We start from the raw sequence: 67,905 nt of genomic DNA, 5'->3' as shown, positions 1-67,905 counted from the left end.
GAGTTGAAGGAGGGGTGAACGACACAAAGATATGGCATCTGGAGACAAAACATATCTATCTGATCACAGGACATGTAAGTAATTCAACAATTATTGTCATTCCATGAGGCAGCCAGGACAGGGAAATCTCCATCTTTGATTAAGAGAGTTTGGTATCCTCGTTCCTCTCAGTTTTCGACTGAGGCGTCCAGGTATATATATAAGTTCACGAAGCAAGACAAAATAATGCCTTTTTCTCACTGCTGCGTCATGAATAAATACAATTGAGAACTGGATTGAGAAACTATTCAGAGGGTAAAACAAGATGTTAACATTCTAATTACAGTATGTTAGGGATGATGTAAAGACAGGCTTATATCTATTAAATAATAAAACACATGGCTTAATGATGAAAATTAACATTTCACCACAGTCAGATGTTCTCAGGTTAGAACCTCACCATTTTATTAACGTCCTAGTCTGAAATTGTTCTCCAAAATATTGAAAAAAACATGGCTCACTTGGTCACTTTTCTGTTGTTTTCCTCAGATGGGGTCTAGATAACGAAGACACTGCCAGAGAGTGGTACCTGATGGCAATGCAAGATCTCTATGCAGACCACAACGCTGCAGCATCAGGGCTTATCATCAACCCAGAGCTGCCATAGATCGGTGCATCATCAGATGGTGTGGTGACCTGTGCTTGCCATGAGCCTGGCATGCTAGAGATTAAGTATCCTTTCAGTGCAAAAGACCGCACTCTATGTGAATGTGTCAATGACTTACGGTTCTGCCTGACTGTCACTGAGGAAGGTGTGATGAGCCTAAAGCTAGATCACAGTTACATGTATCAAGTGCAGGCCCAAATGCGTGTAGCAGAGGTAACGTACTGTGATTTTGTGGTGTTGCCACCTCAAGAACTTTTTATCCATAAATGTATCCTGTTTGATGACACATTTTTTCATGCTGTGTATTTGAAAGTGGTTGACTTCATTCGAACAGGGATACTACCAGAGCTGTTGAGTAAATGGTTTACTGTGCCATACCTCTCAGCCACTGCAACCTCCAAGAAGACACCTGAGGGATGTTACTGTGGTAAGCCCACTGATAATGCAGACAACGTCCTCTCTGGCACATCTGAGCAATGTAAGTGAAAGCACTTCCACAAGTCTTGTCTAAAGTTGAGCAGGGTACCAAAGAGTTGGAAATGTCTAGAGCGCAAGAAGAAAACAAACAAGAAATAAGCTGGTGAGCTGGAAGAAGCTCTGCTAGACAGCCATGACTGACTGAAGATCACTGGTGAATACAAATATACTGCATTGTTACTGCCTCCATCTCCATAGCTTTTTAACCTCTGTTTGTACCAGAGATGAAAATGGTTGGTATCACCCACTCAACCTTCTGCTGGCTCTGGCTCCTGCACCTTTTTAAGTTGGACGCTGTAATTGGAATAAATGTTATGAGGCCCCTGATCTACTGTTGCTGTTTTTTCTTTTGTCTTTATGGTCTGTACGCATTCATCTGACATCACTGAACACATGCAAATACCGTAGATTGTGCAGAAAGTAATTATATATATATATAAAACATAGCATGTATGCTAGATGGCAGACAACTTATGATTTCTAACCCCTACATAGTTACTCTTTTAAGTGGTAGGAGACATTATGAAATGAATGATGTACTACTGGAGACGTTAAGGTTGCTTTTGTATTAAAGCCAAATACAATAAGGCCACAGGTTCCAGTAAAGGTCACGTTTATTACCTGGATGTATCAGTTTTACATTTTACATGCAACTACTGCCTGTCTATTCTGTGAGGACCACAGATGGGCAAATATTCCAAAGAGCACAGCAAACTGTTACCATCTTGTCAAGGGAGGTAGGTTGTCCTTGAGTGGCTGCTTGGCAGAGAGACAGTGGGATGGTGGTCTGAAGGATGGTGTACTTGTTCTTGACCAGGCCGATGACTCCTTCCACATGGATCCTGATGGCAGCCAGTCCCCTTGTTGCTTCCAGTTCCAGTGGATGCAGTTGCTGCTTGCCTTTGGTGAATGCTTGTATTTTCCACTGTACACAATACAGGCCAACCGTATCTTTGACATTGAAGCCTCTACCTGCAAGAATTACATCTCCTGGTGAGAATTTCTCAAGATATCCACAGTTTTCTGTGATGTGCTTGTCGCTTGTAAGTCCACCCCAGCCATTTCACACAAAGGATATAACACCCTGTGGTGTTATTGATATCAGGTATTTTACAGCGTTGTGATGCTTGTACTGAGAGTATGTCTGTGCATGAGCTCTCAAGTTCTTTGGCTTCTCTATAAATATTTAAAAACAGTCAACGATAGAAGTGCAGTTGCTATAGTTATCCCTGAAACAAATAGGCAGACTGACCTGAATTTGTTCTTTTGATGGCCAAAATATGAGTGGTGACAGTCTAACATACATGACATCTAATGTACTATTAAATATTCTGGCAACACTTGTCTTAGACATACGAAATAAATAGACCAAAAAAAAATACAGAGGTAAATTGAGCCTCATTCTCATCAGTGTTAACAGAAAGCTCTGAAAGGGAGTCAGTCTTGGACTAGCTTTCAGAAAACCTGACAGAAAGGTTATGATGAGCTAAAAGGTATAAATAATAATTAGCTAAGTTAAAGGCAAATGTAACTTACTGGTGGCAAAGTGTTGACTGAACAATCTGGAGTTAGAAGTTGGCTGCCAATGGTCCCTTCTGATTGAAGCCAGCCATTTACTCCACCAATCTAGCTCCTTTGGGATTGAATAAAATTGTAGTCCAGGGTTTCTCTGATGACTGTTGTTACAGCCAACAGCACAACATATTGTATGAACTTTTTTTCTTAACCCAGCCACTGAGGATGCACAAGCCAGTGCATTCTTAGTGCCGGTCCCAAGCCCGGACAAATGGGGAGGGTTGCGTCAGGAAGGGCATCCGGCGTAAAATCTTTGCCAAATCAAATATGCGGATCATAAATAAGATTTACATACCGGATTGGTTGAGGCCCGGGTTACCAACGACCGCCACCGGTACTGTTAACCAGCAGGGTGCAGGTGGAGACTATGCTACTGTTGGGCGAAGGAGAAGGAGAGGGGGAAGGCATTTCCAGAGGCAGGTAGAGAAGGGGGAACGGTAGGCGTGTGGAGGTGAGAGTCAGAACTTTGAATGTTGGCACTATGACTAGTAAAGGGAGAGAGCTGGCTGACATGATGGAATGAAGATAGGTAGGCATACTGTGTGTGCAAGAGACCAGGTGGGAGGGGAGTAAGGCCAGGAGTATCGGAGGTGGGTTCAAACTCTTCTACCATGGTGCGAATGGCAGGAGAAATGGGGTAGGGGTAATTCTGAAGGCAGAGTATGTCAAGAGCGTGCTGGAGGTGAAGAGAGTGTCAGACAGAGTGATGAGTATGAAGCTGGAAATCAAAGGTGTATTGCTGAATGTTATCAGCACATATGCCCCACAAGTTGGGTGTGAGATGGACGAGAAAGAAGAATTCTGGAGTGAGTTGGACGACATGGTGGAGAGAGTACCCAAGGAGGAGAGAGTGGTGATTGGAGCGGACTTCAATGGACATGTTGGTGAAGGGAACAGAGGTGATGAGGAGGTATGGAGTCAAGGAGAGAAATGTGGAAGGACAGATGGTGGTCGATTTTGCGAAAAGAATGGAAATGACTGTGGTGAATAACACAGGGTGATGTACAAGAGCAGAGGAAAGTGCACACAGGTGGACTATATCTTATGTAGAAGGCGCAATCTAAAAGGGATTGGAGGCTGCAAGGTAGTGACAGGGGAGAACGTAGCTAGGCAGCATCGGATGGTGGTCTGTAGGATGACTTTGGAGACCAAGATGAGGAAGCGAGTGAAGACACAGCCGAAGATCAAATGGTGGAAGTTGAAGAAGGAAGACTGTTGTGTGGAGTTCAGGCAGGAGTTAAGACAGGCACTGGGTGGTAGTGAAGAGTTGCCAGATGGCTGGGCAACCACTGCAGAAATAGTGAGGGAGACAGCTAGGAAGGTACTTGGTGTGTCATCAGGACAGAGGAGGAAAGACAAGGAGACTTGGTGGTGGAATGAGCAAGTACAACAAAGTATACAGAGGAAAAGGTTGGCAAAGAAGAAGTGGGATAGTCAGAGAGATGAAGAAAGTAGACAGGAGTACAAGGAGATGCAGCGTAAAGCAAAGAGAGAGGTGGAAAAGGCAAAGGAAAAGGTGTGTGGTAAGTTGTATGACAGGTTAGACACTAAGGAAGGAGAAAAGGACTTGTACCAATTGGCTAGACAGAAGGACTGAGCTGCAAAGGATGTGCAGCAAGTTAGGGCAATCAAGGATAGAGATGGAAATGTGCTGACTAGCGAGGAGAGTGTGCTAAGAAGGTGGAAGGAGTACTTTGAGGGGCTGATGAATGAAGAAAATGAGAAAGAGAGAAGGTTGGATGATGTAGGGATAGTGAATCAGGAAGTTCAGTGGATTAACAAGGAGGAAGTGAGGGCAGCTATGAAGAGGATGAAGAGTGGAAAGGCAGTTGGTCCTGATGACATACCTGTGGAGGCATGGAGATGATTAGGAGAGATGGCAGTGGAGTTTTTAACTAGATTGTTTAACACAATCTTGGAAAGTGAGAGGATGCCTGAGGAGTGGAGAAGAAGCATACTGGTACCGATTTTCAAGAACAAGGGCGATGTGCAGAACTGTAGCAACTACAGAGGTATAAAGTTGATCAGCCACAGCATGAAGATTTGGGAAAGAGTAATAGAAGCTAGGTTAAGAGGAGAGGTGATGATCAGCAAGCAGCAGTATGGTTTCATGCCACGAACGAGCACCACAGATGCAATGTTTGCATTGAGAATGTTGATTGAGAAGTATAGAGAAGGCAAGAAAGAGTTGCATTTTGTCTTGGTAGATTTAGAGAAAGCATACGACAGGGTGCCGAGAGAGGAGGTGTGGTATTGTATGAGGAAGTGAGGAGTTGCAGAGAAGTATGTAGGATTGGTGCAGGATATGTATGAGGGAAGTGTGACAATGGTGAGGTGTGTGGTTGGAATGACAGATGGGTTCAAGGTGGAGGTGGGATTACATCAATGATCGGCTCTGAGCCCTTTCTTGTTCGCAATGGTGATGGACAGGTTGACGGACAAGATCAGGCAGGAGTCTCCATGGACGATGATGTTCGCGGATGACATTGTGATCTGTAGCGAGAGTAGGGTGCAGGTTGAGGAGAGCCAGGAGAGGTGGAGGTATGCAATGGAGAGAAGAGGAATGAAAGTCAGTAGGAGCAAGACGGAATGAATACCTATGCGTGAATGAGAGGGAGGACAGTGGAATGGTCGGGATGCAAGGAGTGGAGGTGACAAAGGCATTTGAGTTTAAAAACTTGGGGTGACTGTCCAAAGTAACAGGGAGTGCAGTAGAGAGGTGAAGAAGAGAGTGCAGGCAGGGTGGAGTGGGTGGAGAAGAGTGTCAGGAGTGATTTGCTACAGAAGGGTACCAGCAAGAGTTAAAGGGAAGGTTTACAAGACGGTTGTGAGACCAGCTATGTTATATGGTTTGGAGACATTTGGACATCAGTTTTCCATGGAGCGGGTCCTGGATGTAGTGCTGAGGAGTGTTTTTGCTGTTGCGCTCCTTACACTGTACAAGCTTGTCACAGTCCTTAGCGATGTGGGTAGATGATGCACAGCACTTGAAACAGATATTTTTGTCTTTCAGATACGCCTTTCTTTCATCCAATGTTTTGCCTCTGAAGCTGCAGCACTTTCTCAATGGATGAGACTTGTTATGTAGTAGGCACTGCTTATCAGGGTCACCATCCTTCCTTACTGCTATAACGCTGCCACTGTCTTCACCATTTGTTGAGATTTCTGTCTTTCTTACAGCTACGATGTTGTCACATGATGTCTGGATGAGACACTTCTTTCCATTCTGGCAGCAAAAAAGGTTCCCATTGTTATGCTGGCAAAGCTTGAGTCATTGTGTGCTTTTGCCTGTTCACAAACAAACTTCACAAAGGCTGAGAATGAAGGTTATGACACTTTGTGTTGTTCCTTATAGCATGATCCTACTGTGACCCATTTTTCTTGCAGGTTATACGGTAGTTTCTGGACTATTGGAGTGACCCCTTGAGAAGTATTGAGGTGGCAGCCTCCAGTTCCATAAGGATGTCTCCTCGTTCCCTTAGGTTGTACTGCTGTCACATTATATTCGAATATCGAATTTAATTTCGAATTTGCATAAAAACATGAGATTCGAACGTAAATGGGGAAATTCGAATTGAATAAATAAATAAATAATAAATTGATTGTACTTTAAAATTATTAATTAATCAATGTCAAAAATTCCAAAAGTATGCTACGGCAAGAATTCCAGCTCTAATTACCCATAAGTCCATTACCCATAAGTCCATGGAGCGGAAACGTAGGCCTAGGCTGCAGCCAGAAACGAGAAAATGGAGGAATTTGGTGCTGCCGACAACGAGCCCGATGAGCCGCATACCAGAAAGATCGTCACTCCAGAGAATCTTAGGAGTGCGATTGGGAAACACTTTGGTTTTTGGAATGTAAATGGAAAGACTGAAAACAAGGACAAGGTAATATGCAAACTATGTGAGCGTGAACTAGCATACCATAGTTCCACGACCAACCTACATGCAGTTCCATCATCCGGCCGAATACAAAGAACTGCAGGACCCTGCTGGTGCGTCTGCTGCTGCTAAACAACCCAGGCTGACAACGTTTTTCTCACCTTCGGCTGCTCTGTCCTCTACACGAAAAGAGGCGATCACTTCACAACTCACCAAATTCATATGTAAAGACATGCGGCCAATAAGCATCGTGGAAGGTGGAGGCTTTAAAGATTTTCTCCGTGAAATTGAGCCACGTTACGCTATCCCGAGCAGAACCACAATAACTAAAAACATTGTGAAACTCTACGATACTACTTGTGAAAATGTACGCCAGATACTAAGCGATAAGGAAATTGCACTCACTACAGATGGGTGGACGTCTATAGCCACAGACTCTTATGTTACAGTTACAGCACACGTAATGTCGGAGGCATGGGAACTGAACGATTTTGTCCTACAAACGAAAGACTTGAGAAGTAGCCACACTGCAGAAAACGTCGCGGAGTGCATTTCTGGCACACTGAGGGATTTTCACATTCCCCGTGAATCGGTGATCGCAGTCACAACAGACAATGCACATAACTATGTGCATGCAGCTGTGGAGAGGTACCTTGATACCGTTAACATACCTTGCATGGCACATACAATCAACCTAGCTGTACGTAAAGGGCTAGACGTCAGAGCCATAGACACGACAATTAGCAGGCTAAAGAAAGCAGCCGCACATTTCAGCAGGTCACCTACCGACAGCTACATATTGGAGGATAAACAGCGTTTGCTGGGCTTGAAAACTGATAGATTAATTAACGATTGCATCACGCGATGGAATAGTACATATGAAATTATCTGCAGGGCATCGGAACAACAGGCAGCTGTTGCAGCTAGCTGTAATATTTGAGAAAAAATGGTCAAATCTCGAACTAACCACAACTGAATGGTCCATGGTCGAACAGATGCGTCAGAGGTGGAAAAAGTACAAAAATATTGTACTCAAGTAAAAGTACCAATACTTTGATGAAATATTACTCAAGTAGAAGTAAAAGTACTCATCTGAAAATGTACTCAAGTAAAAGTAAAAAGTAGTTCATTTGAAATGTACTTTAAGTAAAAGTTACTTAGTTACTTTCTTTGTGTGGGGTGTGAGGGTAGTAAGAATAGGACAAGGGGTCAGAAATCCATAACTATTTTGTTTTTAATTAAAGAACAAGTGTAACAAATGTAAGCGCAATAACAACAACTTCAAAACAACTGAACTTCTTGTTCAGTTTAAGTAGCATCTTAAAGTTAGTTGAGCTCATCCATTTAGTGGTACAACATTAAACATGCTTACTCTCACGTTTTCTCTCTCTCACTCTCTCTCACACGCACACACTCTCCCTCTCTCTCCCTCTCACCCTCTCTCTCTCTCACACACACAGGTAAAAAGTACAAAGTAATGCCCACATGATGACGCTCATAAGTGTTGCTACAAAGTCAAACTGACATAAAGGAGCAGCAATATTCCAGAGGAGACATGCTTGTGTGTGTGTGTGTGTGTGTGTGTGTGTGTGTGTGTGTGTGTGTGTGTGTGTGTGTGTGTGTGTGTGTGTGTGTGTGTGTGTGTGTTTGTTAACCGTCAGAGAATGAGAATGTGTTAATGCCATCTCCACAGCTGCAAGAGCGCTATAGAGGGCATGTGTGTGTAAGTGCGATAACAACAAAGAATACCTACACAAATGTAAGTGTAATTACAACAACATACATGTCAACACCAACAGCAACAGCTGTTATACTGCAAATCAAGGCCGCTAGTTTTGTGACACCCTGAATCACCTGTAACCTAGTCTACAAACTTCTTGTTCAGTTTAAGCAGCTGCTGATTTTCAAAGTTAATTGAGCTCATCCATTTAGTGGTAAAAAACATTAAACAGGCTTGTGCACGCCTACTTTCTCTCTCTCAGAGAGGTACAAACTACAAAGTAATGTCCACATGATGATGCTCACAAGTGTTACAAAATTAAAGGAAATAACATAAAAGAGCAGCAATATTCCAGAGAGGAATATTGCAAATCAAGGCCACTAGTTTTGTGACACCCTAAATCACCTATAACCTAGTCTACAAACTTCTTGTTCAGTTTAAGCAGCAGCTGATTTTCAAAGTTAGTTGAGCTCATCCTTGCTCGCTTTGCAGTGAACAGTAATCCAGCACAACTGAAAAGCCGCTCGCAGGCAGCTGAAGCAGGCAGGCCAGTGTTGAGTTTCAGAGAGAGTTTTTTTAAATTTGGAAAGGAGTTTAGCAGATCCATATCGTTTGGGATACAGGCTAGGTACCCTTCCAACTCCCCTGTACCTTCTGACCTTCTGGACTTCATTGAGGAGAAGAAATCATCTTCATCTGAGGAATGTTGTCCAGCTTGCTCCACTTCCACCTCTGCCATCTGGTCAAGGTGTTGTCTGACATAAGCCAGACCTGTCGAGTAACAACAACACATTTCTGACAATTAAGACTTGATTAATTTACCAAGAGTGCACCATAATGCATAATGCCTTATAGCACTGACCACATTGTATTGAGTATAAAACAAAGTAGATCTCCAATAAACTGTTGAAAAGCAGTTTATTATAAGATGCAATCATACCTGTTTCTATGACATCAGGCCTCTCTGTCCAGGTGGTCTTGAACTTCGGTAGAAGTATTGCTGCCGCAATCAGTTCTGGGTCCATCATCATCTCACCAAAACGCTTTTGGACACCATCCTGAATGGCTTTGATGAGTGGTAGACACATCTTGGATGAGGTCTCCTGCCTTTTGAGTTTTGCTTGTAGCTGACATATCACTGAAAGAAGCCACCCTAAGTGTGTGTTGGTCTCTGACTGAAGTATGTTCAAGGCCTTTACCAGAGGTTTCATCACTGAGCAGTAATCAGTCAGGAAAGCAATTTCTGCTTGAGTCAGCCTGGCATAAATAGAATACAAACAACTGTTAGGAAATCAAGCAGGAAAAGTTGTTTCAAGTATGTAAACACACATTCACACTTTCATACTGTTGAAATGCAAATTAAAACTTACGTTTTCAATTTGAATTATTCACAAATATTCCTGATTGCGTCCTCCCCTTTCTCTTGTATGATCTGTATGATTCTCTCCACAGCCATGAATGTTGAATTCCACCGCATTTGATTTGGTTGGATGAGCTGGAGTCGGCAATGATCTTCCACAACTTCTGCTGCCATGTATGAACGACCCGTCTTGTTCCACATGGCTTGACATTTCCCAAAGCCTGCACGTGATAGTCTCTTGTATGTGTCCATCTTCTTTTCTGCTATCTCAGCATCTGTTGTGGTAACTAAGTTGAGAAGATGGCATGCACACCTTTGGTGTGTAGGAAGTTGGTACTCCAGGCCATTATCTTGCTCCAGGATGCTGAATGTGTCCAGGTAGTTGGCTGTGGGCTCATCATCAATTGAATCTCTGTCCGACTCAGCATCTGATTCTGCATCCTCAGACTGGCTCTGTTCTCCGAAGACACTAAAAGCTTTAACGAAGTTTGAGCCACTATCTGTTGTGGTTCTCACCACTTTGCCCCTAATTCTATACTGACAGTGTATGTCGTCAAGTGCTCCTGCAAGGACATCAAAGGTGTGGGACCCTCTTAACCTCTTACATGCAAGCGCAGCTGATCTCCTCTCAAAGGTTTCTTCATCCACCCAATGACCCGTCACCCCAATAAAACTTTGCTGGTGTGCAGTCCAACAATCTGTAGTGGTGGCAACGTAGCTCACTTTACTGAAATGGGACATGACATTCTTCTTCATCTGAATGGCAGATGCCTCTAATCTTGTCCAGACAGTGGGCCTGGAAATGACCTTGCATTGTGGATTTAGCGTTGTCAAAAGTTCTTTGAACGCAGGTTGTTCAACCAAACTAAATGTATGAAGGCCCTCACATATTAGCCTAATGATGATCTTGTCGATCTTGCCTTGTGGCACACGGCGGTTGCCTCCCACTCTCGTGGCATCTTTTATATTTGTTTGCTTGCTTGGACTTGGTGGATTTGCTTGGTGGGTTTGCTTCCCTGGCTTTGCTCGGCTAAAAGCCAACTGTTTCGATGGATGTTTCCTCTGTGAAAAAAAAGAAAAGGGTATTATCAGTAGAGGAATCAATGTGGTGCTTATTAAACACACTGAAATTAAAACTTTGATAAATAAAAGTTTTCTATTTCTTTAGTCATCACATTTTGTCTATTACATTGTATTAAGCACAATATGCCACAATCCAGAGGGCATTACAATGCTGCACCCTTCCCAACAAAATCAATGATTTGGATTTGAATGCTAAAATTGAGATTTCAAATCAACATCAAAAGCCAATGTGTTTCTATAGCCTACCAGTATTATGATACAGAGGAAGGAGACATATCAATGCATGTGTAATCATCATAGCTGCTTGCATGCACACAGAGCAACAATCACCTACTAGTGATCTAATCCCTTGTCGTCGATATGAAGGAGTCAAAACAATCTTTTCTGGGTCTGCCTAGTAGGCGGGGAGCTACGAGGCCTTACCGTGCAGTCGTGCACCCTCCTTACAATCGAACGAAACCAACTTTTTTTGAAAGGTCTGACCATGCTGAACATGTTAACAAATGTTAACATTGAAAATTTTGAGTTGCACGTCATGTTTCAGGTACTCAATGCATTTCAATGTATTTCCCTCCATTGGCTCTCCACGAGCAAGGGGAAGGTGTGACATCTGTCTCTGCATGTTTAATCACATCTAGAGGACACAAGCTTTTGGAAAATGTATGGTTTCAGTGGTATTATTGGCTTTCCATAATAGTAGAGGCCAAAATTTAAAGTCTTTCTATTTGATTTGCCTTGTAAATCGAGTAGAAAGACTTTACATTTTGGCCTTTATTATTTAGAGAAAGCCAATCATACCACTAAAACCATACATTTATCACTAGATGTGATTAAACTTGCAAAGACAGATGTCACACTTTCCCCTTGCTCATGGAGAGTCATGTTCCTGTAATTGTAATGCATTTCCAATGGAGGGAAATGCATTGAGTACCTGAAACATGAAATGCAACCCAAAATTTTCAATGTTAACATTTGTTAACATGTTCAGCATGGTCAGACGTTTTTAAAAAAAGTTGGTTTCGTTCGATTGTAAGGAGGGTGCACGGTAAGGCCCCTTAGCTCCCCGCCTATAGTGGAGGAGCGCTGAGTGCCCTGTAATGTTGGTTAGGCAAAGTGCCTCACACTACAACCCTCTCTGTTAACACAGTTGATACATTTGATTTGACTGTAAATTCAAAGACACAATCAAATTGAAACCCTTGGCAATTTCGACGGGGTAACACCGACTATTCATAGCAGCTAAATTTAACCAAGGCTAATTTCCCCGAGTCCACTCAAGACTACTAGCAACTAACAGCTAGCCTTTACACACTCAAGTACCAGGGGCTAGCTGTTATGCAAATTTAGCCAATGTCCTAAAGACTTAAACAGACTGTAAATATACATTACGCGTTTTGTATCTGTTTGAAGTACGATAAACATGCGGATTGTCGGCTGGAGTGAGTTCATTTGGTACTTAATGATGTGTCACGTTTGATTATGTTAGCATAGCAGCTAATTAGAATGTGCTGGCTAGCTCTTCTACTGTCAATGGTTGCAGGTGCTAGCATAAAAATGCCCACGAAATGGGGTGAGCCTGGGTTGGCTATATTAAATAAAACTACTAATGAGACAGCAGAAATACTTACCAAAACATGCTTCTGCAGATTTGAAGTGGAGTTGTTGAAAGCAGACAGGTACTTCACTGCTGGGAGGCACATCTTGCACTGCATGATGATGCTGTTGCCTTTCCTACGCTTGAACAAAAAGAAATCTTCCAAATGTGGCCAAGGATTTTTTTCTGCATCTAGTTCTACAGACTTCGATGTTTCAGCTTGAGCTTCATCTATCATTTCTAGGTCCGGGTCTTCTGGACCGCTGGCCGCTGGCCGTGCCTGCTTTGTCGACCTCCATTCTAGCACTAAAAACTTCGTGCCCACTAACCTAGCTTGTCCGCACGTGCCCTCTATGTTCACGCGCCAGTGCTAATCACATCATCATTTGTCACTGTTGGTTCTGGCCATTGGTTTACTGTCTATGGTGCTGGCGCGTATTTTCCCCCTGTAGGTTGAATTGTTATTTTTACTCAGTAACGGATAGGATTTATAAAGTAACTAAGTACAATACTTGAGTCAAAACGTACTCAAGTAAAATACAAAATACCGATTTTAAATTGTACTTAAAAAATACAAAATACACAAAAAAAGTATTCAATACAGTAACTTGAGTAAATGTATTTCGTTACTTTCCACCTCTGTGCGTGAAATACTTAGACCGTTCAAGATTGCGACTGAGCCTTTGTCAACTAACAAATATCCCACAGCTTCTGCTGTATTGCCTTTACAGCATGTACTACTACTGTGTCAACTTGGCTCACCCATTCCTAATGCAATGCCCAGCTTGAGGGAAATGACCGCAAAGATCGACACAGATTTGAGGAAGCGTTATGACAAAAATAACGAAGCAACATTCATGTTATTGAATAAAGCAGCATACCTGTATCCCCGCTTTCATAGTTTAATGCATTTATCAGAGGAACAGAAGGACCAAGTGCACGCAAACATTAAAGAAGAAATGGCCGTGAGATTTGAAAGTGGGACAGATGAGCATTCGTTAAGCTCAGACACTCACGCACGAAAAACGGCCCTGACGGCAATGGGCGATCTGTTTGGAGAAACATGCAAGGGAAGGGGTGAGACGAGAGACAACCAAGAAAATGTACTGCACCAAGAGATGTGGTCCTGCCGAAGAGAGACAACGATGCCAGCAGACAGCAATCCTCTTCTGTGGTGGAAGACGCTGGGTAGCGCAAAATATCCCCACCTGGCGCAGCTTGCAAGAAAGTAGCTGAGTGTTCCCGGGACATCAGTGCGTTCTGAGCGAGTCTTTTCCACAGCTGGGAATATTGTTAACAAGAAGCGCTCCGCTCTTGACACTGAACACGTTAACCAATTGATATTCCTGGCGAATAATTTGTAGCCTCCCAGTCCAGTTAGGCCTATGTGTAGGCTATGTATAATCGTATTTACAAAGGCCACATAACCCACTATTTTTTATTTTATTATTACTATTATTATTTATTTTAGTTATTTAGTTTGATGGGCTTGCCTAGGCTCCTTATAGACCACGTTCTGTCAGTAGCCTACGTTACATTGCCATGGCAGCGCTGAATGCAGCCCAATTGCCGTGAGGATTATTGACATTATTATTACTTTTTTGAGAAGCATACTCTGTGGTAATTGTTTTTGAAAATATGGCAACATTTGACTTCATAATTTGCATTAAACTTCACTAATTATTTCGACCGAAATATGTTGTCTGTCTGCTTGTCCCCTCTTGTGGATACAAATGGTAAAACGCATGATCAAAATAATAACTGGTCAATAAATTACGGGTTATTTTTAGTCTTGCCATTTTAAAGACCGTTTTTTACGTGGAAATTCGAATCCAAATTCGAATATGGGTACAATTCTGCCACGAATATCGAATATGTTTTTTTCTTAAAGTGACAGCCCTATTAGGTTGTGGTTATCCCTGGCTGTGATTTTGGGGTAGGCATCAACTTTTTTGAGGAGCGCGTTTTCAATCACTTCAGGCGAACCATAAATGTCTTCCAGTCTCTGCCACACCTTCTTGAGACCTGTACTCGCATTGTGAATGTTCACCATTCTGATTCTCTTAGCTTGCTCAGACGATGATGGTCCAAGCCATTTGTACAGCAAGTCAAGCTCTTCTCTTGCGGAGAGTTTCAAATCATCAGTGGAGCTGAGGAAGGACGTTTTCCATGTTCAGTAATTCTCAGGATGATCGTCAAACTTTAGTAGACCTGAACACACCATCTCCCGTCACATTAGGTACCTTGTCAGGTCCGTTGCAGTCAAGTGAAGTCAATTTTATTTGTATAGCCCAATATCACAAATTACGAATTTGCCTTAGTGGGCTTTACAGCAACACAACATCCTGTCCTTAGACCTTCTCACCGGATAAGGAACAACTCCTAAAAAAAACCCTTTAACAGGAAGAAAAATAGGAAGAAACCTCAGGGAGAGCAACAGAGGAGGGATCTCTCCCCCAAGATGGACAAGTACAATGGATGTTGTGTTTACACAATTTACAGAATACAACATTGAAAGAGGATAACAGAATTATAAAATTTATGAAGAATATGATGCGCAGGATGCCAAGCAGTGTCCAAATGCCATTAGAACAGCCCAGGAGCCAAGCCATGCGACCAGCATCACCATGTCAAAAAAAAACCAAAAGAAAAAAAACCAGGATAACAAAATCTGTATAGATTTATTAGATATATAAAAAGAAAATGTGATGAGGGGAATGCCAAGCAGCATCCAGGTGGCAACAACTGTCACCACGGAGACTGGGAGGAGGACCAACTGCACGTGCACACAAGGGAGACTCACATGACACCATTCACACACAGAAAAAGAGAAAGGAGAAGACATCATTCAGAGTGAGAGAAAAGACGTGAGACAAGAGAACAGTTTGCAATAATCAGTCATAATCAATTAAGTCATCAATTAGTCATAATCTATATGCTATAATCTCATCAACAGAACAGTGCTTGGTAAATTCATTGAGACAGAAACCAACCCACCATGCAGTACAGGTTGTGAAAGCACTCAACATAAAAGCAACCAATTGTAAGTTAAGGCAAAAAGATGAGTTTTGAGTTTGGATTTAGAGGACTTCACAGACTGATTGTCTGATGGCAGCAGGCAGGTTATTCCACAAGAACGGGGCCCGATAGGAAAAGGCCCTGCCACCAGCTGACTTCTTCTTAACTTTGGGTATGCACAGGAGCCCTGTATTTTGAGAGCAAAGAGCTTGAGATGGAATGTACAGTTTAAGGGGATCAGGCAGGTAAGATGGGGGATGGAAGATTTTATAAGTCAGCAGAAGCACCTTGTATTCTGATCTAACATGGATAGGAAGCCAATGAAGGGAAACTTTCCTCCAGTCTTGTACGTCACCCTGTGTTCCTCCCTCTTCTTTAAATATGTATTCACCACAGCCATTTCCATCCTTTTCGTAAAATCCACCACGATCTGTCCTTCCGCATTTCTCTCCTTGACTCCATACCTTCCAATCACCTCCTCATCACTTCTGTTCCCTGCACCAACATGTCCATTGAAATCCGCGCCAATCACCACTCTCTCCTCCTTGGGTACCCTCTCCACCATGTCATCCAACTTACTCCAGAATACTTCTTTCTCGTCCATCTCACACCCAACTTGCGGGGCATATGCGCTGATAAATTTCAGCAATACACCTTCGATTTCCAGCTTCATACTCATCACTCTGTCTGACACTCTCTTCACCTCCAGCACACTCTTGACATACTCTTCCTTCAGAATTACCCCTACCCCATTTCTCCTCCCATTCGCACCATGGTAGAAGAGTTTGAACTCACCTCCGATACTGCTGGCCTTACTCCCCTTCCACCTGGTCTCTTGCACACACGGTATGCCTACCTTTCTTCTTTCCATCATGTCAGCCAGCTCTCTCCCTTTACTAGTCATAGTGCCAACATTCAAAGTTCTGACTCTCACCTCCACACACCTTACCCTTCCTCCTCTCTAGCTGTCTCTGGAAATGCCTTCCCCCTCTCCTTCTCCTTCGCCCAACAGTAGCATCGTTTCCACCGGCACCCTGCTGGTTAACAGTACCGGTGGCGGTCGTTGGTAACCCGGGCCTCGACCGATCCGGTAAATCTTATTTATGATCCGCATATTTGATTTGGCAAAGATTTTACGCCGGATGCACTTCCTGACGCAACCCTCTCCATTTGTCCGGGCTTGGGACCGGCACTAAGAATGCACTGGCTTGTGCATCCTCAGTGGCTGAGTTACCAACCACACACAACGGTAGCAAATAAGCAGGTTACAGGCTCTAGAACAGGGATAGGCAACATGGTCCAGAAAAGTCCGGCGTGGGTGCAGGTCTTTGTTCCAACCAAGGAGTTACACACCTGAGTCTACAAATCAGGGTCCTTAGCAAAGACTATTGGTTGACTAAAAGAATCAGGCGTGTAACTGCTTGGTTGGAACAAAGACCTGCACCCACAGCGGACCTTTCTGGACCATGTTGCCTGTCCCTGCTCTAGAACGAACGAGGTACATGCGCTGTACGGCTCATAGGCGCGCGCTGCGCACTAGTTCAAAGTCAGAGGCAGGCGCTGTCATATAAGCTAACTATTAAAGGCAGATCAGCAGCCGACCCACCTGCTCTTCTTTCTGTCTCACTCTCACTCTCTTCACCAAGTTCGCCCGCAGCAACATTTGCTACCTGTACTGCTGCCTCTTCCGCTGCAAGCTGTGCCTCACTCTCAGCCACGGCACTCTCTTCGCCCGCTGCTGCAGGCGGTGCCTGCTCCATTTTGCCATCCCCGGTAACGTTAGCTGAGGACTCGCGCCGGCGCCACCAGTAAAAAACGCTGTTACTTTTGGATACGCTTCCAGGGCTTTTGTCTTTTCGAGTGTACGGCGTCTATTTTGCGCCCCACTTAATTTCGACGACCGTTTCATTTTTTTTGTGGTTTTGTTTTCTGTGTTGGCTAGTGTAACGGGGGCAGTCCTATGCTGTTCTATGCTGGTCAGCCTGCTGCACGCCCATCACTCTCATCAGTAGCTCTGCGTTGTGTTCTATTTTGGGTGGGGCCCCAGGTGTTGTGGGGGGCCCTCAGTCTCTGATCATCATCATCATGATCAAAGAAGGAGGGGGGACACACAGGACTCTACTTGGCCCACCTTGCCATTTATTTTGGTTTCAAACCCTTCGACAAACGTCCAGTCCTCCAGCGGGAGCGGTGTTTCTTACGGACGTGGGGGTCGAAGCTCAACCATTGCCCGGACTTCACTCGTGTGTGTTAGAAGGAGAAACCGTCCACGGGACTCCGATGTAAGAAAGGATAAACAAGTATTTTATCCCACAGCTTGCAGTATCTTCTTACAGGGATACTCAAGGTTACGTTCTCCTCAACCAGCAAACCTGTGCTACGGTAAGAAACACGCGTGGCTCGGCTCGATCGCTGCTTGAGACTCCTCCCACCAAACAAAAATGGCCTCTCCCGCGTGCGATATTATGAACCCTACATCCAGCGCTTTACCTGTGCCCCCGTCCATAGGGTTAGTGGTTGTGTCAGGAAGGGCATCCGACGTAAAATTTTGCCAGATCATTATGTGGATTGACAAGACCGCCATCGGTGTTGTGCCCTCACAGGGTACCGATGGAAACTGTCGACTCTGCTGTGGCGACCCCTGGGAAACAGGGAACAAGCCGAAAGAAGAAGAAGACATAGGCCTCGCCAAAATCCCGTTTCTGGCTTTGTCACGTGTGCGCCACCGTAGCAACGCGAAAATATGTTGTTATGGGGTTAGCGCTCATCAAGGAAACGCTGTACACCCACAATTTAACCTGTCTAAGTTATCCACAATCAACATTAACGTTTTTAACTCAATCTTTGCTTGCTCCACGTTTGAGCATAGGATACTTCACCCCTTATCATGACTACAAACAAAACGAGCTCCTATATTGTAGTAATATGACTTTTACAAGTCTTACACATTAGCGCCACCTTCAGCTCTTGCACATTAGCGCCACCCTCAGGAAGATGACATATTTGACTCTGTCGTGATGTAATACTCAATGTAACCTTTTAGCTGGGGTTCATTCTGATTCTTTGTCTCATCAAGCCTCAAATGCATCACAATTATAATACCAATAACGTATCCAAGGAGCAGAGGCAGACCTTGTAACCTAAAATTGTTAGGTTAGTCAACTTAAGGCTATTCTTTCCCTCACAATCATAATTTCAACCCCATGGTTCACTTTTTAGACGATTCATAAGTTATGTAACTTAATATTTTGATTATTTTTAATCAAAACCAAAAATAATCTAGACTTCCTGCTTAATTTCGTTTTCAGGGCAAACACTTAAATCATAAGACAAACATCCTAGTCATGTCTTTCATTTCATTTACCAGAAAGTTTACATTTTCTACTATTAGCCTAGGCCTATAGTGTATAGTGCACAGTGTTGTATAAAGAAGGCCTGCTGAAAAGCTATAGGCTACTTGGGTAAAAGTAATGAAGTATCAGACATCGAAACTACTCAAGTTTCAATGAGCAATGAGGATCATGAACAGAGGAGAGCACATAAGACTGCCATTTTAATTATTATTTTGCCACTAGGGGGAGAAATTTACTAACTTTGGCGACCCCTCACTCTCGACAGGAGCGACTGCAATAATTGAAAATACCACCATTCATTTAGATAAAAGCAGATCTAAAAATAGGGTCCAGGGTCTTAAAAATTGAAATTCCCCTTTAAAGAAGACACGCCATGGATTTCATGAAATTTATTACAATTTTGACTGTATTATTACAATTCTAAAAGGAGAGAGAAAAAAATCATTAGGTTGCTACTGCATTTATAAAGGAGATTGGATGTACAGTATATCACACTATCATGTGCGACTAGTCTGCTGGGATCTCGCAACTTAACACTTTGTTCCCTGATGGAACAGGGAATCTGTCTGGCCAGACAGATAAGCCAGCCCCTTATGTCTTAACATGACTCCTTACGATGGGACTGGACCTCCGCCAATAGGGGCTCAGGGCCCAACAACCGTTTTTGTTCTCAAGCTCTTTTTCAAATAGATGAATTCAAATAACACCGTCACCAACCTAGATTGCCATTCTAATGGCAAGGAGTCCCTGGGGTTCCTCAAGAAACCATAGTTTTGAGCTATAGGACCTGCGCCCAAGCAATGGAGCCCATTTCCTTTTAGGGAGTAGAGGAGCTTCTGCACAAAGCTAAGAACAGGGCTGAGCTGAGCTGAGCCAATATGTGGAAAGCTATAGCTTTTTTTTAACCTTCAACACCCAGGTACCTGACACAAATCAGTTCATGGAGGTCCATTTGTACGTCATTGGTCACTGGAAAGTGCTATTGCTGAATCAATATAGTTACCATATTTTTCGGTGTATAAGTCGCACCTTTTTACATAGTTTGCCAGGCCCTGCGACTTATACACAGGTGCGACTTATATATGAAAATATTTTGGCCTTATACACCGGTGCGACTTATACACCTGAAAATACGGTAGTTATTACTATTATTCATATTAGAAACAAAAGCAAGCACTTTACCAAGTATCACTTGTCCTTTTTAACTGCTAAAAAAAATCTATTGACAACATGCTCGTGTTATGGGTGTGAGTCTGTCATAGGCTCTAACCTCTATGAGGCATCTACAGTAGTTGGGTATTCCTTATGGGAAATAGTACTAAAATAGTTGGATACTTCTAATGGGATATTAAGCTAAAACATGAACATAAGTGAACAATCTACCAGCAAATTGTGCTCAACTACAATATTTCTCTAAAAAGAGAGAAAAAAATCATTAGGTTGCTAGTGCATTTATAAAGGAGACTGGATGTACAGTATATCACTCTATCATGTGCATGCATATGGCCCTCAGTGTGTCTTCCCTAAGGCACTGTTTTCTTGGACACAGAAGGAAAGATTGTGAGGTGCGGGCTTTGCTCTTCCCTTCTTGTGGTAGCCGTGCTCCTTCTTAGAGCTTTTTGGGGGCCGGCCGGCTCCAAGGCTTCTCCTCCCACCCAAAGGGGTCTTTCTTCGTCTCACCGCTGTAGGTTGGACACCTATTGTGGTGGTTGTTTGGAGGAAACCCCTTGGTCTCTTCCGTCCCATCGGTTGGGCTTGTGGTGCTTTCCCTATGGAGAACAAAGCAGACTGGATGGCTGAGTCTGTGTGGAGCTTTGAGAAAGTGGACAGAAAAGCCTTAACAGGTGCGCTGTAGCTCTCATCCTCCTCCAACTTCCTTTTCAGGTCTCCAACAAAGTCATCCAGCTGCCTCTTCAGGTCCTCTGTGTCTGATGTGCCTAGATAGATTAAATGGTAATTAATTTGATGCTGAGTATCAGTCAAGGGTAGCGATAGGATCTGAGGATTAGTTGTGACCTTACTTGTTCCAGCTACTGAGCTGCTAGTAGCTTCATAGGTAGCATCAGATGCCTCATCTTGATGCCTCATCTTGATGTGAGGGTGGTTCGCCTGTCAGGAAGTGGCAAAATGTAGATATTATGTAAGGGATAATGCCCGGAGTGAATTGTCATCCAGCACAGTTAAGAATTGCGAATAATTTTACACTTTTTTGAATGGGACCAATCTCAAATATATGTCCCTAAAGTGTAAAAGACACGGTTACTGCCCTTTGATGCAAATGCAAACTTTTTCATCTGCAACATTCACTGGACAGCCTTTATTGAACCAGCCTGGAGACACACGTGTCTGTCTTTCATGTAGGTAGCTTGTCCTGAGTGACAGCCTTATGGCCTGTTTTTCTTTTAGCCCAGCTGCGCCTTTGTCTTGGCTGTAAGACACAAGCACCTCCCAATACGGTAACAACAGTGAATTATGACTGCCACAATATGGGGTAACATGGTGAGCAAAACAATCAAAACGAATATTTTCAAATGTTTTGTTGGTTCATCTTTAAATAAGTGTCAGCTTATTACACTACACTACTCTTAAAAAAATACATGCACCTAACCTCGAGCTCTTTTGCTTTCTCCTCTGCAATCTGAGTGGGCTTGCAAATCTGACAGCAAAGAATATCTGCCATTTCTGTAAAGCAAAAGGAAGTAGGGGATGAGCAGACAGAAAGTGTGTGTGTGTGTGTGTGTGTGTGTGTGTGTGCGTGCGTGCGTGCGCGCGCGCGCGCGCGTGCGGGTCGAGAGAGAGAGGGGGCGAGAGAGATAGGAAGGGACTTATGGGTGTGCAGCGAGGGGAAGTTCATCTGGAGTGCGCGTTTTGGCATGTTAAACCTCACTTTCCTTCACAAAGTCAACTCTACTTGTGCAGTAAGTTAGCTAGCTGGTAAATAGTGAGATTGCTTTTTATACACAGGTAACAACTTACTGATCAGCTTTCTTAAATGTGAGAAAGTCTTTTTATTAGATATATGTTCATTTTCAGACAACTAACGTTACTTACCTCCGTTCTGTTGTTGACAGCCAGCAGTCCAAAATTACAAAAGCAGCCAGCTGTCCAAAATTGCAGCGGAAATCCGGCGTCCGTTCGCGAGATTTGGGACAGGGTACGGGATTTTGGCGAGGGCTATGTAGGGTTCATAATATCGCCTCCCGCGATCCCTCTTCCGTGTACCCACAAGACCTCTCTCTTAAAGCGACAGTACAAGTATATGACGGTCGTTATAAAACATACATAAAAGTAAATAATGACATAAAATGAAATGTAGTAAACACAAATAACAGCACACAGACAGGATTTGGTGATATTTCATACTCAAACAAAATAAAATAAAAACATTAATTTTAACCTGGTTACATTCACCTCTCCTGAAATTCACCAACATCCTGACAGCAGGATAAAAAGAGAAAGAGGAAAGGAAAAGCCCATCACTGACTACTGGCACAAGTGAAAAGAAGGACCTAGTCCTCCAGTCAACTTAGGAGCTACCTCGGTTACGAGGTCCAGAAAATAATGAGGTTGATCAAGTCTCAGAATTCCCTTAGATCAATGTGACGCCTGATATGCCACACCATGCACTTGGCCCAAAACAACCCTGTCTGATAGACACCTAATAACTCACATTAAACTAGTTTGAATGACTCCAACCTCCATCAAAGTTCAAATCCTCACACTCCGTAGAAATGGCATCTGAGCCATAGATTCTATTAACCTGTTCACTGACCTCACCACCCTCCCTGTGCGTGTCCTAACCCGACCATCGCTCTCTACTTGTGTGCGTGAGACAGTGCGAGCTGCAACATCTGTATCGAGTGAGGGTGGTGCCCCTGTGTGCGAATCAGTGTGAGATATAACACCTACATCGAGTGAGTGTGATGCCTCTATGTGTGGTGCATGTGTGTTGTGTGGTGCGTGTATGTTGGGTGGAGACTGAGCAGTGGCCCCCACAGAACTGACTACCAGACTAGACGGAATGAACTCTTCCGCTTCTGCCCACTCAGATCTAGGTGAGTAACCAAGTGATGAGACTGTTAGCCCCACTGCATCCCCTGAGACCGTCAGGCCATCTGCACTGTCCTCCTCATCGGACTCTGCGCAGTCAAGCAACTGACTGGTTGTACTGGACTCCTCACCCTGATCTAACTCAGGAAGGGACAAGAAGTTGAACTCCAACAAACGGTTCCTGTGCACCACCCTGGTGTGCCCCTCTGCATCCTGAATCTTGTAGACGTGGATATTGGGGTTGACACCGACAACCGTGTACACTCCGTTCTCCCATTTGTCAGCCAACTTTGTCTTCCCTCGCTCACTCTGGTTCGCAACCAAAACACGATCCCCGACAGACAGGACAGTGCCCTTGGCGTGTCTGTTGTACTGTCGCGCCTGATGCTGCTGCTCAGCCGTGGAGTGCTTCTGAGCGATCTCCATTGCACTCCTTAGACAGGAAAGCAGAGACTGAGCATAAGAGTTATAGTCAACAACGTGAGGGTCATGCAAAACCTGCCTGAACATAACATCCACCGGCAGTCTTGGGACACGCCCATACATCAGGAAGAAAGGCGCGTAACCCGTGGTCTCGTGAACAGTGGCATTGTACGCGAGCGTGAGAGAATGGATCTGCTGAGGCCACTGTTGCTTCTGCTGAAGCAGAAGGGAATGGAGCATATTCCCCATCGTGCGATTAAACCGCTCTGTCCCACCATTACCCATAGGATGGTAGGCCGTCGTGTGGGACTTCGCTACACCCGCCAACCTGAGAAGCTCTGCAATCAGGTTGCTCTCAAAGTTTGTGCCCTGGTCAGAATGTATTCTCTCCGGAAACCCGTAAACACAGAATACATGATTCCAGAGTTTCTTGGCGACCTGCTTTGCTGTCTGATTGGCGCAGGGGAACGCGTGAGCAAGCTTAGTGAAGTGGTCAGTAACCACTAGGACATCGACCGACCGCTGCTTACTGTCCTCAGCGGACCAGAAATCCATACACACAAGCTGCATCGGTGCGGAGGTTTTAATGCTCTCCAGGGGCGCGCAAGCAGCTGGCTCTGGGGTCTTCCCAACCACACATCTCCGACAGCATCTGACATATGCTCTGATATCCCTCTCCATGTCAGGCCAATAAAAACGCTGCCTTGCAAGAGAGAGAGTACGGTCCTGGCCCTGATGACCAGCGTGATCGTGGATGCCAGACAGTGCCTTGTCTTTCAGACTCAGAGGTAAAACATACTGAGACCTCCTCTGCTTGGACACTGGGTCCTTTGTCACCCTGTACAAGACACCATCATTGACTTCCAACTTCTCCCACTGTTTCAACAGCCTGAGGACCTTCTGGTCAGCACCATGCCTCTCACGTCTCGATGGCCGCTTCCGAACAGCGACAAAGGGCAACACCTTGGAGATGCAGGGGTCCTGCTCCTGACTTAACCTGAGCTCCTCGGTGGATAACATTGGCAGTGTATCCTGACCACCCAACAGATGCTGAACGTGCTGGACCAAACTGAGTGCTGTGAATTCTGATGCATCAGGCCAGTCACATTTGGCTGGACAAAAAGCCTTGACCTCAGCTGCATCACAAGCAAACTCAGATCGCGCACTACTCACTGTTTGGGACTCGCAACTGAGTCTGAAAACATCCTGCACAGAGTCCCCCTCAACCCCGTCGGCTTCCTGAACAAGGGCCAGGTAGGGCTCCCTAAGTAGCCTCTGACTGACGGGCTTGGAAAAAGGGTCGCGACTCAACGCATCCGCCACCACGTTTTTCTTCCCTGGCAGGTGTTTGAGATCGAAGGTGTAAGACGCCAACTTAGACACCCAGCGGATCTCACACGCGTCAAGCTTCGGCTTCATTAGGAGATAAGTCAGCGGATTATTATCTGTCCAAACGGTGAAGCTTTGACCCTTCAGCCAGTGGCTGAACTTTTCACAAACACTCCACTTCAGTGCAATGAACTCCAGTCTACGAGCTGGATACTTCCGCTGTGAGGCACTGAGGGACTTGCTCGCAAAACCAACAGGTCTGGCCTTGGACTCTCCTCGGGGCACTTGAGACAGCACCGCGCTGAGTCCGCCCAAAGACGCATCGACCGACAAAATGAAAGGCACCTCAAAGTCTGGATGGGCAAGCACCACACACTCCAGTAACATTGTCTTCAACAGATCAAATGCTTCCCCACATTCCGCTGTCCAGTCTGCGGAGGTAAGCTTACGGAAGCTGCCATGGGGCTTCTTATCCTTAGCTGACCTCCCCCTCCTCTTTTGTCCAGCTGTAAGGGCGAACAGGGGCTTAGCCACGGAGGAGCAGTTCGGGAGGAAATGCTGGTAGTAAAATACCATACCAAGGAAAGATCTGATCCTACGAACAGAAGGCGTGCACCCATCACCTTCCATGAGATCCTGCACTGTCATGTTGGAGATTACCTCTACTTTGGAGGGATCGACAGACACACCTCCGCCATCAACCACGTGGCCCAAAAACCGCACCTGCTTCTGCAGCAGATGACACTTTTTTGGAGCCAGTTTCAAGTTGTTCTCCCTCAACCTCTGAAACACAGTGCGGAGCCTCGACAGAGCCTCAACCTCTGACGGCGCGAAGACAAGAAGATCATCAAGATAGCACAAAAGCTTCGTGAAGTTCAGATCCCCAAAGATCCCAGTCATCATTCTCATGAAGGCTGCAGGGCTATTACAAAGGCCCTGTGGCATGCGATTGTATTCATGCAGCCCAAGGGGAGTCGTGAAAGCAGTGTACTTCTTGTCATCTTCATGCATTGGGATGTTGAAGAAGCCAGAGGTGAGATCCATCGTACTAAAGAGGCAGTTACCACCCAGCGCGGCAAGACAGTCCGACTGGTGTGGCAAGGGATGAGCGTCTTTCAAGGTCCGAGCATTCAGCCATCTGAAATCAGTGCAGATCCGAAGCCCGCCATCCTTCTTCCACACCATAACCAGCGGTGAAGCGTATGCGCTCGAGGACTTCCGGATAATCCCTTTCTCCTCCATATCAGTGAGAACCTGTCTCAACTTCTGATAGTGGGCTGGGGGAACCCTCCTGTAGGGCAAGCGAAAGGGGCGCTCATCCACCAGATGGATGCGATGTGTGTATCCTGTGACCTCGTCACAGTCCAGAGAGTCCCTGGAGAAGATGTTATGGTACTCGGTGAGCAGCTGAGTGAGCTGGGACTTGCATGCCTCACTAACCTGACAGGAGCTGAGGTCAATGTCACTGAGTCCGAGCTCTGACAAACTCCTAGCCGGCTGGACAGGGGGACAGGCACTACCTGTGGCGTTGGACTCATGCCTCCCTGCAACTGATTGCAGTCCCTGGAAAACATTAAAGTCCTCAATCGCCAAGCATGGAAACACATCAGCCAACTTGCAGTTCCTTTTCAGCGTGATGGCTTTGTCAGATGGATTGACAACAGTCATGGGTACCCACCTATCACCCCAGAGCGGTGTGACAAGTCGACCTACGAGAACACCGCGTGGCATGGCCTTGGAGTCTGTCGGCTCCACAACAACAGTGCTTCCAGTTGACATAGGCACCTTAGCAGGAAGTCTGCCCCAGACTAAGTTCTCGTGCCTCGGTAAGAGTGTCACGGCCTGGGTGAGCTTAACAGTACCTATCTTCTCAGGAACTGCACCACCCCTCCAGCGCTCTACATTCGTGAACATGGACAAGAACTGAACCCATCTGTCATTCCAACCGCACACCTCACCATTGTCACACTTCCCCCATACGTATCCTGCACCACTCCTACATACTTCTCTGCAACTCCTGACTTCCTCATACAATACCACACCTCCTCTCTCGGCACTCTGTCATAAGCTTTCTCTAAATCTACAAAGACACAATGCAACTCTTTCTGGACTTCTCTATACTTCTCAATCAACATTCTCAAAGCAAACATCGCATCTGTGGTGCTCTTTCGTGGCATGAAACCATACTGCTGCTCGCTGATCGTCACCTCTCCTCTTAACCTAGCTTCTATTACTCTTTCCCAAATCTTCATGCTGTGGCTGATCAACTTTATACCTCTGTAGTTGTTACAGTTCTGCACATCGCCCTTGTTCTTGAAAATCGGTACCTGTATGCTTCTTCTCCACTCCTCAGGCATCCTCTCACTTTCCAGGATTGTGTTAAACAATCTAGTTAGAAACTCCACTGCCATCTCTCCTAAACATCTCCATGCCTCCACAGGTATGTCATCAGGACCAACTGCCTTTCCATTCTTCATCCTCTTCATAGCTGCCCTCACTTCTTCCTTGCTAATCCGCAGAACTTCCTGATTCACTATCCCTACATCATCCAACCTTCTCTCTCTCTCATTTTCTTCATTCATCAGCCCCTCAAAGTATTCCTTCCACCTTCTTAGCACACTCTCCTCGCTTGTCAGCACATTTCGATCTCTATCCTTGATCGCCCTAACTTGCTGCACATCCTTTGCAGCTTGGTCCCTCTGTCTAGCCAATCGATACAAGTCCTTTTCTCCTTCCTTAGTGTCTAATCTGTCATACAACTCACCATACGCCTTTTCCTTTGCCTTTGCCACCTCTCTCTTTGCTTTACGCTGCATCTCCTTGTACTCCTGTCTACTTTCTTCATCTCTCTGCCTATCCCACTTCTTCTTTGCCAACCTTTTCCTCTGTATAATTTGCTGTACTTCCTCATTCCACCACCAAGTCTCCTTGTCTTCCTTCCTCTGTCCTGATGACACACCAAGTACCTTCCTAGATGTCTCCCTCACTATTTCTGCAGTGGTTTTCCAGCCATCTGGCAACTCTTCACTACCACCCAGTGCCTGTCTTAACTCCTGCCTGAACTCCACACAACAGTCTTCCTTCTTCAACTTCCACCATTTGATCTTCGGCTGTGTCTTCACTCGCTTCCTCTTCTTGGTCTCCAAAGTCATCCTACAGACCACCATCCGATGCTGCCTGGCTACGCTCTCCCCTGTCACCACCTTGCAGTCTCCAATCCCTTTCAGATTGCGCCTTCTACATAAGATATAGTCCACCTGTGTGCACTTTCCTCCACTCTTGTACGTCACCCTGTGTTCCTCCCTCTTCTTGAAATATGTATTCACCACAGCCATTTCCATCCTTTTCACAAAATCGACCACCATCTGTCCTTCCACATTTCTCTTCTTGACTCCATACTTTCCCATCACCTCCTCATCACCTCTGTTCCCTTCACCAACATGTCCATTGAAGTCCGCTCCAATCACCACTCTCTCCTCCTTGGGTACCCTCTCCACCATGTCGTCCAACTCATTCCAGAATTCTTCTTTTTCATTCATCTCACACCCAACTTGCGGGGCATATGCGCTGATAACATTCAGCAATAAACCTTCAATTTCCAGCTTCATACTCATCACTCTGACTGACACTCTCTTCACCTCCAGCACGCTCTTGACATACTCTTCCTTCAGAATTACCCCTACCCCATTTCTCTTCCCATTCACACCATGGTAGAAGAGTTTGAACCCACCTCCGATACTCCTGGCCTTACTCCCCTTCCACCTGGTCTCTTGCACACACAGTATGCCTACCTTTCTTCATTCCATCATGTCAGCCAGCTCTCTCCCTTTACTAGTCATAGTGCCAACATTCAAAGTTCTGACTCTCACCTCCACATGCCTACCCTTCCTCCTCTTTAGCTGCCTCTGGACATGCTTTCCTCCTCTCCTTCTCCTTCGCCCAACAGTAGCATAGTTTCCACCGACACCCTGCTGGTTAACAGTACCGGTGGCGGTCGTTGGTAACCCGGGCCTCGACCGATCCGGTATGTAAGTCTTATTTATGATCCGCATATTTGATTTGGCAAAGATTTTACGCCGGATGCCCTTCCTGACGCAACCCTCCCCATTTGTCCGGGCTTGGGACCGGCACTAAGGATGCACTGGCTTGTGCATCCTCAGTGGCTGGGTTGGAGAGAGCGCAATATATACAATATATATTTTTTCAGGGTTGGCGTGGCTAGTGGGTTGGCGCCCTGGGCAATTGCCCAGTTTGCCCAGCGCATGCGCTGGCCCTGCATTGTTGTGCCTTTATGTAGACTCGACTACATTTTATAGAAAGAAAAAAATAACATTTCGGAAGTTTATCTTTATTATATTTCAGTATGCAAACAATGTGCTGTTTTGAAAAGCTGTGTCAATGAATATTAACCAGGTTTCACACAACTTTGTGCCTCTCCCTTTCGTTAGATTAGTCTATAGTAGTAGTAGGCATACAGCCAAGTACGGGGGAGTAAGTATAATAAAAGCTATTAAATACAGTTTAATACAATAATGTGCATTTAATGTCTTAAAATTTGGAGCTAATACTAATAGGGGACATAAAAGTGCCGCACATAAAAACGTTTGTTTTGGACGAGGTACGTCCGTGTTGGGTCTGGGTTATAGAATGGACAATGTCGTGAATGGGATCACTTTGGGTGGACACTGTGAGGTTATTTTTAAGTAGTTAGTACTGTTGAGAGCCCGATAAGCGGTTATAATGGATGGTTGGATGGTCCTGTGAAGCTCTTCTATTCCAGGCGGTGGCGGTAATGCACCATTTCGTTGTTTGCCAACCACCATAAAACAACAAGAAGAGGCGCGTATGGATGTCCCGGATATTGCTCTCGCCGGAAGAGAAGGGGCAAGTTTTCCAGCCATCTTGTGGCAGTGTTCTGCGACTTGTTCGCATCAAGCCTCGTAGAATCGGAGGTGAATCCCGCGGAAGGGGCGCCATCATGCCCGGACACCTGCAAGAAGGTTTCGGCTGTGTCGTAACCAACCGATTCGACCAGTTATTGGACGATGAATCCGATCCGTTTGAGATCCTGAAAGCCGCCGAAAACAAGAAGAAGGAGGCGGCCGCCGCTGGTTCCACCAAGACCGCCGCTCAAGCCGCCAAGCAGCCGAAGAAAGAGTCACAAAAGGACAGAAAGAACCCGCTTCTGGACAAGAAGGAAGAATCTCAGGCTCCAGTACCCCTGAAGAAAGAAGGTAGCCTGTTTTGCTCTCTCACGGTGTGCTTCGTGTTTATTTTCGCTCGGTAGCAGGTTCAACTGTCATGTGCAGCTCCATGCTAGCTGCTAGCCCGCTGATTGGTTTCTGCGAAGCACGGCATGAGGTCAACATGGACCCTGTCATGTTGTCATTTTAGAGGACAACCAAGTTATCCCCAGCAAATATACTGACACAACACGATGTCCCGTTTAACAGAGCTAATATTCCCCACTGCTTATCTAGCTACCCTGCCTATAAGCCCCTCCATAAGTGACCTGTCTCTGTAGCTCAAATACTTAGTTTTCATCAGCATCAGCAGCAATGGGGGGGCGGGGGGTACTGACTGGTGATGCTCCATGCACTTGCTACGCAGGTGAAACTGCATGGTGGAAGTTGGTAAACCAAAGCTGTAACCTCGGTTTTTTTGCTTTGGCGTTTTCTGGTTTTAAACAAAAAATGTTTTCATCCGCCGATCCCTAATCGCGCCACAAGCCGTGATCATAATCGCACACCCCATAACGGAGCTGTAACAACCTGATAATGGAGGTGCCCATTTTTAGCCATTAGTGACGTTATAACGCAAATCAGATTTTACACGTCTCATGTTGTTTTGCTCTTTTTCTAGCGTAGCGCCGGAGTCCGTAAAGAAGAATTAATATATAAGGAGATATTTGTCAATGTTGTTAGGTCAAATTAATTTCTTAATTTGACAGCGTATCTGCATGTGTATGAAGGACTCGTTAGTACACCAGGACTAACAAATTGAGTTGTATAGAACTGTATTTTGCATACTGTTAGATCCGGTTAGTCATCTTTTGTTTATGTAATATTTGAAAATACAAAGCAAGTTTTGTTCCAAAGTGATTTTAAAAGCAGGGGTTGAAAAGGAGTTTATACATTAAGCGGATGAATTCAAGCTATAGGATTCAAAAGCACAGTCTTAATTGTCTTTACGAGAAAAAACAAATTAAAGAATTCATTTCAGTAGGTCATGTGTGTCTGTCTGTATCTGACATCAGGTATCAGACGGGTGGGCCGACGGCCAGACCAGCAGGGCCAGTCTGGTCCCCAGCACCAAGGTGTACAGGGTGAGGGGCGACCCGGAGACAGGAGGCCGGACCGGAGACCCCCCCGCGAGCGGCGTTTTGACAAACCTGCCGAGGAGAAGCCTGAGGGTGGCGGAGAGTTCTCAGCAGAAAAGTCAGTAGCTGTGGTGGATGAATAGTTAATTCAAATATGCTGTCAAACTCGAGGTTATTTGGTGCGATTACAGGATAAATACCGGGAAATACACTTTGATTATGTAATGCTTTGGAGCTAATTATTTTCCTTATGTGATCTTTGTCCACGTGACTTACAGGGATCCTCCAACACTGTTTATACCATATATTTGTTTGGAAGCTGCCTACCTGACATTAAAATGTGACCACAACTGTCTTACCTAAAGTCAGTCCAGAGATATCCCTCTGAAACAGACTGGCATGCGACAATAGGTGGCAGGTGCACGTCCTCTAATTTGGAGCTAGGTGCTCAACCACAAAAACACTAATGAAAAAGGTACCGCAAAAAGTGGCAGACTGAAATAAAATAAAAGTTAAAAAAGACATCATATGTTCCTCACATTCACCAGTGGGGGACTGAACATGAGACGATGTCTTTTTTTTAAAAACAGTGTCTTTATTTACTTTTTCTTTTAGAACATGCACGTAGAAAAAACACACAAACAAACAAAAGAGAAGAGAAGGCCACTTAATCCAAGGTAAAGGAAACCAAACAACAACAAAAAAGAGAGGGGGGGTGGACACTTCCACCCCTACATATGATGATGTCTTTTTGAATTTTTATTTTATTTCAGTCTGCCACTTTTTTATTTCTACTTTATTTTATTTCAGTCTGGTGTGCCACCTCTGCCACTTTTTGTGGTACCTTTTTCACAGACTGGCATGCCTTAGCTTTCTAGTCTAACAAAAGACTCCAATTTGGCAGGGCTCAAGCAGACTGTCATTCATAGTGGAGTAGGGTAGGATGGTGCGTCAATGATAAGGGGGCAGATTCTTCTTATTCATTAGACAGGTCTCACAGGTCCATCGACATCTGATTTTGGGAATCAAAACAAAAATGTTAAATATCTCTATTTAAGTGGTCTTGAAAAACCAGGCTGTGTGGTTCCCTTTCAGTTGATTCACTCAGTACAACACATTGTATGGGATATAACGCCCTCTTGAATCTGGCTGAAGACACATCTGTTCATGCCTGAAAGTCAAATGATGCATAGTGACACGTGGTGGCCTGTCCCACCCCCTAGGGCCTAGGCTATATAGCAGCAGCAGCAGCATCCCTCAGTTGTCACTCTTTATCTTGGGAAGAACATCTTGAAATATAGCAAAAACTTTGATTTTGCTAATTGGGTTCCACCAGGTTAGTCTGACAACAGCCTATTGGTGAGTCAGTTTTCCATGGAGCGCTATTTTTTGAAAGTTTTTGCATGTTGATTTTGTTTGTTCATCTCAGTGGTCAGCTGTGCTAGTTTAGCTGCACTAGTTTAACTTTGCTAACGGCTGCAGCTAGCAAACATGAGTGAGCGAATTCAGACCAATTGACCCCTTTTCTGTTAGTAAACATAGTGATGTTTTTGTGGGCGGAGCTTAGCTGGAGGCAAATATCCATACCTAGAACAGACAAAAGTATAATTTAACGTTACCTTACTTACCTGATATGAAGTGTGCGCTACAAACACAAGCATTTTTGATTATCTCCTCAGTCCAATCCTTTCGTCTTATTGCGTTTAACCACAGTTGTCTCCGATCTTTTTGACTGAGAGTGGCAGCTGGTATGTGATAAAACTCCCAAGTTTAGTTTATTACTTCTTCGATTTTGGCACCCAAAAGCACAGCATGAAGACATGTTCGCTAACGTTAGCTAGATGATGTATGCTTGCCTGAGGACGTGATTCGTATTTAACGTTACCGCTTCTGGCTTTGTTTTGCCTCCAGCTGACGCCCTGACGTAATCATTACATAGGCTCTAAAACGGTTTATTCTTCCAAGAAGAAAACTACCACTCATCCTTGCCCTCAAGGTTGTGGTTTTTATTTGCATGAGAAGGACCTCCACGACGCTTGCCCAGTCTGTTTTGGAATAGTCCATGCTAGACGAGCACTGACTCAGCCTGATGCATGTGCTCTGTAGCCAGCTCAGGCAGATGCTCTTGAACTGCGTGGGACTTGCGTTGAATTGATTTTGGGTCAAGCTGTGGACAGCCCCTATCTGATACGGAGGCTGAGGCCAGCGGAGAAGCAGGGCTATCCTGGAGTGGCCAATTAGAGGAAATAGATGATATGGAGTTCGAGGGCATCCCAGCTGCAGCTGGGATGCCCTCTTCAAAACAGCTGACTACATTTGCCCCGCGCAACTCTTCCTGGAGCAGAGGATCTCTTCCTTGCCTTATGAAGGACCCTATGGTGAAGCTGAAGAAACTGGTTTCCTCCTAGCTATGGAGGAGAGGAAAGGAAGGCAGTTATGGACCGGAAACACCGATGCCCCACATCTTGTGCCACTCGAGGCTGCATCCTTTCTGTTCAGGGGTCAAGCCCAAATCGGCCATGTTCCCCCATAATAATGTTTCCCGAGCACACTCTGTTTGCACCCAATACACTGTTGTTCATCCAGCCAGCTCTGTGTTCTTTAAAGAGCGGGGATTTTGTGGTTCAAACCCCCAGTACAGGCCTTTCACACAATGTTTGTTATTCATGTCAGTGGGGGTATGGGGAAAATTATACCTCATTCAGACATTGTTTTTATAAAGGTAAATCCCATGTGTTCAGTGAAAAATGTTCATATCCAGTGTGTATCAGAAATCAGCAGACAAACCACAGTTCTTCTTTATGCCTGGTTTGCCCCCAAGAGGGTGCCATGTCCCCTCAGGTAACAGGCAAACTCACTGCTCACGTTCAGGAATGGTGCGCATGCCATGTTGCCCTGGTTGGAACGTACCATTACGGTGGGATACCATTTGCAGTTCAAAATTTGCGCTCCCTGTTTCTCATCAGTCAGTGTCACCCATCAGGAAACCCAGGTGGGCGAACAAACAGTGACAGTGTTAAGAAGGGGGGGATTCAGGTGGTTTCTCAGAAAGACAAAGGTTGGTACAGCTGCTATTTTGTCATTCCAATGAAAAGATGGAGGCTTACGCACCATACTGGACCTACGGGTGTTAAATGTCTGAAATTATTCAAGTTCAAGGTGCTGACAGTATGGACTTAATAAACACAGTCGGACCGGAGCAGTGGTTCACTTCGGTAGATCTGACCGATGCTTATTTTCACGTAGCGGTTCATCCAAATTACAGACAGTATCTATGAGATTTGCATTTGAAGGGGTCACCTACGAATATATTGTTCAGCCTTTCGGGACACTCGCGAGCTCCATGCACATTCACCAAATGTGTTGAGCAGCGTTAAACCCCCTGCAGAGTTGGGAAATACAAATACTCGTATGTCTGGATGATCTGGCCATAATATCACTGTCCAGGAGCAGGCAGAATATCACACAAAAGTAGTGATGTCACGTTTGCAGAATTTGGGGTTTTCCATCAGTCTGAAAAAGTGCTCGCAAACCCCAAGTCAGCAATTGTCCTTTCTGGGGCTCGAAATATGCTCGCTCACTTGTCTCACTCGCCTGTCTCAGTGTAGTATAGTGGTGTTTCGCAACTGCATAGCACAGTTTCAATAGGGGCACAAACTGCAGCTTCGCGAATACCTATAGCTGTTGGGAATGATGGCATCTGTGATAGCGGTAGTTCCGCTGGGCCTGTTGTGACTGCATATGCTGCAGTGGTGGATTTTATCTCTTAACGTACACCCTGCGCGTCATCTCCACAGATGAATAACGTTAACCAAGTAGTGTGTGGCGGCTTTGTTACCTTGGTGAGAACCGCACCTACTGCTATACCGGGTCCCTATAGGCAAGAGTCCTATACTGCAAAGTGGTGACCATGGATGCCTCGTTAAAGGGCTGGGCTGGGGGAGCATTTGCAGGACAGTACTGGTGAGGGGAGAGTGGTCGTTTATGGAAAGCAAGAGCCATGAATTACTTGAAGTTTATAGCGCTATAGCACTTTCAGTTCGTTCTAGTGGATCACCATGTTCTGATCAAAATGAGGAACAAGACAGTGGTGTAATACATAAACAAACAAAGGGGTACTCGCTCTCGCGCCCTACTTCAATTGTCTCACTCTCTGCTAGTATGGAGCAGTGTACATCTTTTGTCGATCAGAGCAGCACATGTTCCTGGTCACCTCAATCGAGGCGTGGTCCTCCTCTCCAGAAGAGGATTTCTGGTCAGAGAATGGAGACTTCACCCCAGGGTGGTGGTGCAGATATGGGATCGGTTTAGCAGGCCCGACATGGATCTCTTCGCCTCCCTCTGGCAGGCCCCAATCCACCACTGTGAGTAGATGCTCCGGCTCATCCATGGCCTCAGACTCTACTGTATGCATTCCCACCAGTGGAGTTGATTTCTCCCTCTGGAGAGGATCCGTCAGGGGGGGCTTATCCATGATTCTGATGGCTCCCTGTTGGCCAGCGAAAGCGTGGTATGCGGAGATTGACAGCCTCATGGTGGGGGAGCCTTGGTGTCACCCAGCTTGAAAGGATCTTCTATCTCAGGCAGGGGGAGAAAGAGTGCATCACCAACGAGAGCTGTGGCGTCTGCATGCTTACCTGTTGAGAGGTTAAACTCAGTAGTCAGGGGCCTACTTTCCAATGTTGTAGCTACCATTCAGAGTGCAAGGGTTTCATCTACCAGGGATAAGTGGCGTGCATTTGAGCAGTGGTGCCAGGGATGGGGGTTGATTCCATTTCGGTGTTCTATGGTGGATGTTCTACATTACTTCAGGACCTGTTGGAGCAGGGCCATTCCTTTTCTACCATTAAGGTCTGTTTAGCTGCAATATTGGCTTATTGTGTGGGATTTGGTGGAGTGTCGCCTGGAGCACAATCTCTGGCCATACAATTTATGAATGGTGTACAGCGGTTGACTCTGGTTGTGCGGCCCAGCATTCCTTCCTGGGATCTTAACTTGATGCTCTGTGTGAGCCTTCTTTTGAACACTTGGGATCAGTTGACATAAAGTTTCTCTCATAAGACAGACCTCCTTTTAGCGTTGGCACCAGCTAACTGATGTAGCATAGCTAGCTAGCTATGGGTAGGGGACCTTGATGCTTTGTCAATACATCCAGCATGCCTGTTTTTTGCATCGGAGGATACCAAGGTGATGCAGCGCCCAGATACAGCATATATTCCTAAAGTCATGTCTATGTCCTACTCTTCATTGGCTTTTCAGTCAAGTTTGCTGTCCCCTCCTCCTTTCGCCTCAGAAGCACAGGAGGTTGCACGTGAAGGCTTTATGCACGTATGTTAACCTTATTCATCCTGTTCGTAAATGTGATCAGCTGTTCGTCTGCTTCGCTAATCCAGGCTCTGTCAAAGCAGCGTCTTTCTCTTTGGATAGTTGAGGCCATTTCTCTGGCTTACAGCAACAAGGGCTTGAGTTTACCTTGGAGAGTATGGGTACACTCTACCAGAGCAATGGCTTTATCTTGGGCCTTATTTAAGGGCTTGTCTGTCTGGGACATTTGCGCAGCAGCCAGCTGGGCTTCTCCACAGCTTTTTCTGCGGTTTTATCATTAAGATGTAGTGGCCCCTTCAGTGGGCTCACTCTGTGCTCTCTGCTGGGTCTACTTTACTTCGAACCCAGTGGATTGATGTGTTCTTGCTCTGCGGGGTATGAATATACGTCCCATACAAGATGTGTTGTACCGAGTGAATCGACAGAAAGGGAACGTAGGGTTATGAATATAACCGCTGTTCCCTGAAGGAGAGGAACAAGGTACAACACTCATTTGCTCCGCTTTACTGGGAAAGCTCAGTGAAGAGTGTTGTGATGAACTGAGGGATTTTGCTGGTGATGATGCAATATAGCCAAGGGGGTGGGGCCAGGCTACCATGCGTCACCATGCATCATTTTGCCTTTCGGGCATGGATAATGTCTTCAGCCAGACTTGAGGGCATTGTATCCCATACAATATGTGTTGTACCACGTTCCTCTCCTTCAGGGAACAGTGGTTATATATTCATAACATTATGTTATGCACATTTGCCCCTCAATTTGTCCATTTCTTGCTCCACTGGTGAACGATAACTCTGCTTGGTACCATTCATACAGCAAACACTTTCCATCTCAGTCAGTGTTGCGGAGAGCTGCTAACTCATGTCTTTGCCTTATCTCCTCTGCAGTGTTTTCGGGCTCAAAATGTAGCCTTCAATATCTGACTTCATGAAAATCTGATGAGCTGTGTCCTCATCCAATTTATAATAATCAAAATTGTTTGAAGCCGTTACTTTCAAATTAGCGAAGTCTGCTAGTAGGAGCAAGCTATCAGTTTCTCACCTCAGGGATGCAGAATTTCTTAGTCTATACCCCCTTTGCCTTTACTTGGAGGTAGCTGTAAAATTAACCATCCCACTCACTGTAGTCAAATCGGATAAAAGGCAGAGGTACACTATATGGGCAAAAGTATTGGGACACCTGGCCATTACACCTACAGGAGCTTTTATGACATCCCACTCTAAATCCATAGACATTAATATGGAGTTGGTCCCCCCTTTGCAGCGATAACAGCGTCCACTCTTCTGGGTAGGATTTCCACAAGATTTTGGAGTGTGTCTGTGGGAATTTTTGCCCATTCATCCAAGAAGAGCATTTGTGAGGTCAGGACATGATGTTGGACAACAAGACCTGGCTCCATTCTAGTTCATCCCAAAGGTGTTCAATGGGGTTGAGATCAGGGCTCTGTGCGGGCCAGTGAAGTTCTTCCACATCAAACTCACCCAACCATGTCTTAATGGACCTTGCTTTGTGCACTGGGGCACAGTCATGCTGGAACAGAAAAGGGCCCTCCCTAAACTGTTCCCAGGCGCATAGTGCGTAAAAATCGCCAACAGTCTGTTGACTCAATAACTGCAGAGTTCCAAACTTCCTCTGGCATTAACATCAGCACAAAAACTGCGCCAGGAGCTTCATGAAATGGGTTTCCATGGCCGAGCAGCTGCATGCAAGCCTTACATCACCAAGCACAATGCCTAGCGTCGGATGGAGTGGTGTAAAGCACACTGCCACTGGACTCTGGAGCAGTGGAAACGTGTTCTTTAGAGTGATGAATCACGCTTCTCTGTCTGGCAGTCTGATTGAAGACTTTGGGTTTGGTGGATGCCAAGAGAATGTTACCTGCCTGACTGCATTGTGCCAACTGTAAAGTTTGGTCGAGGAGGGATAATGGTATGGGGTTTTTTTTCCGGGGTTGGACTAGGCCCCTTAGTTCCAGTGAAGGGAAGTCTTAATGCTTCAGCATACCAAGACATTTTGGACAATTCTATGCTTCCAACTTTGTGGGAACAGTTTGGGGAGGGCCCTTTCTGTTCCAGCATGACTGTGCCCCAGTGCACAAAGCAAGGTCCATTAAGACATGGTTGGGTGAGTTTGGTGTGGAAGAACATCCGCACAGAGCCCTGACCTCAACCCCATCACACTTCTTTGGGATGAACAAGAACGGAGATTGCGAACCAGGTCTTCTCGTCCAACATCAGTGCCCGACCTCACAAATGCTTTTCTGGATGAATGGGCAAAAATTCCCACAGGCATACTCCAAAATCTTGTGGAAAGCCTTCCCAGAAGAGAGGAAGCTGTTATAGCTGCAAAGGGGGGACCAACTCCATATTAATGCCTATGGATTTAGAATGGGATGTCATAAAAGCTCCTGTATGTGTAATGGCCAGGTGTCCCAATACTTTTGTCCATATGGTATATGTCAAAATGACGTACACCAAGGGTCCGCGGTGGTGTAGCAGTCTAAGCATCGGCTTTGTGTTGATGCAGTTGCCCGCTGGGGACGGGTTCACAACCCGGTCTGGTCAGATTCGACTATGGCCGGATTCGATGAAGCAGCAATAATTGGCAGCACTGTCTTCGAGAGAGGGGCGGAGTCGGCTTGTGTTCGTCACATGAATGCGTGTCTGGGTGTGTCGGAAAAAGCAGAGATTCGGCCTGGATTTGCCTTGTCACGAAAAGTGGCAAGGCGTCTCTTTCGAGACTGCCGGCCGGAGAGATGCAGGTCGCGAACGCATACAGTACGAGGGTGGGTGTTTTAATTAGAATAGGGAGCGATTGGCCGCTAAATTGGGAGAATTCAGAAATTTTTTTTTTTTTTTATGACGTACACTGAACAAAATCAGCATCTTGTTTTGCGACAATTCTCTCCGATTGCTTTCGGGAACCACAAGGAGATTTAATCTGGTTTTACAAATCATACCAAATTAATTTTTGTTTTGTGTTGGAACATCCGTTTAATATTCCGCAACAGTTATCTGCAACCTGCGAGTGTTGTAAATGGAACAGCTCCCCTTGGCATAGAAAACATTGATGTGAATCACTGTGCTGGTTTAGCTAAATTCTATTGCCATTTTAAATCTCATGTTTTGTGGCTGCATATGCATGTTTTATTGTCAATTAGGCCTTCTGGAGAGAGGCCCCCAAGAGGGCGTGGTGGTGGCCGAGGTGGGCGTGGTGGAAGGGGGCGTGGCATGGGCCGAGGCGATGGCTTTGACTCCCGAGGAAAACGAGACTTTGACAGACACAGTGGCAACGACAAATCGTGAGTCCAAGTGTAAAAGGAATTCTCCCGAAATCATGAATGCATCTAAAGCTTTAATCTTTTTTTCATCTAGAAATACTGTCAGTGTTTGTTGGCACTCAGCATTATGCATTTCTCCTTTCGTCTCTTCCCAGGCAGAAAAATGAAGAGAAGCGCAGTGGCAGTGGCTCTCATAACTGGGGCAATGTAAAGGATGAAGTGAGGTGAGTTCTCAAACACATGCGGTTGGTCCTCTTGTTGGGGCATTCATGTCAGTAAAGGTTTACTAACAAGTAGGGGGTTGAGTCTTAAAAAAAATTCTAGATGATTGAAGAGTGTAAGTGGTTACTGTGTATTTATATCCTTGAACAGAGTTTAGTTAACTCATGTAACCCAACTAATGAGAAACATTGATTATTTCTAGTCTTCAATTCTTGTCTGTCCTAAGTTTTTAAAAAAAAAAAGCCCATCTTGCTTGAATTGAAACTCTCAATGTTCAAATATCAGCGTTCCACCAATGTGGAGCAGATTCCAGGAAGGATATTCTACTGTCATGAAAAGTATAAATCCTTTTACACATAAATTAGTTAAGTTGTTTTATTTTCCTTCTGAGTAATGGGTATTTCAGAATTTGTAAGCTAACTAGGGTTTCCCCTGCTAGCTAATTTAGCCCTAATCTTTCAGATTCAGACAACTTTATTTATCCCAGAAGGGCAATTCAGTTCCCACAGTCCACCCAGACGTACACAAACTCACAGACAAGCGGCAGTCATCACCCTGTCAGAGACAACAGACAGATCAGTACATGGGCAAGAGATGCACACTGCCACCCTCATGTGGCCCTGCATGCAGACTCCCACGAGGACCAGGCAAAGGGCAAAATCTATCATGGCTGCCGACAATACTCAGCCAGGTAATATTTCGGCTGGAAAAAAAAAAGAAACTTTTCTGTCCTGGATTAAACAGTGTTAATTTGACCTGATGATTTCATCACTTATGAAATTCATGATAAACACCAGAAAAGTTGCAGTTCATCTTTCAGGCTGAAGGTTGAGTACTGGCTAAATCGCCATCAAATCAGCACCAATGATGTGGAAACCAGGAGTTTATATGTGGTACCGAATATGAACCTTATACCGCATATCATTCCTCTGCTAAAAAATGCCTTAAATGTTATCCGTAAGTATAAAATATATTGACAATTTGATTGTCTGCTTCTAGTGAGGCTGAACAGACTGCTGGTCCTGAGGCAACTCCAGAAGGAGAGGAACAACCACCTGCTGACTCTGAGAACAAGTGAGTTGTTTGAGCTGCATTCAGCTATATTGATGTTAAATTAAAAGGAAGTATTAGGCTGTCCAAAGGTTTTCAAATCAACATTCTCCTTATAAACATGGTTTTTGCCACAGTTTTATCCATTGTAGTGTATTTCAGTATGTTAAGTCAAGAAATTTTATTGGGATTAAGTATTTAAGAAGTAGGTACTCATTGAAGTCAAGCTGAGTTGTTGGTCACTAGCTTTACACTGGTTAACTTTGCATTGGATGAAGGATAACCTGCCCCCTTACCCAACTCACCACTCGTTCAGTGCCCCTTCTGAGGGCCTCACTGTGAAACCAGTCTTTCAGGCCAGCTCATCCTGATTGTTCTAGTTTACAACACTGCAGATTGTGACTATCACAAGTGGTGCAACAAAATGCAACAAAATAATAGCACTGCAGCCATTCAACCTAAAACTGAAATGTGGAGATGATGTGATGATCTGCATCACAAGTAACCAGGGCCTGAATTTCAGTGTGAGTATTGTGCGTAATTTCATTGATTCTCGCAAGTCTAGCACTTATAATGCAGGAAATTCCCGCACACATTTACAGGGATGTATAATGTTCAGCCAACATTTGCACCGGTGTGGTACACGGGACGGACTGGCTGGAAGTGACGCATCAGATGGACTGACTTCCGTCCTTGACACCACACTGGCCCGAGCTCTCCTCCTCTACAATGCTACAAGAGCCTCCTCTGCTGTTATCCTCTGCTGTTACAGCATCACTTGCTGGCATCTAGAGACAGTAGGCCGATGTTATACAGGAAATGTTTTCATGCAACTGAGTTTTGCCAGTTGCATTGTGTATCAGCCCTTGCAATTACCTGAAAAGTCACGAGAAACTTTGTTGCATCAAGTTGAAATGGTTTTAACTTGATAAAACAGGGGTGCCCAACCTTTTCTGAACCAAGATCTACTTTAACATTTGTCAGCCAGCCGAGATCTACCAGCCGAAATATGGAACTGTGTTACTGTAATACCCATTCCATACACACGGCAAACAGAAAATAATACAGGCACTGTACAGTATAGTTCTCTGTTAGAAAAATAGGAATAAATGTCATTCTCTACCTTATTGGGACCGCTGGCACTGGGAGGAGGAGGCTAGTTTCTCATAGTCAGGGTTGTAGCAGCTGGTTGCAAGTCTTAGGCAACCCACAAGGAGGTCATCTGTCATTGCGGATCTGTACTTCGAATTGATCTTCATGTTAGAAAAAGCAGATTCACACAGGTAGGTTGATCCAGAAAGTGTTGTGGAGTTCATGGCACATTTCCTTAGGTTGGGGTACTTGTCCTGCAGCAGTAGACCCCAGAATGCTCCCTTCATCCCTTGTGTTGCCCTGGATTTAATCTCAATGTCAGTTTGAAGTGTGAGACTCTCATTCTCCACAGCAGGGCTGTCCAGGTGAAACAACGATGCCACTTTGGAGGCAATGTCATCACATCAATACTTCTAAATGGAAAACACAGATAGCTGGCAACAGGTTCAATGGATGCAATCTGTAAAGTGCGTATCAAACTCTGACAAAATGCTCTGAACTTGCTCCTCATAATATGCATTATCAAGCTGTGCTGTGTCGTTACCCTGATGTTTAAGTTCTGCCTGTATGTGAGTAAAATTTCACAGGTCACTGCATTGCAGCCTACTTGACAGCAGTTCGAGCTTGCTTTTATAAACGCTTTCACTGAGATGATCATGTTTATTACATATTTATCACATATTTGTCCTTTCCCTGTAGTTCTAAATTCAGCTCATTCAGTATGCTAGTGAGATTGGTTAGGGATGCCAAATCCAAAAGTCACTTGTTGTCCTCTAGCTGTGTATATTCGGCATGTTCAGCGAGCTTGAGAAAATCTTTGATTTCAGGCAACAACTCACTGAATCGCTCCAAAAAGTTACCTCTGCTCAGCCACCTTACATCCGTGTGCAGCAATAGGTCTGTGTGTTCTGCTCTTGTCTCCTCCATGTGTGCACAAAATAGCCTCCTCTGTAGGCTCCTTGCCCTAACCGAGCACACAATCTTCATAGCAATATCCATCACTTCTTTCATGTTTAAGATCTTCCCACACAGCGCTTGTTGGTGAATTATGCAATAATAATTAAGGAAGTATGGGAAAGAATCACTTTGCTTGCACAATCCAACGAACCCATTAGTACGGCCTACCATAGCAGGTGCGCCATCAGTTGTATTGGAGATGAGTTTAAAAAAGGGCAGTTTATTCTGGTTAACAAATTCCATGAATGCTTGAAAAATATCTTTGCCTTTAGTCTGTCCTTTAAGTGGCAAAATGGTGAGCAGGTCTTCTTTTGCGCTCATGTCTTCAAAGGCCATTCAAATGAAAATGCATAACTGTGCCACATCTACCATATTGGTTGACTCGTCAAACTGGAGGGAAAAACATTCCCATGTGTCTATGTCCTTCTTCAGTTGCTCGTGAAGATTCTCAGCCATTTCTTCACAGCACCGTGTAACAGTATTCCGGGATAGTTGAACGTCTTTAATGGCATTCACAATGTCCGTTTTATTCTTGAAATCACAGAAGAGTCCATCCGCAGCCACAACAAACACCTTTTTCACAATTTCGCCGTCTTTGAAAGATTTCTTATGCTTGGCAAGAACATGACTGACGCAATACGCCGCTGTCGTTGCAGCCTTACCCTTGGTGTTGGGTCTCATAAAAACTGACTGTTGCACTGCCAATTGAGACTTCAATTCCTGCAACTTTCTGGTTCCTAGAGCTGTTTTCACTGGGAAATCTGTATCATAACTTTTGTGCACCATTTTAAAATGCCACTCCGAATTACCCTTCTTCGGTATAGCCACACTGGCATTGCAGTTCAGATAGATTTTGCATTGGAATAAACAAAAAAATAATCTTCCTCCCATTCATTGTGGAAATAAGTTTTCAATCTTTTGGCTTCTGCCATTTTTGTTGTTTGTCGTCTCTGAACACGCCAAAGAAAATTAAAGAGAAGTCAATCTTGTTAACGTTGGTCATGGCTCTCGTCTCCTCTTCTCCACTTTGACACTGACAATGAATGTAAGGTTATGCCTTCATACGTCAGAGCTTGCGAGTGAGATAATTCGCCAGTAATATCTTGATTGATTTTAATTCTGACTAATACAGGACTAATGCAGACCTTGCCTCTTAATGGTTAGTCAAATTCGATTCAATCAAGTTGTGAACACAAGGGACTGCCCATTTTTTTTCTAACTTGTTTATTTTTTCAAAATCTCACTCTATTTTTCAAAATCATCTCACGATGACTGATTGCCAGCACCCCTATGATACAACAACTAATCAGAGCATACCTGTCGTATGATGTCACGTCACTCTGCAAATCTGACCCATTCATTTCTGTTGGGCTTTCAAAACCCGACATTAAAATCACAATAGCGAGACATCTACCAACATGGACCTTACACAAGGAAATTTATTTAAACTATAATATCCATGACAAGGACTTTTTTAAGATGCAACCCCTAATCAGAAAAAATAGGTACAGTATGCTAAATTAAAATTAAAAAAGTGATTTGTAAATTCTTTGAACTGTATTACATTAAAAGCAATACAATAGCACATTGTTAGACATTTTACCTCATGAATTTTATTGTTTTTTCAAAATGAACATTTATTTATTTCCGTTTTGATTCTTGCAACATATTTCAAAAAAAGTATTTACCACTTTGTAATCTTGATATTCCTTTTCACAACACTTAAAAGACATTTAAGGACTGAAGACAGACACCAAGTGATGAAGCGTTTCAGGTGGAATTTTGTCCCACTCTTTCTGCAAACAAGTCTTAAGGTGTGCAACAGTATGGAGGGTCTTCATTGTTGCATTTTGCGTTTCAAAATGTGCCACATTCTCCATTGGCGATAGGTCGTGACTGCAGGCAGGACAGTCCAGCACCACACCCTCTTCTTCCGAAGCCATGCCTTTGTAATGTGTGTAGAATGTGGTTTTGCAATGTCTTGTTGAAATGGACGTCCCAAGAAAGATATAAACTTGAAGGCAGCATATGTTGTTCTGAAATCTCTATGTACTTTTCAGCATTAATTGTGCCATCACAGAACTATAACTGTGGTGTTTGAAAGTTTGTGACCCCTTTAGAATTTTCTATATTTCTGTATAAATATGACCTGAAACATCATCAGCTTTTCACACAAGTCCTAAAAGTAGATAAAGAGAACCCAATTAAAGAAATGAGACAAAAATATTATTCTTGGTCATTTATTTATTGAGGAAAATGATCCAGTATTACATATCTGTGTGTGGCAAAAGTATGTGAACCTCTAGGATTAGCAGTTAATTTGAAGGTGAAATTAGAGTTGTGTTTTCAATCAATAGGATGACAATCAGTTGTAAGTGGGTGCCCGTTTTATATATAGAACCGGGATCTATCAAAGTCTGATCTTCACAACACATGTTTGTGGAAGGAGGAGATTTCTGAGGACCTCAGAAAAAGCGTTGTTGATGCTCATCAGGCTGGAAAAGGTTACAAAACCATCTCTAAAGAGTTTGCACTCCACCAATCCACTGTCAGACAGATGGTGTACAAACAGAGGAAATTCAAGACCATTACCCTCCCCAGGAGTGGTCGACCATCAAAGATCACTCCAAAAGCAAAGGTTCACATACTTTTGCCACCCACGGATATGTAATGGATTATTTTCCTCAGTAAATAAATGACCAAGTATAATATTTTTGTCTCATTTGTTTAATTGGGTTCTCTTTATTTACCTTTAGGACTTGTGTGAAAATCTGATGATGTTTTAGGTCATATTTATGCAGAAATATAGAAAATTCTAAAGGGATCACAAACTTTCAAGCACCACTGTAAGTTACCTTTGCCTAGGGCACCGACACTACCCCATACGATGACAGACCCTGGCTTTTGGACTTGTTGCTGGTAACATTCTGGATGGTCTTTTTGTTTGGTCCAGAGCACACGGCATCCATTTCTTCCAAAAAAAGACCTGAAATCCTGATTCATCTGACCACAATACACATTTCTACTGTGATGGTCCATCCCAGATGCCTTTGAGCCCAGAAAAGTCGACCGGGTTCTGGTCACGATTTATGCATAAGGCTTCCTTTTGTCACATTTAAGTTTTAACTGGCTTTTGTGGATGTAGCTACATGTTGAAGTGCTTGACAAAGGTTTGCCTAAGTAATCCAGAGCCTATGTGGTTATATCTCTTACAGATGAATGACTGTTCTTGATTCAGTGGCGTCTGAGGAATCGGAGAGCATGGTTATTCAGCTTAGGCTTGTGCCCTTGCCCTTGACACACTGAAATTCCTCCAGATTCCTTGAATCTTTTGTGTTATGCACCATAGAGGGTGAAATATACAAATCTCTTCCCATCTTTCTTTGAGGAACATTGTTTTTGAACATTTCAATAATTTTCTCATGCATTTGTTGGCAAACTGGTGATCCTCAGCCTATCTTTACTCCTAAAAAAACTAGGCCTTTCCTGGATGCTGCTTTTGCACCAAATCATTACAATCACCTGTTAACATCACCTGTTTCAAATCACATCATTTAATTGTTTTCCCTCATTACTAACTCTAAATTGCCCCTGTCCCAACTTTTTTTGGAATGTGCTGCAGGCCTAAATGGCAGGAGTGGATGTATATTTGCAAATGAAATGAAGTTGACCTGACAAAACATGAAATATCTTGCATTCAAACTGTCTGCAATGAAATACAAGTCAAAGTAAATTTAGAAATCACTGCTTTATTTTATTTGCATTTTCCATACATCCCAATTTTTTCTGACTTGCGTTTGTAATAAAGTAGTTTAAGAAATACATTTGTTAATTTAAACAGTTCTGCCAGTTCTCATTAAGGACATACAACGCTTTTGTCTTGGTTAATGCCATTTGAAATTTGTATCCACTTTGTTCTTGCCTACAAAATGTAGACTGGTTAGAAATGTTCAATACATGAGAAAGTAAGATGAATTTGACAGCTATTCAACAGACGTTCTATTTATATCATTCTGACCAGTCTTCATCTCATTAGCTGTTGCACGTAGTTTTGATTTTATTTGAAATGCTTATTGTAACGGTTTAGTTGCGCAAACATTATGCAACTCGTAAATGCAGCCAAGTTGCATGAAAACGTTTTGTGTGTAACGTTGGCCATAGGAATCAGACAAACAAAATGGTTTCAGTGAATATGAATTTGAAGGCAAGCAAACATGGACCACTCGCTAAAATGTAAATCTACATCATCTGAAGTGGAACCTGCACAGAAAAAACCCCAAAAAAGACTAGCGCAAATGGCGGTGCCAGTGATATATCAACGTTAACGTTAATCCTCAGGATCCTCAGACAGATAACGGGAATGTTACTGAGGTGAAGCAGCAGTCCAAAGACAAGTTTCAAGTTAACTGGCTAAGAATTTATCCTTGTCTTGAACTTAACGATGGAAAAATAAGCCACTCAATTTGTAAAATATACGGTGCTGCGCCTTTTACAAGCCAGTGTTATTAAAAAAAGAGAGAGGCAACAAATAACAACTATGTATTTAGTTTAAAGCAGCGTTTCCCAACCCAGTCCTCAAGGAACCCCTATCCTGCAGATTTTCATTGTAACCCTGCATAGGTAGCCCTACTTGTACTTACTCAACCGATCATCTCACAGCGCTTAATTATGCAAGGTGTGTAACATCTGACATAATTCATTGCTGATTGGTTGAATAACTACAAACGGGTACAATTCAGGGTTGCAAAGAAAATCTGCAGGATAAGGATTCCTTGAGGACTGGGTTGGGAAACACTGGTTTAGAGAACTCCTACGTTGGAGGAAAGCAAGAATAGGACATAGCAAGACCCTTTAGTTAAGCTCACAAGTAGTACCCCCCCCCCCCCACATGTATAAACCCCCCCGTGTGAAGCATTTATGTGAATCACACACACACCATTTTGAAAAATGAAATTCCGGCTCTGGTAATATGCATGGGTTAGGAATCTTGGTTTATGGTGGCAGGAGATTTGGGAGCTTGAGATCCACCAAAGCTTGTTTTTTTTCTGTTTTGGCTATCCAGGGAGAACGAGGTAGAAGAAGTAAAGGAAGAGGGACCCAAAGAGATGACCTTGGATGAGTGGAAGGCCATGCAGGACAAGGAACGAGCCAAGGTGGAGTTCAACATTCGTAAGCCTAATGAGGGAGCCGACAGCCAGTGGAAGAAAGGATACGTGTTGCACAAATCTAAGAGTGAAGATGTAAGTAAACAAAGGCACGTGTCTTGACTAATTGTCAAATTTCTGCTTCTTCATTATTATATAGGCATGTATTTTTTATTTTTAAAAAGGTGGGGTTGTATTTTGCAAACTGAATATATTCTATGAAGGGCTGGTTTAGAAAGCTGACAAATTAAAGTGCTTGGTGTGTTTTTCTGTTTATTACTCAAGCTATTCATCCACAACAACCATCTTAGACTCCCACCCTTCTGATGATGTTGATCTAGTTCTGCACTATGTAGTATGTATGAACACATTATTTCATAAGTGTTACTGTATGGGGGCGCCCCGGTAGAGCGCTCGCCACACATCAAGACTAAGTCCTTACTGCAGCGGCCTGGGTTCGAATCCAGCCCAGGCCATTTAATGACCTTTCTCCTCTCCACTGCCTTTTCCGTCTCTCTCTACTGTCACTGTCAAAGAGGAAAATGCACGAAAAAAAAGAAGAATCCAAACAGAAAATGTCTTGCCTAAGTAATTGTTTTTTTGTATTTTTTTGTTTTTGTTTTTTGTTTTTTTTTTTATTTCAGAGGCCTGTGGGTGCTTTAATCGATGCCTCAGAGATGGAAGCAGACACTCAGCCTCTCTACCCAAAGGTGCCTGGACCTTTTCTCTTTGATCTCTTTAACTGCTCTCTTCACCCAAAAAAACAAATCAGTGTTTACACTATTGAAATCACTTAAAAGATGATGCTGGGCACCCAAGACATGAAAATCCCAATGCTAGTGTACACAGTGCAATTTGAGCCTTGATAGTAGTGTTGGTACCAAGTTCTAAATATCCCACAATAGGGCTTGGTGATATGGTCAGAAATATATATTGCAATATAATTTGAATCATGGATGATATAGTCTTCAAGGGCAGCTATTGATTAATGGTACTGTACCTGTGATATTTAGGCGTCTTGCACAAGATGCCAAGATACTGAAACTGATTGATATATAAAAATGAATTCAAAAATAAACTGAACTGAAATGGGTATGCAAATAAGTAAAGTAATTTTCAGTATAGTACAATAAACTTGGGCGTCTGGGTAGCTTAACGGTCTTATTTCGTTGCCTACCAACACAGGGAATGCCAGTTCGAATCCCCATGTTACCTCCAGCTTGGTCAGGCGTCCCTACAGACACAATTGGCCATGTCTGCGGTGGGAAGCCAGATGTGGGTATGTGTTTGGTTGCTGCACTAGCGCCTCCTCTGGTTGGTCGGGGAGCCTGTTAAGGGGGGAATACCGTGATCCTCCCACGTGCTACGTTCCCCTGGCGAAACTCCTCACTGTCGGGTGAAAAGAAGCGGCTGGTGACTCCAAAGGTTTCGGAGGAGGCATGTGGTAGTCTGCAGCCCTCCCCAGATCCGCAGAGGGGGTGGAGCAGCAACCAGGACAGCTCAGAGAGCGGGGTGATTGGCTGGGTACAGTTGGGGAGAAAAAGGGGGTGGGGGGGGGTTGAAAAAAAATTAGTACAATAAACTCTTATCCGGTTTTTTTTCCCCCAACCAACTTGAATAATACATCTGTAAGTGTCAAATTAACTGGCTGTGTTCCCATAAATCACAATGAACTAAATTTTAATGTTTCTCCTCAACCATCTTCAATGAAATATTTTTCAGTATTTTTATATGGTAATGTCAAACACTGAAAAACAAGTGGCCTTTGATTTGAGCATTGCATCTTTACACAGGTACATGGTCACTGCTAGTGTGATGTTCAAACACGTTTACCTTCTGCACAGCCTTTGGAATATGCTTGATGCTGTGAAATTCTCTGTCTTAACTGACATTGATTGCTCACTGTTTGCTTGACAACTGACTCTATTTTTCCTGCGGCATGCATTTGATAGCTTATCTCATGTTTCAGAACGTGTTTGGCTTAGGTGATGAAAAATCTGTTTCATCACCCTGTGCAATTACAGTTATGCAACATTTTGCAGACAATTGTCTACTTTGTGGTCCAACGTTTTAAAGCTGAAAGATGTCTGTATAATTGTCTGCAATGTTTTTGAACCAGCTCCTGATCAGACATTGCATTTATTAGTTGCTATTTCTCCCAGTAAATTTGGATCCACACAGAAGTAAACTGACTGCACTGGCCAGTGGCTTGAGGGACAATATTGACTGTCTTTTAATCATATGTGGAGCAAAGTTATGCTAATGTAACCTACATAGCAGTGAAACCACCCACCCCTACCCCACCATTAGATTTGTGTCAGTTCAATTTTTGTTTGAAAACAGACTCGCATTGAGCCAGATCACAGTTCCCCTCACACCTCTCGAATACTTTGTCAACCATTTTCATCAGGGCACTGAAGAAGCTGGAGACCACCACTTCCGTAAACCAGCCAATGACATCACATCTCAGCTTGAGATTAATTTTGGAGACCTGGGCCGCCCTGGACGCGGGCGTGGGGGCGCCCGTGGAGGAAGAGGAGGCCGCGGTGGGGGAGGCAGCAGGCCGGCACGTGGGGCAGGCCGTTCAGAAAAGGTAACTCCACAAGCAGTTGTTACCAATGAGAATGAGGATTTGAGATCAGTCATCATCAAAGATCATAGCTGAAGAATACCATGCTATTGTTAACATCTATTCACTCACTGCAAAAGTGGCAGTATGTGGTCATAGGCTTGAAGCCACTGGCCTGTCAAAGCTGCCATAGGCTACTAAAGAGCTATGAAACCTTAGCAGTTACCATATGGTATAGCCATTCATAACTCATTCACAGACTTAAGAGATGGTAGCGTTGAAGTGATGTCCTGCAGGTATTTGTCATTCTGTAGCGCTCTAAACAGCCTCTGGCCAGATAGCCTTTGTAATACTTCAGTCTGTCTGCTCAGACAGACTGAAGACATTGTACTGTAGGGCTGTCAATATTCCAAATTCGAATATATAACCAAATTGGGAAGAAAAAAAAAAGCACGGCTGTGTGCCTCGCGACGGCCCTGGCCGCTGCACTGAATACTGCATGACGGACAGGAGTCACACAACGTCACTTTCATTGGTTGAAAATTAAATTTAGGTCAAACTAAAACGAGCGAATAATTCAACAACAACCGTGTGGTAAAGATGGCAGAGTTCACATCCCAGCTCGACTGCAAAGAGTGATTTTCACTCCAGACAATCTAAAACTCCCCGTTTAGAAATACTTTGGATTTTGGTCAGAAAATGGAAAAATTGTGGAACCTCAAGACCAAGTCGTATGCAAGCTGTATAAATAATCTGTATAAAAATTAGGCTATCTAATATTACGACTCATTCGTCTTGCTCCGGGAGATGGCACATTCTCATTTCTCACTCTAGCAGCAACCACGGCACAGAGAGAGAAAGAGAGAGAGGTCTATGGTCTTTAAATGAAGTTTTACGGTATAGGACATGATTTTATTTGTTTATTTTGTAATGTGTCGGTATGTAGATCTTTTAAAAGACATGTTTACATTGAAATAAATATACCTATACAAGTAGTTATGTCTCTCGTTGTATTGGTTTGCCCTCTTATGGACATCCATTATCCAAACCGCTTATCCTGCTCTCAGGGTCGCAGGGATACTGGAGCCTATCCCAGCAGTCATTGTGCGGCAGGTGGGAAGACACCCTGGACAGGCTGCCAGGCCATCACAGGGCACAGTGTTCGACAGCAGTGGCATGGTGGATACTTAAACATCACCCCATGAAAAAAAAAAGTTTATAAATGTAAAACAAATGTACAAAAATTAATTGTTATGTAAAACTAATCTATTTTGTATCTAGGTTTTTCCAATGTACAGAAAAAACATTTGAACATGTATTTTTTATGAGAAACGAGTAAATTATCCTAATGGAACTAGGGCTGGGGCAATAAAATGGATCTCGATACGCTATCGACATTTTTACATATCAGAAATAATGCGCAAAAGTATCGACTGGGTTCTAACCTTTTTCTTTTTTTTTAAGAAGGAATAACCGAACGTCATTTTTGGCCGATTTTGACAGCCGTATTGTACAGTCTGTCAGTCAGGTCTTGCCATTTGTTGTAATTTTTATCGAAACACCACCTAATAGTAGACTATTGTCCTGTCAAAGAAGGTTGAATCAGTTCATCTGGATACAACGTTTATTGACAGGTGGGTTTCGTCACTCATCTAAGTGACCTTTTCACTCCAAAATGACTGCAGGTATCCCCACCCTTAGAAATGATACAGTGGCATCACAACCGAAACCAACAACCAGTTTCATATGCAAATATGGGAGTGACCATTAACTAGAGTTACAATGGCCATGTGTACTATTCATGGAGGATTGGGGAATGTTTACAATCACAGCATTGTAAGATGGTGACATGTACTCTTAAACCCCCCACCCCACCCCTTCGGTTCAGGGATGGTCATTCCCTCTTCACATAGATGGCCTCTTTGACTCCGCGTTCAAACCAGTGTTCCTCCCTATCAAGGATGTGCACATTCTCATCCTTGCAAGAGTGGCCACTGTCCTGTAGATGGGTGTAGACTGCGGAGTCCTGGCCTGACGTATTGGCTCGCCTGTGTTATGCCATCCTCTTGGCCAGTGTCACGGCAATCCTCCTGGTACATAAGCGTATACTATATTGCTCTGTTTGTGCTGGGGGGACACGGTCCTTGGGGTTGACCAACTTCTGGCGTGTGTTTTGAGGTTTGAAAGCAACTGAGACGCGGTGTTTGGAAAATACGCGTCTCCGCTGTTTCGACACTCCCACTACTTATGGAATCACCACTGGTTTACACTTAGGTAGCTGTTATCCTCTTCTCTTCGATCGGCTTGTGCACTGTTTGGGCGTCTTCCTGGCTTTGACAAACACCCAGTTAGGATAACTACACTTAAACAAGGCCTGTTTAATGTAGGATTTCTCCCCTTCCCTGGCCGCTGTGATGGTGGGGATGCTGCCATCTAGTACACATGGTCATGCCCATATTTGCATATGAAACAGGTTGTTGGTTTCGGTCGATATGAAGCTGTATTGCTTATAAGGGTGGGGATACCTGCAGTCAGTTTAGACTGATGAGGTCACTTTGAGTGATGAAATGTATCTGTCAGTCGTTGTATCCAGATGAACTGATTCAACCTTCTTTGATTTACTTACCTGGATTATTGAGCATATATAATGTCACTATTGTCCTGTGTTCCTTTAAACATTTGCCTGTTCCCTGTGTGCCTTCCTATTAGCCAAGTGGAGTGTCGGTCCCCAACGTGGATGATCCTGAGGCCTTCCCGGCCTTGGCCTAAGGCTCCTATACCGCTACCACCAGCCCACCCATCAGCCCCTCCGGGCCCCTCCTCTACGAGGCTTGCATGCTTACCACATCTTCAAGTATATCAGAAAACAGAAAAAAAAAAGATTTTACCAATGGAAAAAGACTCATCCTCATACCACACAGCACCAGAGGACTGAAATTTTATCCGTTTTAAAGGAGAACAAAAAGACAAAGGTGGAAAAAGGACCCCTTGTTACACTGAAGCAAATTATTGGTAGACGTTTTGTATTTAGACATGAAAGCAGGGATGTTTTCATAAAGGTTTTTTTGTTTGTTTGTTTCCAAAGTTTATGCATACTTCATTGATATTTTTTTGTGCTGCTTGAATTTATACATTTCCACGCTTAGGTTGAAGTGTGTGCATCTTTTATCCCCGTAGATCTTGCATTCAATTTCCATATGACTTCAATTCCATATTATGGGGTCATCTTAGTCAAGAATTTTTACGGGGTGCATTTTTCCAGCAAGACACACTGATTTAGAATTACACTACAGTAAGGAAACCTAGATAACTCAAAATATGCTTAACATGCATTGGAAGTGTAATTACCCTTCTCCTGACTATCCATCCTTTTGAGAAGCACAAATTCAGGATGGGTAAATGGGCAAAGTGACTTCCTACTAAAGGTTGGTATTTTTCTGCTTGTTGTGCAGTGAAAGGTTAATGCCTCTTTTTTTTGGATAGCTTGCCTTTTTTGTGGACCAGTGGTTAGTATGCTTTTATCCCCTGATCCAGATGTGCTACCTGTGTTTTTAGGGCACTCTAGGGCCCACTATCTATCTTTAGGCTGGTCCTCTTAGGTCACACAGACTACTACTAGTAATTTCAGGACCACTAAGCAAATATTGTATTTTTTTGTTAAGGATGTGTGTGTCTGTGTGTTTGTGTTATAAGTATGAGAGCGCAAATGTATGAATGTGACAGGTGATAACTTGGTTTAAGTATTCCTCTGCTATGTACTTGCTGTTTTATCAAACATTCGGCTGCAGGTTCTGTGCAGTGTTCTTGTCAGAAATGGTTCATATTTTATCTTGGAAGTGATCTTTTTTTAGGTAAGAATAAGTAGACTGGGCATATCTTGCACTCAGAATTTCTGAAGCACTTGGTTTTTATCAGCACCAGTACTCGGGAGATTGTTTGGTTTTTTTTCCCCTGTTGTAATCATTTGCTGTCTTTTTTTTTCAGTACAGCAGCACTGCAGCACCATTGTATAATTTGTCTAAAAGACAGGTTGGCAGTCATTGTGGAACAAACGAGCTACAGAATGTAATGTAAGCTAGCGGCACTTTGAGCCACTCCACCTGCATCTGCATTTCCAGTGAGCCTTTTATTTTAATGAAGTGGGTATATTTCTCTAATTGGGTTAGGGAAGGGTTTAGATATAGACAAGCTAATTTAAAGCTTCGTATGCTATGTGCTAGAAGACTTTCTGGTAATGTACAGGTGAGGGCTGGAGCAAACTTCTTGTAGGACTCGGATCCACATGACAGCAGAACTTCTTTGCAAACATCCCTGTTCTAATAAATTGCTTTAGAGGTGTTACATGTATTCTTCCCACGGCTGTTGGGTTGTGTGAAATCAATACTGTGATTTTAAAGGTGTAAACAAATTGGCTGTGGACTCTTTATTGCTTCCTGTGAAGCATCTGATGTTTGTGGTGTTTTTCCAGGTGGGTGGATTGTTGGCTCCATGTCATGTCACTCAAGGGCCTGGACTGCTGAGGCTTGATTTTCATCCAGAAATGAATTTTGTAATAGGTTCCAAACGGACTGTAAACAAAAAGAATTATCATGTTTTGTTAAGTGTTTTCTGCCCTTTATGTTGTAGTGCTTCGCACACATTTGGGACACTACTGTTCCCACTAAACCATGTCTGTCTTGTATACTGCCAAACATGCTAGGATGCAGTCTGCTTTTTAGGGCAAGGTTTCAATCCTCCGATGTCAAGAATTCCCTTTTTGCCTATTAAAATGTCTATTTTTGATATCAGAAGTTGAATTGCAGCTAGTTATAAGTCAGTTTTAACTGATATTCTGATTGTAATATTTATGATTTCAGCAATTGGCATTTTAAATGGCTAAATATAATCCATGTTCTACTAATATATATATATATATATATAATGTAGACCTTATAATACCAATAAAAATTAATAGGGAATAAGCAGACAATTTGCCTATTACTTAAAATTGAATTGAAAGCAAGGAACCGAATTCCTGATTTTCACAATTGGCATTTTAACTTGTTAAAAGTCCAACTCATTGAAATTAACAGGAGAAAATGTGAAATTCTCGCTAGTTAAAATTTAAAATAAATTGAATTGCTGATTGCTGGAATTCTAACTAGTTAAAACTGAATTGTTACAAGTAGTAATTCAATTTCCGATATCAAATGTGTCTCAACCAACTGTCTAAAAGTGGATTTTATAACTATGATTCAGTTTGTCATCAAAAGTGGGTATTTTAACTAATTTGCGACCAAATCTTAAGAGGATGGTGTTAAAGGAGACGAAGTGTGCGCCATTCTTAATGGGTCGAAGGGCATGCCGTTAGGGTAACAAGGCTGGAGGGGGGGGGGTCGTGTAGTACTGCGACGCTACAGCCGCTGGCCTCATCCTAGTAGGGACAACGCCCCGCCCAAGCAGACGTCATTACGCAAGCAATGGCGGACGTTCACCGACGGAAACATGTCCAAAGTGAAAGAAAAACAGATAAAGTCGCGCCGGGTGAGGACAACGGCGACGGGACAGCTGGCCCAAGTTCGACAGTAATGCCGAAGCTGCTGACTGCCGGATTTTACGGACTCAGTTCATTTCTAATAGTTGTAGTCAACAAAAGTGTCCTCACCGGCTACAGGTAAGGGGCCGTCGGCAGTGGTCGGACTTGGGACCGGGTTCTCAAAAGGGTGAATTGGGTTTTCATTAACGTGTTTTCGCAATTTGATCGTCAGAATCTGTAAGGTGCAGTGAGATAACCTGAAATAAATGTTGTTCATCCGACAATGGAGGCAAATGGCGCACTAAGTTTTTCCATGGACATTTTATTAGTTATCCGTTGACGCTCCAGGTAAGCGATAGGGGCCGTCGACAAGGTACAATAACCATGAGTTGAACATTTTTATATCCTCATAAGAAAAGCCCAAAGAAATACTGTTGTGATCCCGTTCTTCTACTACACCGTCGATGGTGCATGCTATGGACATTCAGAAATCCAATAAGATGTGAGCAAATGTCTTTTCTTTTTTTTTTAAATAAATGAAAAAAAATAAACGGCGCAAGTAATATGCAGTTATACTACCAGCAGACAAAAGACAATTTCAGTAGTGGATTGTCCAAACTAGACCACGCTTTTCTGAAAAAGAGGGGAAATCATATGAAATAGCAATGTATGCAAGGGCTACACCCACAGATAAAAAAAACAAACATGCATATTTATCAGAAATATTCAACATCCAATGCATAATCAAAGTGCATTGTAAGATATGTGATGTGAAGGTGTGATTTTGGAAAGTGAGAGGATGCCTGAGGAGTGGAGAAGAAGTATACTGGTACCGATTTTCAAGAATAAGGGTGATGTGCAGAGCTGTAAGTACAGGGGTATAAAGTTGATCAGCCACAGCATGGAGATATGGGAAAGAGTTGTGGAAGCTAGCGAGCAGCAGCATGGTTTCATGCCACGGAAGAGAACTACAGATGCTGTTTGCTCGGAGTGTGCTGATGGAGAAGTACAGAGAAGGTCAGAACTGGAGTTACGTTGTGTCTTTGTGGATTTAGAGAACGCTTGCCAGGGTGCCAAGAAAGAATGTGTGGTGTTGTATGAGGAAGTCAGGAGTGGCAGAGAAGTATGTAAGAGTGGTGCAGGATATGTATGGAATGACGGGTGGGTTTAAGTTGGAGGTGGGATTTCTTGTTTGCAGTGGGGATGGACAGGCTGACGGACAAGATCAGGCAGCAGTCTCCGTGGACTATGATGTTCGCGGATTACACTGTGATATGTAACGAGAGTAGGGAGCAGGTTGGGGAGAGCCTGGAGAAGTGGAGGTATGCACTGGAGAGAAGAAGAATGAAAGTCAGCAGGAGCAAGACGGAATACATATGCGTAAACGAGAGGAAGGACAGCGGAATGGTGAGGATGCAAGGAGTAGAGGTGGCGAAGGTGGATGAGTTTAAATACATGGGGTCAGCTGCTCAAAGTAGCGGGGAGTGCGGAAGGGATGTGAAAAAGAGAGTGCAGGCAGGGTGGAGTGTGTGGAGAGGAGTATCAGGAGTGATTTGCGACAGAAGGGTACCAGCAAGAGTGAAAGGGAAGGTTTTCAAGATGGTAGTGAGATCAATTCTTTTGTATGGTTTGGAGACGGTGACTGGGGGTTGAAGCTCAATGACTGCCTGGACTTAACTCGTTTACGTTAACTTGAAAAGGAAAAACTTCCACAGGACTCCGATGTAAGAAAGGATAAAACAAGTATTTAATTCCACAGTTTGTAGTATTTTCTTACATGAATATTCAAAGTTAAGTTTTCCTTAATCAGCAAACTGTAGTACGGTAAGAAACACGTGTGGCTCGGCCGCTCCTTGAGCCTCCCTCCACAAAACAAAATGTCCTCTCCCGAGTTCCCTAAACGCGTGATTTTTTTTCGTACCCGTTTTCCGGGAACTCTGCCTCTGGTTGGCTAGTACTCGTTGCCTCCGTTCATTGGGTTGGTTAAGGTTAGGGTGGGGTTAGGGATAGTGATAGGGTTAGCCAATCAGAGATAGAGTAGGGGCGGGTCTTCCAGGAATCCAGGTGAACGCTCTCTCAACGAGTACTAGCCAATCAGAGGCAGAGTACGAAAAAATCACGCTTCGTAAACCCACAAGACCTATCTCTTAAAGCGACAGTAACCTAAATCACCGTTCTAACAGAAGTTCACATAGTGTTGCCTTTTACAAAATACCACGCTTACATCAACATCAATTAAATCAAATGATTATAAGCTGACTTTTAAGAACTACTATTAATTAACTTCCATCTATCCCTCCATTATCCGAACCACTTATCTCGCTGTCAGGGTCGCGGGGATGCTGGAGCCTATAACTTATTAAATGAAATCGCTTATTTATCTCAATTTACATAAGCTATTAACCCAATACAGACTGCGCTTATTTATAGAACTAAGCACGTATATAAACGTAACTTGGTTCCCACATACCAGCCCCTAATTGCACTCTTAACCGGGGACAATTACCAACTATATACACCACGTGGAGCCAAAGAAATTGAAGTCCTCCCATTTAAGCAGTATTCTTCCTTCGTTGCTTGATTTACCATTTACCTTGGGGCCCCTGCAACTAAGTATGGCTTTGGGTGAGTTTCACTGCCTTGAGTCCCCTTGACGTGTAGTCTGCAGGGTTCTGTGAGGTAGTAACATATCTCCGCTGATATGGTTTAGAGATTTTCAAGATAGTCTCCACTCAGTTAGCAATGGAAGTGCAGAATCTGCTCGTTCTGTTTCTGATATACTACTTCAGCACAGTTCTGCTGTCTGACCAGAACACAGACTCTTGGAGTTTCAGCTGCAGTTCCGCTCTCAACGTCTTGTCCATGCGGGCAGCCATGGTGGCTGCAGTAAGCGCCATGCGAGGGGTAGTCATGGGCTTAAGTGGAGCCACTCTGGCCTTCCCCATGACAAACGCGCAGTGGGCTTTGTTGCTGCTGTTGTTCAGTAGCATGTAACTAACTGTCCCATAACCTTCTTTGCACGCGTCAGCGAAGTGGTGTAGTCGGCTGAATACTGCGTCACCAAAGCCTGCAGGCTTGAAACACCTAGTGACGCTGCCAGAGGTGGAAAAACCCGGTCCAGAAAGTAAAAACCCTAACTGTGTCTTTACTCCACTCATGTACTAAACCATCAGATTGCACTGACTAGTTTCCCAAATTAGCTGGTTTAATACATGGATGGAATAAAGACATGGTTAGGGTTTTTACTTTCGGGACCGGGTTTTTCCACCTCTGGACGCTGCGGCCCACCAGATGGGGAAGCCCTGTCCTCCAAGTATACCACTCACGAGTGAACTCATCAGGTATCAGGACATCCCAGCCTAGCTTTAGTCTGCAGAGCCTTTGCAGGATTCCCTTCGCTGGAAGCACAACTGGTGCCAAGATACCCAATGGATCATAAACAGAACTGATGATGGATAGGATGTTTCTCCTGGTGGGCGCTTTATCTGGTATGATGATCTTGAACCTGAATCTGTCGCACTGGGTACACCAGTGAACTCCCAAAGCTCTCTCTATGGGAAACGCATCTCGATCCAGATCAAGGTCTTTAACCTCTGTTGCCTTCTTCTTTTCTGGGATGGCAGACAGCACAGCCCTGCTGTTGCTTATCTACCTGGCAAGTCTGAATCTGCCCTTTCCACATACAGCTCGCAAGGTGTGGTACAACAACTCTGCCTCTTCTTCTGAGTGGACTGATTTAAGACAGTCATCCACATAGAAGTTGTGCAGCACTGTGCCGACTGCTTGGACATTGGAGTGATCTCTGCTGTCTTCGGCACATTTCAACAGGGCGAAGCTGGCAGAATGTCATTACTCTGCACTACTTGCCTGTTTGTGAGCGATGAACACTTTACTTGCCTGTGAGCTAGCAAATCTATAGATTTGTTTGAACACAAGTATGAGTTCATTCCATCATGAATTGGTGCTCTGGATGAGATAACAAGCCCTTCAAACTTGTTCAAGAGCTTGATTTTAGCATCAGATGCTGTTAAAGCAGTTTGTATCTCTAGCTCCTCTCTCTCTCTTTTTAGTTTTGCTTCCTGTTCCTCTGATATTTCTCTGTTTTAAAGCGGATGCTTGGGCTAGCAATGTAGCTCTCCAATTATGTCTTTAGACGAGTAGATGAAGCATAAGATGATGCATGAGAATAATGCACAGAAGCTACCTTGGAACCATGCTTTAATGATGAGAAAGAAATCATGGATGCACTATCTGATAGCTGCACCTCTTCGTTGCATTTTGTAGCTTCTGCGCTGCGTAGATGAGCCTCATCTATCCAAGCCTTAGCCCTCACTGCAAAAATCCTAAAGGCATCAGCTTTGGGTTCAAAACAGTTAGCTTGATCTTTGTTAATTTCTTCCTCAGAAATTTGTTGAAGTATCCCTTTAACATTGGCATGCAATTCACAAAACTCCCCAAACAGCCTGTTGAACTCCACCATTAATTTGGTTTGAATTCATGTTAAGCTATTATCATCACCGTCGTCCATTAATCCGTGTAAATGATTCATTTTACCATTTGGCTTAGCTAGCTTGGCCTTCCGTGAGCTAACGGCACATTGCAGCCTTTCTTCCACTGCCTTAGCTGTGACATTCACCACCCTTGGCTTCACAGCTGTAGCTGAATCTTCAACTCCGTGCTCCATTCTTTATGCGCCAACTGGCTTAAAATAGTTAAAGTGACGACAGTGTGACTGTTCAGAGTCTGATAATTACCGTTCACAAAGTAGTATGGCTAACCACATGAAACCGTATATTTTCTTTAATGATGATGTCGGGCTAGTCCGCTAGCTAACACTTGAAAACAGACGTCACCTATATCTAGGGAGAGTTGAGAATTGATCTTTACTCACGGCCACCATATCTTGAATTAGTTGTAATTCTTCTTTCCTTGTGGTTTCAAACCCTTCAACAAATGTCCATTATTCCAATTGGAGCAGTGTTTCTTACGAATGTAGGGGTTGAAGCGCAACGATGACTGCCTGGACTTAACTCGTGTACGTTAGCTTGAGAAGGAAAACACTTCCACAGAACTCCGATGTAAGAAAGGATAAAACAAGTATTTAATTCCACAGTTGGTAGTATCTTCTTACAGGAATATTCGAAGTTCTCCTAAATCACAGTGACACTAATAAAAAGACAGGAGGTGGAGCTGGAGATGTGAGGGTTAGGAATGGGTATATTAGAGGGATAGTTCAGGTTGGATGGTTTGGAGACAAAGCAAGAGAGGCAAGATTGAGGTGGTTTGGACATGTGCGGAGGAGAAATGCTGGGTATATTGGGAGAAGGATGCCGAAGATGGAGCTGCCAGGCAAGAAGAATAGAGGAAGGCCAAAGAGGAGATTTATGGATGTCGTGAGGGAGGGCATGCAGGTGGTTGGCATGACAGAGGACGATGCAGAGGACAGGAAGAGATGGAAACGAATTAACTGTTGTGGTGACCCCTAACGGGAGCAGTCAAAAGTAGAATTAGAATCAGAATCATGTTTATTGGCTATGTAGGTTTGCACATACATGGAATTTGACTCCGGTTTTGTGGCTCTCTCAGTGTACTTCAAATCGAATAACAACGCTACAACACAACAATCGTCAGATATCTGAGACCCAGAAAAATAATGTTGTTTAATTTCTTTTTTCCTTTTTTTCATAAATTAAGTGTTGGGGTGGTAAGAAACACATTGCAAAGAAAAAAATGTTGAAACCTTTTTTTTTTCAAATTTTACAACATGTCCACCGTAGGTGGACAGCAGGGTTTAATTTTTAATTTGTTTAATTGTTCTCATGCTTACCTTTATTTTTTCTGTAAAATGCACATACCGAGATAGAAGCCATTTTGAAGATAGTCACAGGCACGTTCGCAAGGTCACACAACACCACACCTGATATCATTTTAAAGGCACAGTTGTCTCCTCTTTAAGGCAAAAGAGGACGGAATACAGTGGCATGTATAGTATGAGCGAGATGAACAAAAACGCTATGTCCACTACAGTGGACAAAATTGTATTGCTGGGTCTCAAGACACAAGGATTGACTATATACAGATGATAAAGTGAAATGGTGCAGAGAATATATCAGAGATGCTGAAATAAATGTTAGCAGGTTACTTACATACATGCCTGAGGTAGATGGACGTGACAGAGCATACCAATATACGTTCAATGTACAGTATATACAAAATGGTTGGATTTATTTGACAGTGTTAAGCTTTCATTTGAATGACAGCCCGCAGAAAGAAACTGTTTTTGTATCTGGTTGTTTTTGGGGTATAGTGCTCTGTAGCGCCTACCAGAGGGGAGGAGTAGGAACAGCTTGTGACCAGGGTGTGATGGTCTGCAGTGATATTGCCTGCCTGTTCCCTGAGTCTGGAGGTGTATAAATCCTGAATGGAGGTTAGGTTGGCACCAATGATTTTCTCTGCAGACCTAACTGTCTGTTGTAGTCTGTCCCTGTCCTGTTTGGTGGCCGATCCAAACCAGACAGTGGTGGATGTGCAGAGGACAGACTGGATTATTGCGGAGTAGAACTGAATCAGCAGTTCCTGAGGCAGGTTGAACTTCTTGAGCTGGTGGAGAAAGTACATCCTCTGCTGGGCCTTTTTGGTGGTTGTGTCTACGCTGAATGCCCACCTTAGGTCCTGGGAGATTGTGGAAGCCAGAAATCTGTAGGTTTTCACCACAGACACTGTGTTGTTGAGTATTGTGAGGGGGAGGGGGGCAATGTTGTGAGGCTCATCCTGAAGTCAACCGTCATCTCCGCTGTTTTGAGCATGTTCAGCTCCAGGTTGTTATGGCCACACTAGAGGGCCAGCTGATCAACCTCCCGTCTATATGCAGACTCTGTAGTAGTAATAGATTGTAAGATATGCAATAGCCCTGCCTACATATATAAATCAACTTGCATATTACATGGAAATATTGAATTTACAACTTGTGATTTCTTTTCCTTAATGCATGTATAAATGTCCAATGTTTTTACAGCACACTTTAAAGATCAGAAAAATTTGGACTATGACTTGAAATATTAATATACATATTATTTCACATCTATAGGTGGTGCTGTTGCCTAACATTCCTATTTTATGTATTTAGTTTCTTAATTTATTCATAAATGGGGCGGCACGGTGGCACAGTGGTTAGTGCGAGAAGTTTCTGGGTTCGAGCCCAGGGGTAGTCCAACCTCGGGGGTTGTCCCAGGTCATCCTCTGTGTGGAGTTTGCATGTTCTCCCCGTGTCTGCATGGGTTTCCTCCGGGTGCTCCGCTATCCTCCCACAGTCCACAGACATGTAGGTCAGGTGAATCAGCACTACTAAATTGTCCCTAGGTATCAATGTGTGTGTGTATCGGCCCTGTGTGATGGCCTGGCGGCCTGTCCAGGGTGTCTCCCCGCCTGCCGCCCAATGACTGCTGGGACAGGCTCCAGCATCCCCCGCAACCCTGAGAACTGCATAAGCGGTTCGGATAATAGATGGATGGATATTGGATTTTTAAATATCCAGTTCTTTACATTTGACAATTATGTGGTGGCTAATCAGTTACAAAGATAGGAGATTGAAGCGACTGATGATTTAATGAAAGTAATGAAAGGAGGAAGCAGAGAATGAGGGCATTAGTTTTCATGCGATACAGAGGCAGAAAGGGGCTTGCATTCCCGTGGCGTCAAAATCATTTCATTTTATGTTCACAATCTTGCAGATTTCCCTCATCAACATGTGTTGGAATCGGGCAGGTATGCTTCTCTCAAATATCTGATTTTGCTGCTGATATTTTTACACCTAAATAATAAATCCTGATATAAATATCCTAAAATCACTACAGATGCTGGCTACGATTGTAGTTCTGAGGACTGCAAAGGCATTGGGTGTTGTCAAATTTCAAGATATGGATTTGAAAATACCGAACAAGGTGAGGCATTGGTTTTGGGGTCAAATGTATGGCTTATAAATAAAATGAAGTGCTTTTGCTTGCACTCAAAACAGTTCAGAGGGAAATACGATCTTTCATCAAAACCAGCAAAAACTTTGTTTTTAGCATGTGTCTTGCTATTTTCCAGATATTTCCTCTGCCTCTTTTGTATGTGGGGAATCAGATATCAGGGCTGTTTGGGACACAGCGGCTCAAGTAAGAGTTTGTTCCATGATTACTTCGTGCTACATAATTTACCACTTTTATCATTTTCTTTTGATGCAGCAAAATATTTCTCCCCCAGTCTCCCCATGTTTACAGTTTTAAGGAGGTTCTCTATTTTACTTACCATGGTGTTTGAGGGAGTCTTACTGAAGTAAGTTTGGCATCTCGTCATAGGATTATATAACTAGAATTCTCTCAAATGTAGAAATACAAAGCAAAAGATTTTGATTTCCCTGTCCTCAACAGCAATATATTGTTCTTTACAGAAAGACCTTCTCCAGGTCTATCAAGTTAACCGTCTTTGCCATGATCTTTGGTGCTTTTATTGCTGCAAGGTGAGATTTTGGCATAGAGAAACCAGAGCAATCCCAACTCAGTATACAAAAATGAAAATTCACATTGTCTAGTTAACAAGCATCATACATTTTTAGCAGCACCAGACAGTTTGTAAGAGCACACTGCTAAACTGAGACAACTTTGATATTCGCTTGTGGTTAAAAACAGACACACACAGGGTGTATCTCATACTGTCATGTTCTCTGTGTTTGCAGTGCTGATTTGGCCTTTGACCTTCATGGTTATGTATTCATAATGTTGAACAATGTTCTGACTGCAGCCAGCGGGGTGTATGTGAAACAGAAACTTGATTCCAAGGCAAGGCAACCTAGTTTTTATGCTCATTAGCTACAATGGTAAAAAAAAAAAATGTTTGATGTTAATTCAGTTCCTGAAAAACTAATGTAAAACAGTGATTATTGTTGTTCTGTTTTATCTACAATGATGCTTCACTGATTATTGTTTTCTTTTTTTTTAAAGCTGTTTTCTCAAATTTTATGCACCCTTGTACTCATAGGAGCTAGGGAAATTTGGGATCCTCTACTACAATGCTTTGATCATGATTTTCCCCATTGTGGCATATGCCTACTACACAGGGGACCTGCAAATGGTAATGCATCTCATAACACCTTTATATCCTAGATGAGTGTAGCTTCAATTTTGGATTAGCCAGAGCTGCGAAGCAAACCTGCATTAACATAATCTGTGTGTGTGTGTGTGTGCGTGTGTGTGTGTGTGTGGGGACAACTGGTTTGCATTTTTTTTCAGGTGCTAGAGTTTGATAAATGGTCTGACATGCTGTTTGTTGCACAATTTGTGCTTTCCTGTGTAATGGGGTGAGCCCTTTCCTAACTTTCGTTCCCGGTTTTGTTGATATATTAACCACATGATATCCCATAATATTATTACTGCCTAACATTACCTTACTCTGTTTGACAGCTTCGTTTTAATGTATTCCATAGTGCTTTGCACCCAGCACAACTCTGCGCTAACCACCTCCATCGTGGGCTGTATTAAAGTAAGCCATCTCACACTCTTTTATTCTACATTCAGCTTTCACTCACTACTTCAGAAAGAGCATCAACAGTGACCGCTCTCGTCGTTTTCCCCAGAATATTCTGGTCACGTACATCGGAATAGTGTTTGGTGGAGACTACATATTCACCTGGACCAACTTCATTGGTCTGAACATCAGGTAAGGAGCTGCTCTTTTGTTTGAGGAGTTGCCATTTCGTATTTTGTGTTTTGAAAAGATGTTCCCAGAACAGTCGGTTAACGGCTTCTTCTCGCCTCTCTTTCCCACAGTATTGCAGGAAGCCTGGTTTATTCCTTTCTCACCTTCACCGAGGAACAATCAAGTAAGAAAATTAGTCTTAATAGTATGTCTCACCATAAATGTTTACTATCATTTTTTGTGCTGTCTTTATTTTTGATTAGTGTGACGTTATGTATCAGGAATATCAGAGTGACGTTTAAATGTTTGCAAGAAGTTTGAGAAATATTTGCATCTAACCCTTCACAGAAAAGGCATAATCCATGGAGCTACAGGAACGCCTCATTCCTGAAGGTTATTGCAAAGCTATGTACTGAATACATTCCAGCATGTGAAGGTACAGTGTCTTCAGAAAGTATCTACCTCCCATTCATTATTTAGTTTTGCTGTGTTGCAGAATGAATTTCAAAAAAATTAATTTTTTTTCTACCCCTATAGAAGTAATTCTCTATAATGTCAAAATGAAATAAAGCATTTAGATCTTCAGAATCAATATAATTCCTAAGATGTGGGGGTTGAATACTTTTGTAAATGAGCTTTTTGCTTCATAAATGTGTTGAATTTATTGTCTTGTTGAAAGGGTTTTTTTGTCTTTGATGCATTTATAATTCGGGGGTTTAGCAGGAACAAAATGTGAGAGTTTAAGTAAGTGAAAACTTTTTGAAGGCACTGTATTTATCCATCCATTATCCAAGCCACTTATCTGAATTCGGGTCGTGGGACGCTGAAGCCTATCCCAGCAGTCATTGGGCAGCAGGCAGGGAGACACCCTGTAGTATGTTTAGTATGGCCGATTCACCTGACCTGCATGTCTTTGGACTGTGGGAGGAAACCGGAACATCCGGAGTAAACCCACACAGACACGGAGAGAACATGAAAACTCCATACGGAGGACAACCTGGGATGACTCCCAAGGTTGGACATCCCCGGGGTTCGAACCCAGGACCTTCTTGCTGTGAGGCAACCACGCTAACCACTGCGCCACTGTGCTGCCCACTGTATGTATTAATGTATGTATTTGTGAATACACATATAGTACATGCATAGTTTGTTTTAGGTCATGTTGCTCAACACGACAATCATAGATGGATGTGTTTGCTCTCGATCAGATCATTAAACACATGGATGAACGTGCCTGAACAGTGCCTGTAAGAAATGCAAATGTATAAGCTTATTTGTCATGAAATTTAGTACTTATGTTTTTCAACAGATTTTTATCAAGAAGGCACAGAAATCTAATCTTTTTATTTTATTTTGTTTTATTTTTTTGCTGTAACAGAAAAATTTCTTTTCACTGCCTGGCCACCAAATAAATGACTACAGAGTATCTCCACACACATTTATTAAATACAGCCAACATCACCCTATTCACCACCCATCTTGGTGTACCCCCCCCCCCCGGTCATCTATTTTGAAGAAAAGATAATATCAGTCGATGTTAGATAAGTGCTGTGCTTTAAGTACAAAGTAAAATATGAGAAGATTTCGTAATGAAGGATTGGGATGAATAGAAATGCATCATCCGTGATAAATGAAGACTACACCATTTGCTGGCAGGTCAGGACGGACAGCTACTTTGAAGAATCCAGTTATTAGGTCAAACCTGATGCAAAGGTGCAGGCAAACGACCCTTTTCACTGCCCTGAAGTATTCGGTTCAAACAGCATGAAGATGGCTCAAACAGGTGCAGGACATCTGCAAGAATAAAAGACTGGCACCCACCGGTATCCCGTAAGGTCAAAGAAACGAAACCCTCAAAAATGAAGGGCTCAAAAGATTGGATCTGAAACAGTCTGTTCCCTTTGTGTTTCGGTTCAGCGCTTGCAAATGGAACAGTTTTAATCAAACCCGTGACTGCTGCTTATTTTTAAAGGACAATCAGTAATGATGTGGCCTTTGTTCTTCTGACAATAAAAAAAACCCTCGCATTCCTCGTTCGGTTGAAACGAGACATCCTTTGGGTCCGTCAGATTGAAAGAGGAACCAGGATCTGGTCTCACAGGTCAAAGCACTGAGGACTTGTCTGAGTGAGAGGACTCAAACAGTTCTGTCAGTGAGACCAAACCAGTCAGCTGCCTAGGACGGGGGAAGGGGTTGTTTTTTTGTTTTTGTTTTTTCCCATTTAAATGTATCACAGTTCTCTGAT

At 43.6% G+C, this 67,905-nt stretch overlaps 2 protein-coding genes across 3 annotated transcripts; both read left to right on the top strand.

The window, feature by feature from the left end:
* The first annotated feature begins 29,374 nt into the window (after window positions 1–29,374).
* serbp1b (SERPINE1 mRNA binding protein 1b) lies at window positions 29,375–54,879 on the top strand. Of its 2 annotated transcripts, XM_056292758.1 has the most exons (10): window positions 29,375–29,746; window positions 30,769–30,949; window positions 39,317–39,457; window positions 39,592–39,660; window positions 40,146–40,349; window positions 40,658–40,732; window positions 47,820–47,997; window positions 48,546–48,611; window positions 50,312–50,494; window positions 53,180–54,879. In XM_056292758.1, the coding sequence occupies exons 1-10, from the start codon at window positions 29,491–29,493 to the stop codon at window positions 53,237–53,239; spliced, it is 1,413 nt and encodes a 470-aa protein (XP_056148733.1). In that variant the 5' UTR covers window positions 29,375–29,490; the 3' UTR covers window positions 53,240–54,879. The 2 variants fall into 2 exon arrangements, with proteins under 2 accessions (XP_056148733.1, XP_056148734.1); XM_056292759.1 differs by lacking the exon at window positions 40,146–40,349 and having other exon boundaries at window positions 29,376–29,746.
* Window positions 54,880–55,771: 892 nt separating this feature from the next.
* Window positions 55,772–67,086, top strand: LOC130123556 (UDP-N-acetylglucosamine/UDP-glucose/GDP-mannose transporter-like). The gene is made up of 13 exons (XM_056292761.1): window positions 55,772–56,123; window positions 63,716–63,749; window positions 63,839–63,925; window positions 64,074–64,141; window positions 64,230–64,301; window positions 64,417–64,485; window positions 64,702–64,804; window positions 65,004–65,096; window positions 65,255–65,322; window positions 65,426–65,504; window positions 65,599–65,681; window positions 65,792–65,844; window positions 66,009–67,086. The coding sequence occupies exons 1-13, from the start codon at window positions 55,930–55,932 to the stop codon at window positions 66,017–66,019; spliced, it is 1,014 nt and encodes a 337-aa protein (XP_056148736.1). The 5' UTR covers window positions 55,772–55,929; the 3' UTR covers window positions 66,020–67,086.
* Window positions 67,087–67,905: the final 819 nt, after the last annotated feature.

The sequence above is a fragment of the Lampris incognitus genome, chromosome 14 (assembly GCF_029633865.1).
Source record: "Lampris incognitus isolate fLamInc1 chromosome 14, fLamInc1.hap2, whole genome shotgun sequence".
NCBI classification, from domain to species: domain Eukaryota; kingdom Metazoa; phylum Chordata; class Actinopteri; order Lampriformes; family Lampridae; genus Lampris; species Lampris incognitus.
Note: the sequence above shows the minus strand (reverse complement) of the source record. Positions and strands in the feature narration are given on the sequence as shown.

Excerpts from the sequence above, each read along its gene's own strand:
- serbp1b (XM_056292758.1), top strand. The coding sequence starts at position 29,491 with ATGCCCGGACACCTGCAAGAAGGTTTCGGCTGTGTCGTAACCAACCGA. Across the intron at positions 29,747-30,768 it reads AGTACCCCTGAAGAAAGAAG|GTATCAGACGGGTGGGCCGA; the intron begins GTAGCCTGTTTT and ends ATCTGACATCAG. Across the intron at positions 50,495-53,179 it reads GGGCAGGCCGTTCAGAAAAG|CCAAGTGGAGTGTCGGTCCC; the intron begins GTAACTCCACAA and ends CCTTCCTATTAG.
- LOC130123556 (XM_056292761.1), top strand. The coding sequence starts at position 55,930 with ATGGCGGACGTTCACCGACGGAAACATGTCCAAAGTGAAAGAAAAACA. Across the intron at positions 64,142-64,229 it reads TTTGGGACACAGCGGCTCAA|TCTCCCCATGTTTACAGTTT; the intron begins GTAAGAGTTTGT and ends TTTCTCCCCCAG. Across the intron at positions 64,805-65,003 it reads AACAGAAACTTGATTCCAAG|GAGCTAGGGAAATTTGGGAT; the intron begins GCAAGGCAACCT and ends TTGTACTCATAG.